This window comes from Nestor notabilis, unplaced genomic scaffold, assembly GCF_000696875.1.
Source record: "Nestor notabilis isolate BGI_N333 unplaced genomic scaffold, ASM69687v1 scaffold4142, whole genome shotgun sequence".
Lineage (NCBI taxonomy): Eukaryota > Metazoa > Chordata > Aves > Psittaciformes > Psittacidae > Nestor > Nestor notabilis.
In genome coordinates this window covers 23,443-79,958 of record NW_009917729.1, presented here as the reverse complement: position 1 = coordinate 79,958, position 56,516 = coordinate 23,443, and the positions used below count along the sequence as shown (strand labels likewise).

Here is a 56,516-nt window from a genome sequence, read left to right as displayed (position 1 = left end):
CGGCTGCCACTTGAGCAACGGCACGACCGTTACCCCCGAGAGGCCCAAAATGGCATCGGCCTTGTTTCTCTGCGGGCCCAGAGGTGGCTGGTTCCCCTCCTGAGGCCAGGCCCAGCGCCTGGGAGGAAGAGACGCTGTAGGGTGCCCGCACCCTGAAGAGAGGGGTCCACCTTGTTTAAAACAATAAAAACAAACAACTGCTTTCGAAGTGGTGTCCCCCAGGAGGAGCCAGGCGAGCCTGGGCAGGTGGTACCTCAGCAGAGGTGCTTCCAGGCCACCAGAGCTGCTCAGTGTGGGTGCAAAGTTAGGGGTGATGGTGGCAGGGTTGTTACCCATACCCAAGGCACATGTTGGTATAGAGACCATACCTTGCTGCACAATTCCAGCCACCCCAGGCAGCCTGTGCCTGCCCTGCTTACAGGCAGGCTGTTTGCATGGGTTCCCAATGGTGGATGTGTTCTTGTACTGAGCCATGCTGATACTTAGATTCAGTTCTCATCTGTACAGGCTGTGCTGTTCTTAAAGCTTATTACCCCTACATATGATCTGATTCCTTTGAATTCTCTTTTCGTTGATCCTTGAGGAGGATTTTGAATGAATTTCATCTGTTGATAGAGGTGGTAGTTCTTGGAGTAGTGCTTCTTATTCATGGATCTTTCAAAAATTCCTGAAAAGGGGCATATACCACTATTTTATTGATGGAGAAACTGTGGCAGAACAACTTCTGTTGCTGTCATCACTCTTAAATCTCAGTCATCCTGTGTATTCACCTCTGAAGGTGGTTAATGTTAGCTTTGGATTTTAGCTCTGATTTGAATTACCCTGAAAGATTTCTGCAGGGTAACTCCGTGTAACCTTGATTATTTTATACAGTATTTCAAATGCTATTGGGAATGATTTATTTGCAACAGAAAGGCTAAGTCAATCTCTTCCAACAGATTTAAACAGCATATAACATCTTCCCTTTATTTGTCCCCTCTACTGTCTGGAAGATTAGGCTTCAAAATTGTCAGGATTGTCTGATCGGTGTGTGCAATAGGGACCCAGCATTATTTTACATCAGAGTGGGAGGTACTCATGATGGCCTTAGTTGCTGTTCCCCCATGTACTCTGAGATGTGTTAGTTGCTGCTCTGGATCTTGGAGGGAGCTGTATTCTAGTGTGTGGATTTTCCACGACAGTGAAAGGCCTGGGGGTAAAAAAAATAGCTATGTTCTCTGGTTTGTGCCACTGTCTCTCACAACAGACTTATCTACAGGAGAACAGAGAGGTTATTTTGCAGCCCCATTACCCACCTCCACAGAAGCTGCAACGTAGCTGTTAGTATTGCACCAGAAGAGTTAGCACCTTTCTTCACTGAGTTCACCAAAATCAAGGGTTTCAGGCATAACCTCCTCAGCTGGACATATGGTGGTGAAACTCTTCATGTATGGTCTCTGAAATTCTTATTTTTTTAGCTTGGGCAAATAATCTGGTTTTCATGTGGAATAGTAAAAAATATATATGTGCCAAAAAAAGTAGAGACATTTTTTATGTTATTAAAAAAACCATAAAATAGAATGTTCTGCTCTTTCCTTGAGTTGGCCTGCTGCAGTAAGATGCGAGGTTAAGAACAAACATGTGCCATAGGACCAGCCCTCCACCTCTGCTTACTTCTAAGAAGTCTGGATTTCATTTAAGGAAGGTCTGAGCCCCTGTAAATTACTTACTGAGCACACACACAGTATTTTTGCGCTTTGCAAAGTTGGCAGTTGGGTGTAAGGTTATTCCAGGAGGAATACAATATATATCTATTTCCCCATGCAAGCTGGGAAGTGAACTACACTGCTGTGACCAGGAGTCCCTGTAAGATGTACAAAGTGAGTGCAGAGTTCTCCAATGCCTTGCATTGTGAACATGCTCTTATCTAAAGCTTTCTCATCGGTAATGGGAAATCAGCTGTGATACACTTGGAATTTATGAAATATAAACAAGTTTCTGTGCAGGCACTTTCTAGATGTGTAAATAGATGCCATCATGTTACCTAACAAGGGTAGATGATGTAGCAGAGAAAATGTGTTAACACTGCCAGAGCAGAGAACAGGATGTTTTAGTACTCTAAGGTATCCAAAATTCTCTTAGTACTGCAGAAATAATAATAAAGCTTTAAATAGTAATATACATTATATTACACAGAATGTGGCAGAAGTATGCGCAGTAATCCTCAAGTCAGATTTGGTTAAAACCAGCTTCCTGGTTAGAATAGATTTACCTAGCATTCTTGAATCTTTGAAACAAATTAATGTTTTGGTCCCAGTATCTACTTAAGCAAATTCTCCAGAATTAACAAGGCTTTTACTACCAAGGTATTATTTTACCTCTTTTTATTTCCAAGCATTTTACATGCAGCTCTTGAAGTATCACTCTAATTGGGCCAACAACAGGCATGTATAGGTCTGATCCCATTTATTGACCTTGAAACATCTCCCACTGAAAGGCAATGAATATATTGCTATTTATTTCAATGGAATTAGAACCAGGTCCTTAAGACTTAAGTAGAACTTACATGGTACTTAGGTTTTATGCTTGCCCTCTGCACAGGGGTCAATCTCATTCCAGCAGAATGCCACTGGAGTATAGCAAAAACTCAGCAGCAGTATAATCACTTGAGCCTGAAGGACACCTCCATTTGCAAAGTTTGTACTTTGCAGTGTACATTTACATTTATTTTATGTATATTTATACACACATATATATGAAAAATGTTTTTTCTGTGAAAATGCTGTGCAAATTAAATGCAGAAAACAATTAAAAACAAACAAAAAAATAAGTTTCCCTTCCTCATGGATGAAAATCATTTTCATCTTTTCAGCTAATAAGGCTTTGAAGAATTTCATTAGTACCACTATGTGCTATTTTAGTGCATACGCTCTTGACTGGTGATCACATCATTATCATTAAATTTTGCTGTGGTATAACTTCTATCTCCATGCTCTATAAGACCATTAGTCTGAAGGACCTGATTCTTGCTAGCCTTCTGTTTTGCTGCTACCTGTGTGCAAAATCCCAGCAGTCACAGGACAGCTGTCCTCCCTGTCCAGCCACCTGAGTGGAATGCCTGTGCTTGCTTGACAGTGCTCACTCGCTCAGCCGCCACCATCTCACCCGCGTGCTGATGGATCAGCTCATATCAGTACTTCCAACTGAGGCAGTTCAGGGGTATTAGGCTGTTAGTCATGCTGCCTTTCAGCTGAAGCCAGTTAAGGAGCACGGGCAACTCCTTCTGCAGGTCTTTGCACTGACAGTCTGCAACAGCAGGAGGATGACAAGTCATTAGAGTCAATAACCTCTTTCGCTGGCACAGCTGGGTTTGGGAGAGGTTGTCTACACGCAGCCTACTCACAAGTATTTGCATTTTATGCGCTGATGAGTAGCAAAAGGCTCCATCATCTCACTGAAAGGAACAAATTATGTATTCCAGTAACTAGAATTAGGTTTATTGGGTTATGTTACTGTGAATAGAGACAGAGGCTCCTATCCCAAAGAAGTACCTTGGGTCAGACTGTGAACCTTTTTTTGTAGTGCTGAACTCACTTCAGTAACCTTTTTGCTTTAAAAAGACGGATCCTCTGTATTTATTCAAAATACAGTTTTAGTTGCAATATTCACTATCACATATAGGAAGATGTCAAGATTACACCCTGTTTTTTGCTGAATAAATTGTTTATCTGAGCTGTTAGTTTCATTTTTAACCATGCTTTTCATTAGGCTCCCTGTAATGTATGTTAGGATTCACTTGCCTGATTAGCTTCTTTAGATCTCTGCCTAGAAAGTGATTTGCCTATCAAGACACACTGTGGCTGAGTCAAGCTTTGTAGGACGTGCCCATTTCTTCCCCTCTGGGTGTCTCTACCGAGTTCATTTTAAGCCCCATGAACCAACCGTAACTCCCACCAAAACTTGGTTGTATGAGCTGAAACCTACTTTTTATTTTCCTAAATTCTTATCTTTGTTACTCCAAAGGAACTTCCCATCACAAAACAGAAATTGCCCAATAGTTGTGTTTCCTGTTCGTTCATTCTTTCATTCGTTCTTTCACATACATGCACATACACAAAAAGAGAGAGAGAAAAAAGGGTTCCAGTTCAGCTATAAAAACACTTTCTGGAAACATGAAGTTTTAGTGTGAAGTTGCAAATCTATAATCATTCTAAATAGGTATCTAGAAGGAAAATCTTGCCTATTGCTCATGATATTCTTTTTTAGGCTCCATTCCCCTCTTGATTTGTGAATTGCCAGACATAAGGTTCCAAAGAATCCCACAGAAAATATTTCATCTTTAGTAATTTTGACACCCGCCCCATTTTACATTGAAACATAACAATAATGAAGATTCATCTCCCCCTCCTTTTATCTGTGCTTCACTCGCTTGCATGTCTTTCCTCATTAGCTTTGATATCACAGTGCCATCTACTTGATCAACAGTCAGGTTACTTTCCTTAGAAAATAACTGCATGGCTGAAACCCTGAAGAAATCAAAGGGCTGCTCAGTTTCTTAGTGAGTTCCCCTCTCCTCTGCACCTGCAAGCTCTTTCAAAGCAGCATTGCGTTTAGATGTGTGCCTTTGGGATCTGGATGGGCTCCGAGGCTGTTTTCACAATCTGACACAAAGCCCTGGCTGGACAGTGGCAGATCCACTGCAAGGACAATTCAGGTGCTGCTCACCCTCTCTCAGCATCCCCTCTCCTCTCTGGTGGCTGTTTAATTTGAGAGCCCAGTCCTTCTCTGTAGGCAGAAAACGTGTCAGCCTTTTGTACGTGTAAATTAGGGCAGGGGCTTTGTTCAGAATAAGAAAGCGACGTAGCAGTCAGAGGAGATGGATTGCGTAGCCTGACAGGTTGAACCATCCCTTCTTAAAAATATCCACAGCCTCGCCTGAGCCCCAGCAGGTGTGTGCTTTATTAATTTTGCCTGCAAATATTTAGACAAGAAACACTATAGACAGGGCTAAAAGAAATTATCACTGTGCACTTACTTCTAAAGACCTGTTTCTCTACAGGAATCACCAGTCTGGCAAGATCAACAGTAGGAGTGAAGGTGGCAGTGCCACACAAAGTAACTTTTCACCTGCAAGACAGGCTTTTTTCTTTTTTACTATGGAAAGGTGTTTGAAGGTGGGGTTTTTTTCTATGTGTATTTCAAAGCAGTTTTGATTCATTCATTGTGAAAAATCAATGTGTAGACTCCCATTTTACCTGTCCTTAAGTCTTCCCTTTTTATTGCTTTTATCCTCACCCATCACTTTGTTCTTATCTTACCAGTATAGCTGCAAACAGTTAGGGTGTACGTACTAGCAGCTTTCCAGTGCTCAAAGTCCTCAGTAGGCCTTATGCGTGATTGTTCTTATCAAAGCCTCAACTTTTTGTCCCTCAGAAGACACCTTTGCTGTGACTTGTGCATGCAGGCAGAGTGACAAGAGATACAGGCTTGCTATTATGTGCACCTAGGCTTCCATGTATGGAGGTGTGGAGCTGTAGAGATATCTACATTCTTTGCTGTCATAATCCACCTGTGAGGAGGGTAGGACAGCTTTCTGCAGCAGTACCATGGTGCCTTTCTGCCTCCCCACTGCCTGTCAAGTGTGATTGCTTTACGTGGCCAAAATTGGTGCTGGCTGTTTAAAGTCACTCTGCACTTGCATTTTGAGACTCTCTTTTAGACAAGATACAAGATCTCTGGAAATGTTCAAGCCTGAGTTGGACAGGGATTTGAGCAACCTGGTCTCATGGTAGCTGTCCCTGCCCATGGCAAAGGGGTTGGAACTAGATGATCTTGAAGGTCTCTTACAACCCAAACCATTCATTGATTCTATGATTGTTTTCCCTTTGTGGCGATGCTGACCATTGCAATGAACAAGCTTGAAAATGGCAGTCTGGTGTCATTGCCACAGGCCTCCAGCCTCCACTCAAAGGTAACAGGCATGGCAGTCAACCCACACCAGTATTTTTCATACATGCTCCGGGATATGAAGTTATAAAGAAATCTTCTGTAACAGCTGTGAGGTATTACAAGGAAGCAAATAACTGTTTGCTTACTTAATGGCCATCAGTCTTGATGGTGCTCCTGGTTTGTTTATAGCTCAGGACCAAGATAAAGGTTAGCATTGACCGTAAAACAATAAGCTCTTATATGTGTCTAATACAGTTGCTTGGGAACACAATGCCAATATTTTCCATGTTGACACCAGCACCTGTTCTGTCTCTTAAGCAGGGTGGCTTCCGTGCAAATAACTCTTGCGTGAGCACTCGAATCAACTGGGTTCCAATTAGCTTTGTAGAATTAAATGAGCACAACATAGAGCAGTTAAAGAGATTTTCACATTAATTATAAGAAGAGCATTTTGTCCACATAGATGCCAAACATTCCCTCATGTCTTATGGATTAGTGACTTTGATACCACTTGACTGTCAGTTGTTACCTGGGCAGAAGGGAGCAGGAGTCATTTGGAAATTGAGAGAAGGCTGCTGGTACTATGGCAAGTGGCAGCTGAACTCAGGTATTTCACTTGCAGTTCTGACTGTGCTCTCTCTGGCATTTTGTTAGAGTCCAGAAGCCCAGTAATAAGAATTTATAGGGGTATCTCACTCAAAAACTCATCTGATTGTTTTTACATATTCCTCCTCCTGACTGCACTGGCACAGGCCACTAGTGTAAAACAATCACTGGATTTAACGTGACGATGGATACACCAGGATGTGGCTCAAACCTCCCTCCCTCCAGAGGGGATAAGGAAGCTGCTGGATGCATCCCCCTCACTTGGAGTATTATAGAAGACATGCTAATCTTAGCCTTTTCCATGTTGAGCGTCACAGAGGAGATACTTCGAGGTTGCAGAAAGCACTCATATACGTTTCCAAACTGTGGTGTAAGCTAGCTCTGGGCTCCTGGCTGCCTCGGGAATAGTGCTGCCAGCTGAAGCCAGGTAAACCACTGCTACTACAAAGGCAGCAGCAAACCACAGTCAGCTTTCCCTGCAACTGTCCTCTTGCTGAACGAACACATACCTTTTCACACCCTGTGACTGAGTTGAGGAGGAAGAGGAAGACAAATTTTGCATGTGGGTAGATTGCTGTTGTAATAAACACCTGAGCAAACTCTACAATATCCTATCTTGGCTGTAAATCTGCATATGTGGCAAAAAGCCTACAAAGCCAAGAGTTTCATGAAGTTTGTTTGTCCACCTCCAAATTATATTCCCCAGTTCTCCCCCAAACCATCTTAATTTAAATAAATATAATGAAATCTCATATAACTGATGGGACCTGTGTCTTCTGAAAATCACAACACCGAAAATCCTGGCTGGGGCATACACCTTCCCTGGGCAATGCTGGCTTAAGCAACCACCAGCTCTACCCTCAGCTGCTCACATTGTACCCAGCTTATCACAGAATCACAGAATCAACTAGGTTGGAAAAGACCTTTAAGATCATAAAGTCCAAAAAGTTCATCATCCCCTGCCTCAGGCTGCCACAGCTGCTTGCACCCTGCCTCATACTGCCACAACTGCTTGCGTAGCTGGATGATGAACTAAATATGAGCACAGATCCAGATGGAAAATAGCCCAGGGGAAAGGGGGGGAGGGAGGGATTTTCCAGCCAGATCAGTTCCTCCATCTCTCTCTTCTCAAATGCGGGTGTTTATACCCTGCAGCAATAGTGGGAACAAAATTGAGGAAGGGGGGCAGTCAGGGTGGTGACTGTTTAAACCAGTTTTACCACCCTCACTGAATGCCAAGCAATTGCTTTGGAAAAAAAACCCAAACCCTCAGGAAGTCCCCAGTGTAAGGAAATAGGGTGGCTGATTTCCCTCAACTCCCACCTTAATCTGTGTACTTGTTGCTGGGGCTTTGATGCTTGTCATAAGGCTGTCACTGGGTCTGTCCCTGCCTACGCCTCTCCCCACCGTCACCACTGCTCTGTCTTTCAAGGAACTTCTGTGGTCTGACTTGCAAAACAAAGAGTTTCTTAGGGAATATGAAAGGGGAGGTGAGACGTAACACATGAATTGCCAACGTAATACATGACTTCTCTATGCGAGCACAAAGTCTTCCCAGTATTCCCCTCACCGCTTTATTCCTCTGCCAGGCTGTGTTTGGGCTGGACACTTTGTGCAGCACTGGAATGGTGCTGCAGTTTGACCTAGTAAATTGCTAAACAGTTTCATAACCTTTTCCTTTCACTGCTGGGTAGAAATGAGGGGCTTTGATCAGGAGGTTGCATCACGGGGAACATAGAAGTTGGAAACAAGTTTGTGCTACTACATTACATCCCCATTTGTTGTTTTTTACTACACAGTCCTTCGGGAACAGAGCGTGGTGATGCTGAAGCAATACTCTCCGCCAGCGTGTGTCAGAGGGACATTAGCTGTGTACCCTGGCAGACACTGTGGCAATGAGTGTGCGTGAGGCTGACACCAATTAGGCTGCACCACAGGGCTCCCACCAGGCATTTCCTAGGGCAGGGAGGGCCACAGCAGGTGGGTATCACAGTCGCGGCAGTGATTGCTACTGATGACTGTTGGGGCTCTTCCCAGGATTAGTCCTGTCCAAGCTTAGATGCCAGCAGCTCCTGCTGTTTTAACATGAGCTTGATTAGACTGGTGCTACGGAGGATCAGTAGACAGTGCATGTGTGCCAGAGGCCCTTGCTAACAGACAGGATAATAAGATCTCTTCCAGGGACTGATCCAGAGGTATTATGAGTAGGTGTTTTGGTGTCCACTTCCTCAGCCATCAGAGCATGGTAATTTGTTCCAACAGCCTCCACAGGTCCTTGGCAAGCTTTCATGTTGCTTCTGTGTGTGTAGCGTAAAGCGGGACAGAGCCTGGCTTGAGACAAGCCTCAGCTCCATGCTGCTTCCCATCTCCTGGAGGGGCTTTCATTTCCTTCTCAGCCCTTTTCTTCACTGTCCTGGGGTCTCCTTTCAAGCCTGTAGATCAGGAGTTAATCTACAGTTGTAACCTCTAGGCTACACCACTTAGTGGGGTCGGGAGCCTGGCAGATGCAATTCAACACATGAGGAGTTGGGGTTCTGATTAGGTTAGGCGCTAGCCTTTGGGAAGAAGGACCGAGAGTGTCAGGGGGACGGCTGGCCTCCCCTTCCCATTTGCCTTGCCCTCCACTTCCCCGCTGCTCCAGCAGTGCAGAGAAGGACGGCATCTGAAAGGGAAGGCAACGAGTGAAGGCATGGATTTGCCCTGCCACACTCGGGCATCTCCATGTCAGCATCACAGCTTAGGCAAAGCTGGGAGGATGCGACTCCGCTTCAGGGTGCCGGCACGCACGGCCCCGCGGCGGGGTGAGGAGCGGACCCTGGAGCAGGGAGAAAGGCCGTGGATGGCTGCGGTTTGGGGCTGGCTCTGAAACCGGCCCCGCCAGGCGTGCTTGCACACAAGGCAGGTGAATGCAAACACTGCCCGGGGCGTCAGCTTCCCGGAGGTGGAGCTGCTCCGCACAGGTGGCAGGGCTGAGCCCGGGACCCTGCGGAGCCTGGGCAGCCCTGCTTCAAAACCAACCCCAGAGCAGCCAGCCTTTACCTGGGCAGCGGGTTCACCAGCCTAAAAGTCAAGCTATTGACCCCCCACCACTTACCACCACCACCACCACCAAGCAAGGCTGGCCGTGACGAGCATGGACTGCCCGGGGAAGGAAGGCGCGGGGGGCAGGAAGAGGAATTTGGCCCTGCTGAGGAACAAGCTGTACATGGGAGAGAGGAGGAGGACGGAACCTGTGGTGGAGAACACCACCGGCACTGGGGACCACGGCACCTTGAGGAGGAGTCAGTCTGATAGGACAGAGTACAGCCAGAAATTACAAGGTACCGGGGAAGCGAGCTTGGTGCTGGGCTGCAAGGATGCTCTGGGCTGCGGTGATACCTCAGGATGCTCTGGGCTGGGGTGATATCTTGATGCCCTCTGGGCTACAGCATCCAGTTAAAGGAGGGAATGGCAGTCTCTACCCCATACACTCACAGTTGGAGTGAGAAAATGCTCCCTCTTACCCTTGCCCCTCACTGGGGTGGAAATGTCTCCCCTATTTTTTCTAAATAATGATGTGTAGGCAGGTTGCAAAATGCAGTTGCAGGGTTTGGGGTCTTCCTGCAAAATGTGTATGCAACCAGGATCTTTAGTCGTCAGAACACATTTGCAACACTAACAGTAATGTGGAAATATGGTGGCTCATCCTATCTGTCTTCGGCTGTCGTATCAAGTGGGGTATATCCTAAGAAATTAGAAGCACCAGTTAAAAATACCAGGATCTATAATGTGTTTATCATTGCTCAGACTGTGCAAGCCTAAACTGAATTATGTCCAAATAGATGTTTTGATGGATGTGCTGATTGAAATTACACCGTTATGGAGAGGGTTTCTTTCCAAATAACAAAATTGTGTCTGGACCCCAAATTGGTAAAGTTTGTCAGTGCTAGGCCTGTCAGTCAAAATTTAAATGTGATGCTACAAATTGAGGAAAAGCATGAAAAATACTTATGGCTGTTTCTGGGAGTGCTCTGGAACACAAACTGACAAGTTCCTGTGGGTTTCCAGGGTCTGGAATAACAGGGCCCCATCACAAATGCGGGGTTTGTGTATTATTGTAATATAAACATTTATTACTAATAGTGATATAACTGCCTTGTGACAGTCACTCTTGTGGCAATAATCCTTTATGGGGAAATAAAACAGGAAGATACTTTGGGTTGCTGTATTATGTTTTTGACGCACTTAATTAGGAAGTAGCATTCCTTCAGAGAGACAATAAAAGCAGAAAATGAAATAATAAACCTGAAAATAATAGGATTTCTATGGGGGCTGCATGCACTGAGAAGAACGGAGCAGTCCATTGATTATGCTGTTCCCTGCTGTGACAGCTAATCAATCAGAAGGGGAAAGATTTTTGGTTCGGTTAAGTCAGGCAGTTGCTGCGGGGATCTGGCTGGGGTGCTTTAGGGTACAAGGACAGATCACTATGGCTGGGCAGGCAAGCTCCTGGCACACATCCCACCAAAACAGCAGGTTTTTTACTCGTGAAGGTGGTTGCCCAGGTGAGGTCAAGGTTATCAGAGCGATATCCAGCAAAAAGACAGGTTTTCTGTCCTGTGTAAGCTGTATTTGTGCCGTGAACATCTTCTGTTTAAAATCTGGAGCAAAGGAAAAACGGGGAAGCCTAGGTAGCCATTGCAGAGCATGAGGTTATGTTTATGGCAGCAGTCCAAGGAAGCAGTAAATCCAGCTTTACAGCTCCTGCCACCAGCTGAGGCTGCCGCGGCCACCTATTGCAAAACACCAGTCTGGTATCAGCTCACTCTGCTTGCTCACGTTTGCTCAACAAAAATGGTGATGGGTTAACAAGGTACCTGCAGGCTTTATATTGGATTAGAAGTTGTCTGTCCTCAGAGTGAAAATACAAAGTCAGTAGAAATTCCTATGAAGTGTATTTACAGTCACAGTAGAAAGAAATGTGGTTGTGTGCCAAGGCCTGATCTGATTCAAATTTTGGATCATGGATCCCAGACCTAATGTGCTACCTGCCAGCACTTATGATGTACTACAGTTGTATGCCTTTTTTGTTCTTCATTTTTCTCACTAGCAGCTGACTCCAAGGTGAGGGAAGTGGTTTTGCTGGCACAAAGCTTTTGAGTTCTCCATTCTGGGTAAGAAAACCAAACTGCTCTGTTGATAACATAAATGGTCTGTTGTGTATTGCCAGCTCAGGACTCTCTGATTACTCTGGAATGGTAAATGCTTTGCAAAAAGATACACATGGTAATAGTTTACACTTGCTTCCCATATGACTTGGAGGGAAAGCTCTGTGTTTAGTTGCACTCCCTTCTACAGTCCCCTGTTAATATGTTTTCTAGCACACAGGCTGTAGAGCTGTGGTAGGTACTAGCACGGGCAAGGATATATAAGATGGCATTAGCACAGACAAGGGTATGTGAGACAGAGAGATGCAACAGTAGCAAACTCCACAGAGGGGAATCTCCCGTGAGTGCAGCAGGTTTCCACAGCTAAGAGTCAGAGGCTGCAGGACCCCCCATCCCTGGTAATGGCAGGCAACCTAGGCAGAGCATGAGGAAGAAGGTATCTTTATGGCCCAGTGCCTGTGTCAGCATTGCAGCATGTTTGTGCAAGGTGAAGCATGGACCAAACATCTCTCAAGGGCTCTTCTAGCCCTTTGTGTGCTTTAAAAGTTCCCTGAGTAGAAACCAGGCTGTTGTCCCCCCCAGTCTACAAACATGAGCACAATAGCATTGTCAAAGTTTGTCCTGGGTTCAGCTATAGCAATCATTTTTTCTCCTTCTTAGTAGCTGGTGCAGTGCTGTGTTTCTTGACTTTCAGTCTGGGAACAACGCTGATAACCAGGACAAAGGTGCAAACTTCTGCAAGTGCTTTTCACTTTAAAATTAAGGATTCCTTAAAAACACAAAAAAGCATTTTCATGGTTGCTTGTTATACTAGACGCATCTATTCAATACCTTATCTGGTGTGAATGGTCATGCAACACCTGCTGGCTTTACTCTTCTTAAAAAGGAAATAAGATGCAAAGTAACCATTATATTCTCAAAGAGCTTGGCGAGCATTAGTGCATCTATTTCAACTCATCCTGTGAGATAACTAAATGCCTGCAGCCCCCTTTTAGATAGGGGAAAATAAGGTGATTGCTATCAAATGGCAGGCTCCTTATACAACCATGAGGTCATCTACAACTCAGGTTGTAGCTGCATTCCTGGATGAGTCCAGAAGTACCTTGATCAAGCCATACATACATATTTTTCTTCTGTGGTATTTCTATGCAGTGCTCTGCTCTATGTTCCCTAGAAAATCCTGCACATACGTCCTTTCAAGAGGAATGAAGAACTTGCTACAATTCTTAAGCAATGGCATAAAATGGTATATAGCAGCTCTGTTTTCTGTAGCTATTTAGCTGGTAGGAGTCGCTCTTTTTTCTACAGTGAAGACCCATCAGTAGCAGCTGTAAAAATAACTGTATTAATATCTACGTATTGCATTAATGTTGGGATCAGTCTTTGAATTAACCTAAAGCTGCTATTCTAAGAGTACCTATGTATTTTGTTAAGAGGAGTTTGTTTGATGTCATTATTTGCACATAAATGTTTGCAAGATCAGGGCAGATTAACATAAGACTAAGATCTACCATGGGGATAGATGCTATCAGCCAAAAAGGGCAGACTGTAATTCACTTTCTGTTAAGTTTGGGACATGTTGTTGGTATTTTTCCAACATAAGAAGGCTGTGGACTTGTTGAAGCAATTCCAGAAGATGATAAGAGGGCTGAGGCACCTCTCAGTGGTTGGGAGAGTTAGGTTTGTTCAGCCTGGAGAAGAGAAAGCTCTGAGGAGATCTTGTAACAGTCTTCCAGGATCTAAAAGGGGCCTACAAGAAAGCTGGAGAGGGACTTTTTAGAAGGGCATGAAGTGACAGGACAAGGGGGAATGGCTTTAAGGTGGCAGAGGGGGAATTTAGATTAGATGTTAGGAAGAAGTTCTTTACTGTGGGGGTGGTGAGGCACTGGAACAGGGTGCCTGTAGAAGCTGTGGCTGCCCCATTCCTGGCAGTGTTCAAGTCCGGGTTGGACTGGGCTTTGAGCAACCTTGTCTAATGGAAGGTGCCCCTGCCCATGGCAGGGGGTTGGAACTAGATGATCTTTAAGGTCCCCTCCAACCCGAACCATTCTGTGATGCTATGATTCTATGATTTTTTAAATAATCATATACCAAACTTGTGCTTGCTGTGAAAAATAAGCTGCAGAAAATGGTGGGTTTCTAGAAGGAATCAGAGATCCTACTTGCAGTGTTCAGTAAGACCATGCATGCTTTGAAATATACTGCTTGTTTTATGAATCATATTAACTCCCTTAACTCCCTTAGCTGTGAATGGACCAACTGCACTGTTAAATGATTTGCACATGCTTCAGTTTAAAAGACATCAGTGACGTATCTGTAATAGACAGCAATTCAAATCACACAGCTACCACAATATGTTGACTCTGAGCTTGTATCTGAACCTCAGGTTTCACATTTTGCCTGTGTTTAATGTAGTTACAAGAAATAACCAACACCAAAAAATGACGCAAAAACCCGCAGATATATACAAATTCCTAGAAAGTTGCTGTCCCTTTGTATACAGAAGCCCAGTCAGAAAGCAACTCATCCCCCTTTGGTCCATCACAAGCAGGGCACCTTCCTTCATCCTGTCCTCCCCGTCTGCGGAGCACACCACTTCTTCCTGCACGGACTGCCAATGCACATAGCTCCTTGGCATCTACCACCAGGAGTAAAGATCCTCCACTCCTCTTCCCAGTTCCTTATTTGCTTTGTGCTGTTTAACTTACTATGGACCACAATGCAGATAGTATCGTATTTCACTGCAAAATGTATTGATCTTTGGAGCAGTTGATTTGCTGAAGTACAGTAAGGAGCAAAAGTCCAGATTATTTCCTGAAGTGCTGGAGATGGCTTGATGAAAATACCCTCTTGTGCCCTGTGACAGGAAATCACAATCTAACCAATACTTTTATTTTCTCCTGTGCAAATTTGAGCTCAGAGGATCTAATTCTGCTAACTGGCACTGCAATAAAGCTGCAGTTATTCCTTGAACTTATTGCAGCGGCAGCCAGACTGGGAAGTGAGCTCATCTTTTCAGAGCAGAATCCATTTTGCGCTGCTGTGTTTGCACAGCACTTAGCACAACCAAGTCCTGCCATGTGGCTTAGGGCTCTCAGGAGCTACTGCAGCATAACTAGTAACATCAACTGGGATAAAAGAATGAAGACTAGGACCCAAGGAGCTTTACAGATCCTTCTCTGATCATTTTAGCAAACATGTTATTAATTGGGATACTTTGCATTGTGCCAAATCCTGAGGTGCGTGTGTCCCAGGGGAAGTGGTTCAGATGCAGCCCTTCCTCAGTTCTTACTTTATTAACATATTAGCTCAGTGCTACAGGAGTGGTATATTTATACCGGTATGTGACACACTAGAAAGGTTTATTTGTAAGTACTGGCACTAACAATAAGGGCATTCTTCTGTCACCTGACGATAAGCTTTCTTCCCTCCCAGTGCGGTCACATGGGATCTCTCTGTAGTCCTGTCAGCACACGTATAATTAAAGCGATCTGCTGTCAAGGAATTGGAAAAAAAGAACTTGTGCGTTGAATGTAAATGTTTTCTGTACCTTATGGAACAGAAAAATGATCAAAGATTGAATGACCTAATTGCAAAGAAGTCTCTGATGCAGGTTTTACAAGCAAACCTGTTGCCCAGGAAGACTTGTGCAAGGTCAGTCTGGTCCTGCAATGTTCTCCTCCTGTGCTCAAAACACGAGCTCTCTGCATGTGGAACTCACAGCCCCTGTGCATCAGACCTGCTCCTGAACAATGCTGCTGTTACGTGCATCTCTGAGTAAAAGAAAAAAATGTGTTTTCCACAACCCTCTCACAATCCTTTTGTATTTCAGTGCCCAACTTGGAATTCAGTGGATCTGATTGGCACCATGTTTGCACTGTATTGTTGTACTGTAACAACTCTGATGTAAAACTGTAACAAGACTGCTGTGAAGTGGTGCCTCATAAGGGGAGGGGGATCTGGATTAAAACTCATTGTGTGTTAACTCACATGATGCACAACGGGACGCTCCATCCTTTCCCACTGCTTGTCCCATTTCCATCTCTCTCACTTCCAAGGATCTCAGTGCCCCTGTGCTCCACAGCCTTCCTGGCAGCTACAGTGAAAGCAGGTGTGTAAGGGGCAGAGCTGCGGCCATTGTACAAGCAGATGCGTGAGGAAGAAGAGGAAAGCTGTCACAGCAGCAGTCTCTGAACTTGGCTGCCTGCATTTCATTCCCAAATCCAGCTGATAAAAGCTGGTGTACATTCCCACATGTAATAGCTAGGTTATCTGAGGATACAGGCTATCTGAGGACTTGCTTTCACAGAGGAGTAATTTTATCCAGGGTGGTATGAGATTCAGGTTTCACATGTGAAAACAGTAATGCTGTGAGTTGTTTGTTATACCTTGATAACTTACGCCTTCACTGCTCTCTTGTGCCAGGCAAAATCCCCGTATCCACACAGCACAGGTGCAGAACTTGGTGTTCCTTTAGCATCCTCCAAATACTGCCTGAGTAGTGGAAAGGCCTGTTTCTCACTCCATGCACTGACATCACTGTACTTGTTGCCAATTCTGTGTCAGAGTCTTCACTTCCAGAGGGAAAGCATTGGATGGAGAGAAACCTGGGTCCCATCCCCAGGGGCAAACATAATGTCTAACCTGAGCATCTTACCTGGGAGAAAGGATGGATAGATCAGACATCTTGGAGGTGCTCACTCTCTGGGTGAGAAAGTCAGGGAAATTTGCACACATAAATCTTGCAGATCTGCTATGGCTGCTCACCCGGGCACTTGCTCTGGATCCCCCAATAGCCTAGAAGAGAGCAGCTGCATTTGCACTGGGCAAGCTCTTTTCCTCCATGCTCATTTTGCACTGCTGGATGTCTCCATCTGGGGGATATTTTTAGACTTCACACTTGCAAGAAACTCTTTTTGTAAGACGTGTGACTGCTTTGTCCATGTCATCACATAGTGAACCTCTTGCTTAGCACATCAAGAGCTGTGCACTTGAATACACAGCTAGAAAGCCAAAGTCATCACCTTCTCCAAAGCAAAGTCCTCCAGAGAGGCAACTCCTGCAGATAACTGACATTACAAAGCAACAACTGCAAACATTACCTTCTAAGTTACATTTTTATGCCTACTAATAGTACCAATTAGTTTTTTGTAAATTGGCCTTAAGAAACAGCTGTATAATAAACCATTCAGCAGACAGTTTTTCCTTTTTCCTAAACCTGGTATCTCTGGGGATGAATGAGCCAAATTCTTACTGTAACAGTTAATCCTCAGCCATGTCTCTTCCTGCTAATCCTCTCTCTCAAACTGTTCTGGGGCTGGTACATATTACCAGGTAGAAATGAGTCTGCTTATATTTCAGATATGCACTTGCTGTTTGTGCATTCATTAAACTTTCATTTACTCCACAAGGATTTCTGCAAGCTAGTAATGTTCTCAAACTGGTCAGAAGCAATCAGCTGAACATGAAATCACAGGTTTTGGCTGTAATCATCACTTGAGGTTCTTGCTGTTGCATTCTATAGAGACAGACATGACTGAAATGAAAAAATGAACATATTGAGTGAAAATGGAAAATTATATTACTTTTAACGAAAGGAAACATTTATTAAAAAACATGTTTTCTATAAGGAAATAGCATCTACCTGGTATTTCTCATTGTTATTTCTTCCTGTTGAGAATAGTCTTTCTTTCCTGGCATTATTATTTATCATGCAATAAGGATAATAGATGAACCCTGACATAATTCAGGGATCAAATTTGATCAGAGTGGTCTAATGACATAAACTGAAAGAACAGCCTCTCAAGGGATTGTGACTTCAAGCCTGAAGTGCGATAGAGCGGCTTTATTTTGCTCATATAATGCCATCCCCTGCCACCAGTATAAAACATTACAAAGTTCTTTCGCACAACATCTTGTGTTTACCTTCAAATTCCATCTGATATCATAACAGTGCTGCATCTGAGATGAAATGACAGTTCTGAGGTCTTCCAGGATGTCTGGTCCTGTCTGTGCTTCCTCAGGAGTCACCCTGAACTCTCACAGTCACACACACACGAACATTTTCACACCCGATCTCAAGAAAAATGCTGATTTTGGTGCAGAACTGGAATGGAAAGGGATTGTTCATGTGGTTCCTTATGCATTTATAAGTGCGGTTACATGCTGTAAGTTTCTCTAGGAACAAGTACCTGCCATTTTAGCATGTAAGCAGCAGGCAAGGTGGTCTCGTTCTGCAGCCCTAGCAAAAATTGCTCACAGGGAGCTGTGGAGTGGTACTGATACCAGTTTCGCTCTCCTCCTGACTAAAGTAGGGACAGAGTCTGTTTTGTCTGGCACACAGCACCTTTGGTGCATGAGCTCTGCCGCAGTGTGAGCTCCTGTGCAGTCCGTGCACTCACGCCAGCATAGACTCCTTAGGACAGGATTCAGTTTAAAATTCTTTTGATAACTCAGACTTTGTGAAGGGGAGACATCCCCATGATGTTTTCATTTTACTGTCTGTGTACAAACTTGAGGATAGAACGTTCCCGGTGTTATACACAGACTTCAAGGCTAAAATGGTAAAAAGTACATCTAAATACAAAAAAGGCTGAAAAAACAGCCCCTCTCCCCTGCTTTGTTTGGGTTTCTTGTCCTTGCTGTTTAAAATCATCAGTACAGAGGCAGAGATGCAGCCCCAAAGGCAGCTATTTAAAACAATAACTGTGGTCACATCAGTCTCGCTAGAAAAGCTGATGGAGAAGCATTAATAACAAAACTGTCCTTTCTGAATATCAGTGGTCAGCATAGCTGTAGAAGGGATTAGGATGACAATACATTGGATTTACAATATTTTATACCTCTCAGCTTAAGATGTCCCAAAGCTGTCTATCATCTGAAAGCTGCTTGGTTTTCCCACAGGTCCAGCTCCAGGTTATCATCTACAGCCTTGGCCAGTGTTGTCTGGGTGAGCTGCACACTGTTTGATGCTCACTTGAGCACTCATGACCTCACCCAATCAATTCAGACAACTTCAGTATATTCAGTATTGGCTATCAGCAAGCAAAGCATCAGATACAGCTTTCTATTGCCTCATTATACAGTGTGCTCCCTGCAAGAAGTTGACATGAAGGCATAGCTGTCTGATCCTCAGAAGAGATTCCAGTCCTTTGGCACTAAGCACAATAAAAACCGTGCTGTCAAAGCTTGACCTGGGTAATGCAGAGATGAGTACGGTAATGATATGTCCATGTTTGTTGGTGCTCTGCACCATCTTGTGGCTAGCAGAAAAACACCAGAATAACCTCTGAAATCTTTCACTTGTTTTTTTTTTTTTTGGGGGGGGGGAGAGATTTCCTCATGAAAAATACAGATTGTCAGCGTGCACAGGTAAAATTCAGTGCCCTTTTAACAGCTAACATGGAAGTCTGCACAAGCTGGCTTATGAACCAGTAAAAGGGAAGACCATCATTACAGATAAGTAGGTTATGTGCAGGTCCTGCGCCATACATAAATTACCTGTCTATAAAAGATTTGCTTGCATTTCCATGTATTTGGAATAAATCAGATATTCTAGGTCTTAAGTACGGGAGTGATTTCTGTTGTTCCAAGAAATGTTTATTATTGATCATTAAAGGTTTTCCCATATTCTCCTGTAAAATATCCCTTTGCCTCTTTCAACTAATATTTTTTAAACAGAATTACAGGTTTCATGGTCATTGTTAGTAACATTGTCTTCATTTGAAAGTTCATCTTCCCATATCTGCAGCCCTCAGCTTCCTGTGAATAGACTCAACATTACGTTGTACAGAGCAAAGGTTATTCCAGTGCAGCTTATTTACAGTAAACACAGCCTTTTTCTTCCACAGGAATATAGTTTCTCCCATCCTCCAAATCAAAATAGATGTCAGACTGAGACTGTGTTTTCAAAAGGAGTAGAAGGGCATCAGCTATCCTTGAATTTCAGTATGACAAGAATCAGACTCTCCTGTGCTCCATGGAAAATTTCTGCTGACATACGTAACATCAAAGCCAAGGGAGCCAGTGATGGGTTATCCTCTTACTGCCAAACCTGTATTTGGCATGATGAGGAAAATGGGATGACACTTGATCTGATCTAGGATTGCCATTTCTTATGCTTCTTTTCCTGCTCCCCATGGTGATTTGGGACTTTCCAACAGGCACTGCTTACTTTTCCCCTCAGTTGTGCAGGGCAAGCTGTGTGAGCACAAGGGATTACAATGCTCCTCACAAACCTCCCTCTTTCAAACAGAAAAAATGGCCCCGCAGCTGGGGTCCGCAACCCCTGCTGCTCTGCTGCAAGAGGACGAAGAGCAAGTTAGCAGATGCATGATGGCCAAGAGGGTGAAAATCATCACAGAACTCATGCAGACAGAGAAGGACTATATCAGCGACCTGGATCTCTGCATCAAGGAAGTGATTCAGCCCCTGAGAAACAAGCAGGTGAGCGCTGGGGGCAGAGGACGAGGCGGTGATGTCGAGGTCTCAACTCACCCACGTTCTGCTGGCAGGTAAAGTTAACGCAAGCACAAGTGTCAGCGTAGGAGTGATGTGGTGCCGGGAGCTGCCCGGTGGTAGCTTTCCAGAAAGGGGTGTGCCAGGGCTGTAGCTGAGAATTCGAAGAGTGCCTTTTCCTCAGCAGTATTTACATTTGTAGATAAACCATGCAGCTGAAAGCTGGGAAGAGAAGAGGCTGTCCAGAGAAAGATCTGTGGAGTCTGCCACACAGCATTCACTGAGGCTGCACAAATGATACCTGCTGCTAACACAGAATAAGAATAATTTTTAACAGACCTTGAACCAAGTATTCTGTATGTGGGGTTTCTTATGAGATTGGTGAGAAAATACAGATGCAGAGGCCAAAGTGTCTTTAGATGACATTGACACTGACTCTTCAGGAAATGCTGTGGCCAGCTGAAGCCTGTGCTGTTTAAGCCCATGCAAGACTTTATTTCTCTCTTGAAACTCTTTTGTTCCAACCCATTTTCAGGAGACCTGACATCTGCTGACGTAACTTTAAGGAGTTCTTAACTTCTTTCTGCTTACTTGTTCATCCACTTAGAAGTAGTCTTGACTCCTTCCCCAGCCTGGTCAGCACCAAGTGAGAGTATTCCCTGGTTGAACTTGCTGAGATTTTTGACAACTGTGCTGTATTCCTTTGCACTTTTACAGCCAACTGAAAACGTAAATTTCAAATCTGTCCTTTGTCACTGTATTAACATGTGTAAGTGCCCATGCACAGCGTAGTTCCAAATACTGTGCAGGCATTGTGTTGGAGTGGAGGTCAGAAGTCCTGTGCTAGATGTATACAGGAAAAGTAATTTAGAGATTATAACAGTCTTAATTTAATAACTTCTGCATTTTTAAAGGCTTTCGAGAATGTTGTTATGGTTTTAAGGCTAGTTCTCAGATAACCTACCATACTGAAAGTTTGTAATGTATTTAGAGAAGGATTGCATTTAGAAAATTGACCTAGCAATGAATCTATTTCATATTTCCAAATGGATAAAACATATTTTTGCCCCTATAATACTATAAAGAAATTAACTGCATTAGTAGTGAAAGTGTATTTCTGATTCTGTTACAATGGCACGCAATTTGATCCTCCTGGCATCTGGTAAGCTGCTATGAAGGTCAGCAGTTCTGTTTCTGAGGGAGAGATACATTCAAAGCCTATCAGTATAGATGGAAATCTGTCTTGCCTTTGTTCTCAGTATTAGCACATTACCACTGGCTATCTCCAGTTGTCCCTGAATACTAACTATTGCCCTGCCCTGCAAGATAATAACTGCTGCATGAAAAGCATGTGGCCTGGACATTTTTTACTTGTTCTAAAATGAGTAGGGACATGGAACCCAGTTTTTCATTGGAGTAAATTGATGCAGTTCGCTGAAGTCAATGTTGTGTGTCCAGGCTCTGTAGGAAGCTCTTTAGCTTATATTAATAGTTAGAATTGTGAATGTGTTTGTTATATGATCTTGGTTGTATTTTTTGGATTTATAGGACAACTGACTTAAAATGGTACTTGTACCCGGTAGCTGGCACCAAAGCACCAAGGTCTGAGTTTATTTAGTGGCCTCTATATCAGGGAATCAAACCCATTGTCAACTATTCTGTTCCTTAGTGGGAAAGTAAACAAACATTTGAAAGCTAGTCAAGGATCTTTTCTGTATTCGGATGATAATATTTATATCCTTCCTAAGTAAACACTTTCAGATGAGGAATAGTTCAAAATAAAGTTAAAAGCACTTGATAACATGCCCTTTGTTAACTGCATCAACCATGTTACACTAACCTGAAAACTGTGCATGTGTCCTGGAAGTCACAGGGAGGATGTTTATATGAGGTTTTGCTGAAGTGGTGCTTCCTGGAGTATTAAGCATTGAGGGCATAGCAAGAGTAAGTCTGTAATACACAATGTCCTTCTTTATCCTTCATCAGTAGCTGCTTAATATTTGTATTCCACTAGATTGCTCGCTTTGACGTGGATGGCTTATTTAGCAACATTGAATTGGTCCATCAAGTATCAGCCAAACTGCTGTCATTGTTGGAAGAAGCCACGACAGATGTGGAACCACCCATGCAAATAATCGGTATGTTTACTGTCCTCTTGAGTTCTACAAAGCTACGTGAAAGAATAAACATGACACTCTCCTGTCCTCTGCCCTCATCAGACTTAACTAGTACCACTCCCAGAGGCTAACATGCTACAAGCTGTCCATAGTGACATAGGAAAAATGACATGTGAAACCTGTCCAGTTGTTCTGTGATACTCCTATGATCATGATGCTCTTTTTCGATTCATCTGGATATTGAGGAGAGAATGAGTTTACCATGAGTAAAAACTGCATCACTGAGTTATGCCACCTACTAATAATACGATAGAATCATAGAATGTTTTTCATTGGATGGGAACTTAAAATTCATCTAATTCCAACCCCCCTGCAATGGGCAGGGACACCTTCCACCAGACCAGGTTGCTCAAAGCCCTGTCCAGCCTGGCCGAGCAGCCTGTTCCAGTACCTCACCACTCTCACAGGGAAGAATTTCTTCCTAATGTCTAATCTAAATCTACCCTCTTTAAGTTCAAAGCCATCCTCCCTTGTCCTATCACTACATGCCGTTGTAAAAAGTCCCTCTCCAGCTTTCTTGTAGGCCCCTGTTAGGTCCTGGAAGGCTGCTCTAAGGTTTTCCCAGAGCCTTCTGTTTTGCAGGCTGAACAAGCATCCAACTCTCTCAGCCTGTCTCCATAGGAGAGGTGCCTCAGCCCTCTGATTGTCTTTGTGACCTCCTCTAGACTTGCTTCTTCATCCAGGAAGGTCCACATCCTTCTTAGGTTGGGGCTCCAGAGCTGAACACAGTATCCTTCTCATCTAGTTTGACACTGTCTAGCTAACTCTGCTCACACTTACACTGACTTCTAAATTGCATACTCGTAATTGTACTAGTCAAGAGAAGCATTAAAAATTATTTGGAGTAATAAATATGTCACAACCCCACCCCAAATATTGTAAACATTGTGAACATGCATCTGCTAGGAATACAATTTGTGTAAGATGTGGTTAAATGTGCTTAACAGGGGCATGGCAAGAAAGCTATATGATAGGGTATTTGTGGGAATCTGTGCAGGAATGTCTGCAGGAATTGTGAGTATTTTCAGCAAATGGATATCTCATGACAGCCATACATTCTGCAGGTCAGGCCATGAATGTTAAGGCTTGTCATTCTGGCACAGATGGAGAGATTTAAGAAGTTAACACTCATCGCTCTCCCATAACTGCTTCTTCAGTGCAGAAGCAGTAGGCGATCCACCTTAAGGGATCAGGTGAGAATTCTTAATTTGCTTCAGTGCAAAGTCATCCAGTCTAGTTTAAAAAACTTCCAGCCATGATTCAGAGGTCAGAGAGTTTCTTTATTCCCTAGACTGACCATATATAACAGGCAACGTGTTATAGAAAGGACCCCTATTTTTGCAAATAATGGAGTAAAAAATCGTCAGTTGTCATTTGTCTAAGAAACATGGTATTAAAGCATATGAGGCTTGGGAAAAGCCTCATAATCCTAGCATGTCTCAATCTGGTTTGCCAAGGCAACAGCTTAACATAGTTTGATGCCACTGTTGTTTGGTGGTATTTCAGTAAAAGTGCATCACGATGAGTCATACCCTTAATAAGCAATGTTCTATTCTAGCAGGAAGTGCCTTTCTCACAGCCAAGAGAATCATCCTTTTAGTTCCCTGCCACATCCAGAAGTAAAGAAAGACAATTTCATCCATCTATTGGGCTGTATTTCTCCAGAATCAGACAAAGAACTGTGAAAATGTACAGGATAGTGGATTACAGATTTGGCTAACTTATGGCAGGGAAAAAGATGGCATCACTATAAGCAATAAGTTAGTAAGTTTGTCATCCTCTAAAAGTACATCACAGTGATAATTTCATTTTCAGGATTTTCATAATCAGATTAAAAGTTGTTAAAGGCAGTCTACAGAAAAAGTAGGCTGAGAATGTTTAACACACCCATCATATTCTATCATGTTTATGACATTTAAATGTCTTGCATTGCAATATCTTAATTTGGAAGGCAACCCAGTCATGGTTAGGTTGAGGAGAACTGCTAATTCACTAATTTGAAATCAAAACAATGTGGTTGCTCATATTCACGTCTTATTTTAGTCTCTGTTCTCTATACTTTATGATATGTCCACATTGATGAGTAGTAATCTCCAATAGGAGCAGACTTGTAGAGTGAAACAGTTGCTTCCAAGGACCTGATATCCATATTACCTGTTTCAAGAGATGCTCTTTATAGTTGGACTGCATAAGATGTGCCCTTGGAGTACATCTTACAGTAGTTACCATCCTCAAAGGGATCCAGTTTGAGTGTCTGTGACTGCTCTGCCACATGGCCAAGGATGGGAGATCAGGGGTACTGAGAGACTGGCTTCAAAAGCCCTCTCCTAATCTGAGCTAAAATGCTAATGTAGACAGACCTTTTGTGGTGCTCGGTCTTCTGATGCTAAATACTGCTGAGTTAAAAGCCCTTTCTGGTTCTCTCCTATATTTTTTCTTCTCTCTGTTCTGGATAGTGTATACGAAGGGGTTATGAAGACTTAGTAACCTTACCCTGACTTTAGGTATTAGACCCCTTCTTCCTCCACCTGCCACTGCTGTCCACACAGGAAGCACCACTGAAAGCCACAGGGAGAAACTGTTTCTGTCACTCAAACCTTCCTCCTAGGATATTCTTTTTGAGACTGATGATCACCACACTTAAGGTGAGGCATCAGGCAGATCTACATCTGTCAGAGTGTGCAAAAAATGGTATTTTCAAAGTTGTGCCCAAATACAGTATGGTTTTAGTACATAAAGCAAGCTCCAACAGTGATATGCCCAAAGCTCAGCTGATTTGGTCCCTATGGCTCAGAACCAGGAAGAGCTTCAGGCTTAAGAAATCTGTCTGCTCTTAAAATCAAGAGAAAGCTTGTTAAGGTTTCCCCTTTCTCTATATTGTTGCCTGTATAGAGAGTTCATGGGAAAGTCAGGATGCAATATGCGGTGCAGTTGGTAGCCATGAGCATTAGCATGAAGCACAAGACAGAGAAGACCCACAGCTAAAGAGCATTTAACTATAGGATGCTGGTGCTTTTTTGACTGTGGCCTTACATTAACTAAAATGAACTCGTGTGGTCTTAGCTACGACATTATTCTCTTACTTGCACCTTGAAACCAACATGCATTAGACAGCCCAGTTAACCTTCACTGCTAGGGGAGAAAACCCAGAGCTGTGTTACTGTGGTAACTGAATCATTTTTCACTTTAAGACAGAGCAGTTCGATGCAATGTATTATGAAACAGCCCACTCTGGTCAGGATGAAACAAGCAGGATGCCTGACAGCTTGGTGCTTACTCTGTGAATGAATAGAGAGCTCCCAGTTAATGTGGTGTTTGGCTTTTAACTTTAATAGTCATTGCTGTAACTCAACATGAATGTTTATAAAACATTGGACTGGTTGCCGCATAGATGTAATTTTCAGTGAATGCCCGAGACGGGAGTTTTCACCATTGCTGTTGTTTACTATATGCATTTGCAAGGATGCTGATCAGGGCACTGCTACATTAGGGTGTAAGAACTGAATGAATATCTCAGCAGAAGAGATGAAGCATAATATCTCTTATGTACACAGAAACTGACACAGGGGTTTTAGGCTGGGAGAATTAGGCACAGAATTAAAAGGAAAATGGGTGTAGGACTACTTTAGTGCCTCTAAAATTCCCAACTGTTCTTTGGGGGGAAATGGTGGTGGGGAGGACTGGAAATGGAAATGTTTTCCCCCTTCAGTTGTATATAAACTTAGATACTATATAAAAATGACTGTAATCCACGGTGGTTTTATTCAGTTAGGGGAGGGGTGGAGATTGTTCCTCTGCCATATGAAGAAAAAATCTCTATTCTAGGCCATAACAATTGCCATTTCAGGATTTTGCAAAACAGATAAAAGTGGAATGGCTAATGGGAGACAGAGTCATTATTCCTGTTATAACCCATTTAAGTTCATACTCAGTTGAAAAGAAAAAGTCAAAAGGAAAATTAACAGGCTTACATTCATCTCCCGCGCCAGCCCACGACACAAAAATGATCTCTCCTTAGCAGTCAAGCTCTCCTGTGTGGTTTCCACTGGAGGGGCATTAAGCTGGGGCAGTGAATTAGGGGGCTGTGTACAAAGGGTGTGAGGTATAGAGATTTCATGTCTTTTCCTAAGGGAATTTTTCTGCATTAACACTGATATAATGGCTATGACAAAGATGAGCAGCTGAGAAATACATGTAATAAATAATGCACATAAACACACAAGATCATTTCTAAGGGAAGTAAAGTAGAAGCCAGCCTTTTTAGCTCACGGCTAATGTGGTGGAATAATAAAACTCCTCCTAAGATGCTGTTGTCTGGCTTGACACGCTTTGTTTTTCTCCTTAACAGGGGAAGTGTTCTTGCAGATTAAAGGCCCACTAGAAGACACATACAAAATCTACTGCTATCGCCATGATGATGCACACACCATGCTGGAATCCTATGAAAAGGATGAAGAACTGAAGCAGTATTTGGGAGACTGTGTACAGTCCTTAAAGTAAGATCTTTTCAAATGATGATTTCTGTCCATAGTCAGTTGCCTGGCAGGGAACATTTTAAATGAATGTAGATGAAAGGTCCCCTGTAAATCCGGAGTTTTATGAGGCTTGCTGGGAGCTCTGGCTTGTGCTGCCTTCATAAAAAGATGACAAGCCAGGGGCCATGATTAGATTTCTTTTTCTCTAAGATAGCCAAAAATAGCTCGAGAAAGATTGCTCTTCCCTTCACTTCAGTGCCCCATACTGGCAAAAGAAATGCTGCATCATATCATGGACTATTTGTAACACCTTGCCCAGCTGCCAGGAAACTTGCTGCCCCTCCCTTCAGCAATTCTATTCCTTGAATTTAAGTAGCCTGTAATGGAGCTATTCACATGGACTGGTGTATCTGGGCCCCTGTGGCAAGGCCTCAGGGATCTGGAGCAGCTGTGTGATGCTGGACCCCTCATGATGCAGATATTTGAGAGGGATCAGTGTTTGACCAAGCTGCCAGGTCCTGCCAGTGGAAAGTGCTTTGTGCCACTATCTCCAGTGCCAGCCCCCTTGGAGAAATGTGTGAGAACTGGGGATACTGCAGAATAACAGATCCATCTTTCCTTCAGCACAGCCTCCTCCTGCAGCGAGCCACAGGAACCAGCTCATCCACTCCATGAAGAGTGCTTCTCTTCCCACCCATAATCCCCTTGCCCCCTCAATTTCCCAAAAGCATCACAGAGACCTGTCAGGAGGGAATGTGCCACGGTCTTTCAGATCAGAGGTCTAGCTCCAGGCCCAGGAAAGTGTGCATATAGGAGAGATGTAATGCTACCACAAATAATGGAGTGTTCATCAGCAATAGATATTTCAATCACACCCCAGTTAGTGATCGATCTGCAGAGATGTGTAAGGACCTAGGAGATGGGAAGTATGTCAAAGTGAAATCTGGGAACAGTGGTAGAGGAAAGTATTAACAACGTTAAAAAAGAGGTGTACACTTTGAAGACAGGTTATATTGAAAATAAGGCTTATTTTGTGTAATGTGTCCAGTTATTAAATACGTAATAAAGTGTATGTGCAGAGTACTTAGGTTTTAGCTTCCTTGGAAGTTGAAGGAAATAGATTTTCATACAAACTCAGGCTTTCAGGCTAATGGATGATCAGGTATCTCCCCTGGAGTGTCTTACTTGCTGATGCTTACAATATTCTTTTCTGGCTAATCAAGAGAAACCGCTGCTGTCATTCATTCATCCCTGTTGCTGAGCCAAGGAGACATGGAAGGAAATAAAGATAAAAGATAGCATCCCCCTACATCCTAGGGTGGATGCTGCTACCTGAATTCCAGAGCCTGCAAGAAGGGCTCCTGTTCCAATATCACAGCTGGGATTTGTGAAGAGAAAGGGTATTTTGTGCTGAGCCGTTGTAGCCTTTGCTAGCAGGAAGTGCAAAGCCTTCCTCTCACAATGAAGCCTTGTTTTGTCTAGTTCTTTCCTGATTAGCCTTTAAACAGGAACCAGTGAAAAAAGCACTGGTGTGTGCATACTATCATTGTGGTTTTTTCCTAGTGCCTAAAGATTGCATATGAAGACCTGAAAGTGCATACTCAAACACAGAGCTGTGGTCATCTAAACCTTTACTACAGGTTGGAGAATTCTTGCCCTGGGAAGAAAACTGTGCAACATTTTTACCAAATAAGTTGTAAGCTGTTTTCCATTGTGAGACATAATATATGCAGGGGCTGGTGACAACTGTTCTTGAACAATGTTTACTTAAATATTTCTTTTGTTCCTTGGAAAGAATATTGTTCCATTAAAAAAAATAATAAAATAATTAAAATGGGCTAACGTCAGCAGGGGCTTCTGTTTCTCAGATGAATAATATCTGCCATGTGAAAAACAACTTCTATATCGGGAGCAATTTGAGAGTGGCTCTCTGCACATCTGTACAGACAAATCAGATTTAATTAGCCATGCTGAGATTCCTATTCTTCCTGTTGACTGAAGAGGAGAAATTCCATCCCAAAATGTAGGTGTCTGCCTTGGAGTCATGTGCAAATCCCAATTCTGTAGGGTCTTGTGTTTCAGCAGCGATTATGCAAACTGGGGATGTTGTTTGCTAGCTTAGCCAAAGAAATGCAGCTGGTAAAAATGAAAGGATGCTGGCAACTACCTGCTCTGCTTTCAGCCTGAAGTAGCTTGGTCAACTATTACAGGGGCAGAGGGATGTCATAAGCATGCAGAGTGCTGACAGTGCAGAATCAATGAAAGCACCAGCTTCCAGATGCTCAGTTAGGCACTGGTGGGCAAGGAGATGAGCGTGCAGGCAGTCAAAAGGCAGTGACTGACAATGTGATATTGGAAAAGTGGAGTGACATTTTGCTTCCCTTGCATTTGAGCATATTCTTATAATAAGCAAAATATTCTATGTGCATGCTTACATGTTTCCAAACTTCAGTTGGAAACATTGCTTCTTCCACAATACGTATCAACACTGTTCTACTTTGAAGATGTTTCAGCCTACAAAAAACTTAACAGCTTCTTTGATTCTATATCCTAAAAGTATTAAATGTGTTCTTTGTCATTTAGAAATACATTCCTAGTTAAAGAAAGTAGATGGGAATGTATGTGAAGTGTGAGAATTACTGTTTAATTTTACTTTTTATGTTGAGGACTTGATGTTACTTACCATTGCTGGCACAGTGACCCAAACTTCCTAACAGTGTTAGGACAAGGCTGGGTCTTACAGCAAAGCCAGGTTTCTGATAATACTTTCTTATTTGGGGCTGTCCTTTCAAAAAGATATAGGGGCAGATTCACCAGTACCCTCTGGCTGTTTTGTGCAGGTCTGCTGACACACAGCAGCCATAAACCTAAGTTAATGGGGCCAGTTACGGCTGCTCTGTGTCACTGAAGTGTATCTGAGAATCTGGCCCCTGAACAGTACGAATCCTTTTAGGAGGAATCTAATACATGTTTTGTTTTCTTCTCTTTTGCAGAAAGATATATGAGGAAGAGTAAGTACCATGCCTTTTTTACATGTAAAATAATCTTAAAAATATCGTTAATTTATCTTCAATATGCTTAAAACTGTAGATGTGGAAATTCTAAGAACACAAGACTTTTCTATCAGTATAAACCATAGATTTTTCCAGGACAGATGTGATAAAGACTCTCAGTTTTAATTTCCCTAAGCCTGTCTAGTTTTCTAATTACCACTACACTAACGTGCAGTGTCTTTGAAAACTTGAGGTTTATGAAGCTACTTAATTTGGTTGCCAGTTAATTTGCAGCCCTTTCTTATCACCTTGCTGTCTTACTCATGTACTTAGAGAGCTCTGAGGTCCGCAAGAGTGCTTGTCAACAACATAGTATCAGACCGAAATCCAAACACTCTGAAATCATTTTGCACAGGCCTCTGTAGACCTGCTGCAATACACATTAGGTTCACAGGTAAAGCTATTTTGAAGGTGATGACCTCTTCGGTAACCCTATGTGAGATGCCCACTGTAAGACCTTCCCACTGACAGTTGCTGGAAGAGCATCAGTGAAGAACAAGCTTATTTCAACACTTTTTGCCAGAATACTCGCCCAGCCACAAATAACTTGTGGTTAAGGGACTTCTGTGCCAAATGCAACATCTTTGAAAAGCTGTAAAGGACAGTTTACCACAGCTGCAGTTTCCAGATATCCAGCAGGCCAGGATCATTGAAATGCAGCATCTCCTGAAGTTACCTGCAGGGAGAGGTCAGAGGAGGAGTTAGCTGAATGGAAGAAAATTATTACAATCCCAGACAGAAATGTTAAAAGAGAAAAGAGGAGCAAGTGTGCTCTGTATTGGTAGAGGAGGAACACTCATCAGCAAATCTGTAAGCCAGTCAATCACATGTCATAAATAACATCAGTGTAAAATACGCTTTGAAGGATTTGCATGTTGAAATTCTACAGCTGGGATTTTCAAAGCTTAATCTGTGATAGGAAGTAGGTTTTCTTCCTTTTGTTTTGAGAAGGGACACTCTTGTATACTCCTGTGTCCCAGGAAGTGGGACTCCAAGAGGAACACAGTATCCAGAGTTGCAATAAGACCATGTGAGACAGCAATGCATACAGAACCGGTTGCTCTGCCTTGCATAACCCAATCAGAAATTAATGCCTTTAAAAATGAATGCCTTCTCCTTCAAAAAGTTTCCAGTGGTGTGTAGGATACAACTAACTTTCTGAGTTTAAATTGGGTTTTATAAAGCTGTGCAGAGTGCAGTGAGACAGGTTTAGCTGTGGTACCTACCTTGGCCTTGGCTGTCTCCCATGGTGTGGTGCTGTTTGCCTTCCTTGCTGACCAGCAGGGCACTCAGAAACACCATCGCCTGCAACTCAGCCTAGAGGCTGCAGAGCCTCAGCAGCCTCTGGGCAGGACTGAGCCCAAAAATCTGGTTAACATTGAACTGCAAAATACAGCGTAACTCACCCCAAACAGTCTGTTATGTTGCTGCCCCCAGATTGCTTTTCACTCAAGCATGATCAAGAAAACAATTACATAAATATCAGACAGTGCTGCCCTTTGCTAACAGAAAGATAGGTTAAATTCTGCGTGGCTTAACAACTGTGAATTCCCTGGGTTTGAATGGGAATCTTATGGCACAGTGAATTATTTGGCCTACATGTCTTGTACTAAAATGAACTCACGCACAGTAAACCTTGAAGCCCAAGACTTCTAAATTGTGCTGCAGCCTATGATGCCTGCACACTGTTTCAAAACTGCCAAGCTGAATACGACGCCAGCCTCGGCCCTGCTGTACCATACTGGCTATTGTGTTTGCGCTGGACGTAGTTGCTGTGTGGTGAGAGCAAATGAAACTAAATCCCAAATCACCTGTCTTTGCAGAGCTCACCATCATGTGTGTTTCAAGGAGGTGGGAAGCTTTCTTCATTTGTGACTTTGTTTTGCTGGGAGGAGGGAGGAAGGGTATACGCTGTGAAGCTCACTGCAGTTAAGCCAGCTGCATGTGCTGCAGAGCTACAGTAATAATCCGCAATGAGATTAGTACAGCTACATATGACCTAGAATACTTGCTAAAATCACAATAACATGGGAGGAAGGCTGAAGGAGCATCACAAATGAATTATCAACTTAATTTTCTGCACAACAGATGTCACAAGCCATTACTCATCTGTTTCGGTTGTGCGGCAAGGCCGTGTCCTGCCCGCGGCCAGGTACGTCCTAACAGGGGGCATTGCAAATGGGGCTCGTCCAGTGACAGTGGCTATCATCAGCTAATCTTGCTGGGGAGAAATAGATGAGCTGAACTCTGTGGCATTGAGTGCCCTAGGGAGTCATTATCTTACAACAAACCTACTATCTCTCCAACCATATTGCAAGACTGTGTCATGCAGATATGCGAACAGAGGGCTGTTTATCACTTGGGCAGCTGTCCAAAGTGCAACTATATAAAGAGAAGACACTTGAAGATTTTTCCATTCATGAGGCAGCTTTTATAGATTTGCATTCATGGGGCTTTTCAGAGAAAACAATAACAATTTAAGATTTTTTTTTTTTCATTATTGCTTCCAGAAGCTGAAAGAAGGGAAAATAGCTCTCTATTTAATGTAGGATACAGGGGAAATGAGGGGGATTGAAATGATGAGAAGGTTTGAGGACATCAAGAAGCCTTAAAAGGCATCTACTGTTAATTTTTTTTCATGCAGAACTTTTTTACAGATAATGCCTGTGCGAGAGAGATGGTTTAAATATGCAGATGTCTCTTCTCAAAGGCATTCAAATTGTTATTTAATTCGTCAGCAGTAAGGACTGGCTCTTGTACTTTTTATGCATATAAAAGTGGAAACGAAAGCTTTTTTTTCTCCTCTCTCTTTTACCCTTTCTACTGCACAAAACAATAGATGTCAGCCCACAAAACCAAGTGACTGTTCCCTGGTTTTGTACTCTTCTACTACATTGTGTTATTTCATCTTTCCATATGTAGAAATCCTTCTTTGATTGCATTATCTCTTGTATAGTTAACACCAAACAACCTTTTCCCCTCCAAAGCAGCCTTTTTGGGTCTGCAAATGGAAAACTTGCTCTGCTTTACTGCCCTTTGCACTGTTACCAACAGCTGATGCTCCGTGCCAAAGGGGAGGTCTGTGAATCACAGGTAGCCTGTGCCAGCACTGGTGCTAGAGCATTGCCTGGTTATGAGGTGAGACAGTGCACATGTCAAGCAGGGACTGAGCCTGGAGCTGCAGAGCTGTGCCCATGCTGAAAGCTGTGACTTTCCTACCCTCATCCTTCTGCCACCCATGGCAGCTGCCTGCTTTGCCTTTGTGTAAGTGGCTTCCAGCAGGTTGGATCAAGCCTGGACGAATATCTGTATGTTCAGGATTTCCCCAGGCCAGATCTGGTACCTTTTGGAAGCCCAGGCATTATTAGACATAACCTACCAGCAACCAAACCACAGGTAAAAGACAATAAATCTTAAGAGTCACTGCGGTGAGTCAAGAGGTCATATAATCATAGAATAGTTTGGGTTGGAAGGGGCCTTGAAAGGTCATCTAGTCCACCCCCCTACAATGAGCAGGGACATCTTCAACTAGATCAGGTTGCCCAGAACCACATCCAGCCTGAATGTGTCCAGGGGTGGCGCATCCACCGTCTCTGTGGGCAACCTGTGCCAGTGTTTTACCACCCTTGTAAAAAATTTGCTCACCTCTAGCCTGAATCTCCCCTCTTTTAGTTTAAAACCACTACACCCCATCCTATCGCAACAGGCCCTGCTAAAAAGTCTTTTCCCATATTTCTTACAGGCCCCTTTTAAGTAACAAAAGGCTGCAATAAAGATGTGAGAATGGAATGAATGGGCATCCCAGTTACTCACAAGAGGGAGATGTTGCAATTTCAACCCTGAGGGGCCAGGATGCAATAACTCCATTCAGATGCGTTTCTCAAACTTCCTGTTATTTGTTCTTCCACCCTTCCTGGGTGTTGTTGAGTGTAAGTTGTACCACACACCCCCTCAGACTGAGTGGGGCAGTTTCAGAGGAAATGTCTAAGCAATAGTCTGGTAGGTTGCTGAAAATACAGCAAAATCAGACCCAGTGTGTATTTCTTATTAAAGGGGTGAGAGGAGGGTTTTGTTTACAACAACCCCTGTTCCCTGACAGATGTATTTTATTTTTCGACTTAAGTAGAAATGACATTTAAGTGACTATGGCTTGGTACAAAGCACTGCTCTGGTTTTGATATTTTCTGTAGTTGAAAGATTAACTAAAGGATATAAAAGGCAGTGGCTTCAATGGCTAGACAGAAATAATAAAAAGTTTTTGTCTTCAAGGATTTTCCCCTTATGTGTCATTTTTTTTTTTTAATAAATTGTAGAGGAAAGCCAAATCTAATGGACATGGGGTCCCTGATGATTAAACCAGTGCAACGGGTGATGAAATACCCCTTGTTACTCTGTGAACTCCTGAATGCTACTCCTGCTTTTCACCCTGACCACAAAGTGCTACAAGATGCCCTTTCTGCTATGAAAAACATAAACGTGAACATCAATGAACTTAAAAGGAGGAAAGATTTAGGTAAGAAAAAGGCACATTAAGTTCTTCTGTCCTTATAGGTTTGGGCTGACAATTATGAGAGAGGTTTCAACTCCAGTCATATCACTACAACAGTTTTGGCTGGTGCTACCCAAGTTGTGTAATACGCTGGGTTTCAAGAAGGTAACAGATGCCTTAATGTCACTTGTCCTCAGCCAGCTATGTTATCTGCATGGTAACTTCAGAAATATGAAAATGATTAAACAATTCAAGTTATATCCATGTCCATTGTCCAGAATACAGTTGCAAACACTGGTAATAATTAAGATGCCGTAATAGCAGTATGTCTTATAGACTTGCCACGTTGAAGCCCTAACTTCACTGTTCCCAAGGCTACCACTGATAACAGGGTTTTCATCATCTCAAGCGTTTTCACACAAGATTACAGCAGGTGACATCAAAGTGTCTGTTCTCAAATGGTTTCATATTTGTGTGCCTATCCCTGTGAAAAGCCCTGTGAATACAGATTATTAGTGTCATGAAATTCTCTATCTGCAGTGCTGAAGTATAAGAGGAATGATGATGATGAAACCCTTAAAGAAAAGTTTTCCCGACTGAACATCCACTCCATTAGCAAGAAATCCAAGAGGGTCACCAGCCACCTGAAAATACTGACGGGGGGAGAACCTCAGGTACTTACTCATCCAACTGCAGATTTGCATTGACAGCTTCAGTTCTGCTTTTGCACCGGGCATTTTTAAAAAACATGTTGGAAATGGAGTTTGTGGTGTTGCTTTTCTTCTGCATCATTTATAAAGTCATTTTCTGACTGTCACAGAAGACAGGAAAATCTTTGTGATTGAAATAGAAAATAACGTAATGTGTTCTCCACCTTTTCCTTTTTTATCTGACTTTCTCAAACTTCTGATCTTCAGCAGAGGGGAAGTGGCTGGTAGTTTTGTAAAGCTCAGCCTGAGACCAATGCTTTGCAGGTTAGACTGGCAATAGTTATTGTTGGTGCTGAGAATGTGTTCAGTCCACCCTGCTCTACATCGTAACATTCAGGTTCTGAAACCACCAAAGAAGATGAGCAACACTTCTGATTAGGAAAGGCCCTGGGGTTTGCCTCTCTGTGTTTAAGGACATAGAACCATCAAAAACTGCCAGAGACACAGAACCCTGTGCTAAGACTGATGGGTGCTGGTTCCCAAAAATAAAACGCTCCTTCATAATTTCGAGGTTGTAATTCAAAACCTAGCAGGATAAGCATTTTCAGGAAAGCTTAAATCTAAGTCTCAAAGAAAATCAATTACAACTGTCCTTGAAAATGATATCCGGTGCACTTCACTGCATGAGATGGTTGGTGGTACAAGGTCACTTGCCTTTCTAGATGTGACTCTACAAGACATGTGCTGGTTTTCCCTGTTTTGTTCTTTATCAGTGTTTTCCCCCTTTCTCTGATGCAAACTACCCATATATATATTTTCTGTTCACTGATTTGTACAGTGGAAATTTTTGTATTCAGAATGGGTCACCAGCAAGGCTACAAAATCACAGAAAACCAGAGAATTAAATTTGGTTAAGAGGAGCTGTGATTTTTCTTTCTTTCTTAATTTTTTTTTTTTTGTCTCCCATGAGAAGCTTCTGGTTTATGTTTTGGGTTTGTTTGTTTGTTTGCTTGTTTTGTTTTTAATTAAGCTTAAAACATTTGAGAATCACTTTGGAATCAGGATATATCTGTTAAATATTCAGCCCTCTGTCCTGCTTAATTAGACTAAGAAAGTTCCCAATTCACATCTTTGAAACACTCTGTGACCCTTACAGTAAGACTGCTGAAAACAAGACTTGAGATTTCTCAAATTCCCCAACTAAAAGGTAGGTAGAAATAAACGTATTTTCAGTTTTTTTTTCAGTTAGCATAAAAAAGTAGTACAAGCCTATTTCCAGCTGCTGAGGTCTTGTTGCTCTAGAGGTAACAGCTCCATCTACAGCGTGCCAGGGGGAAATCTTGCCATCACTCACGCTTAAGCACCCAGGGAAGCAATTCCACGGCATAAAAATATCTGAAACAATTTTCACCATTCTTTCCTCAAATGGAACAATAACATACAGAAAATTAGGAGTTTTATTAGTAAACGTAGGTGTGCTTTTAATAAAGCAACTCCCTGCTTCCACAAGGATTAAAAATGAAATTCTCTGTCATGTTGCCCTGTGCCTTTAGCTTTTCTTGGACTAAAACTGGAGCTTGGAAGAATTAGGGACCAATCATTCTGTTTTCAAAGGGAGGAGTTCAGGGAGGGTTTGGGATATTTCCAGCAGTGCTCTGGATGTTTCTTTCATTAGCCAGGCTCTTTTGGGCTGCCAAAATAACAGTGCAAACATCTATTTTAGGTGAAAGATCAAACTTTTAATAAGGAAGAAAAGTTGTTTCGAAGTTTAGAGAAGACCGTGAAACTGTGTGTGAAGAACATTTCACTCTTCATACAACATCTACAGGTGGGTACAGGGCTTTTTGAAATCTGTGGCCACAAACCATGTCCATAACCAGTTTAACACTGGTTAGGCAACACCAAATTACTTATAAGCAGGCATATCTACATCACAATGTTAAATAAATGAGCTGTGCTGCTGTTGCATTACCGAGCCCATGGCAAAGAAGTTTGGAAGCCCACAATTCATTTTTCCCCTTAGAAAAGCAGGCTCTGTGGAGATCTATAGGTGCAGCACAGAAAAGAAGGTGCTGTCTGGTGGCACAGTTATGACTTTCAATCACTGTGTGAAGCTGTCATATGGGTCATGCACATCTGCTGCAGTGGTGCACCAACTGCTTCTCGTTTAAAATGGAGGAACTGAGTTGCAGCCACATGAATTAAAATGTCCTAAAATAAATGTTTTGGCTGTGAGGACTCCTTCTTTTATCCTGTTGCTAGGTTGTGTTGAGGACTAGCATTAGATGTACAGAGTGCTCAAGCCCATTAAAAGTCTTTGCTATTATCCTCTCCAAGAATGTGGGTTGGCTTGTAATGTAGCAACACTTCCCCTCTCATGGACAACTTACCAACTTTGTAGATGGCATAAGGCCCTTCAAAGTGTAAATGTGCTTAAACTGGACACACACGTTGCTTGAGAGGTAGGTAAGATCAATAGCCACCTGGCCAGAGCTTATAGCAAATGCACATTGTTTGGTTCAGCAAACGGAAAGGCCAGTGAGCTCAGCCAGCAAAGGTTGTTGCCTTGAACTGGGTTGACAGTTCCCTATTCAAACAAACAGATGCATACTTTGCTAAGATTAAAATTCAGAGTAAGTGAAATTCACCACCATAGTCCTACTTAGTCCTCCAAAAGAGGCCTTTGAGGGTGCATGGTCTTAACCTGGCTTCTTTCTGAGGAGTAGCTAAATTCCAGTGGGACATTTATGAGGCTGGGGCATAATTTTTTCAGTTGAACATTAACAACTTGATTATTAAATAGTTTACACTGACAATAGACAAAACAAAGGAAAATATTATCACAGTAAACAATTCCACAATGGCTGGAAACTACAGCAACTGCACAGGTGTCAGAGACAGAAAATATTTCTGATTCCACCAGTATTATTGCAGCATTTGCATGAGTGAATGCAGTATACTAAAACAGATCATAACACAGTTTCATCTTCCTACCATCTTCTTTATTAGGATTCTATACACCTGGCTGCACAGAATATAACTGGTCTTCAGGAAATCTTGCAAGACAGAGATGACAAAGTCAACAACTGTTTGAAAACAAGGAACAACACTGCAAATATCTGTGAAGATCTGGTAAGTTTATGCAATGTCCAGCATTACACAGCTATCTGTATGTGTGAGAAAACAGGTGGTCTATGTAAGGAAGACTAGGACAGAAAAGAGCAAAAAACTTCAGGAATCCTCTGGAAAAGATGAGTGATATTTTTTGACTGAGTTTCTGTAAGAAATAAGATAAAATTCAGTGCACTGTTTTTTCCCTTGAAGAGCTGAAGAAAACTTACCAAGCTAAATTCCTGAGTTTAAACTAGAATCTTTGTGCTAAATTTGCATGTTTCACCTGAGCTTCAGACAAGAGCAGCAGATCTTTGCTTTGCAACTTTTGTTACCGACATTTGCAGTTTTAGATTGACTTTTGTGATATTTGTTGTGCTCATGACCATGCTCCTGAAATCATAGATCTGTGCAAATCTCAGCTTTGTTACATTTTCAAGTAAGTTACTATCCTTCATGTAGGAAAACCATGAAAAATCTAAACATAGCCCATAGGAATTAAAAAGCAATTTAAAAAAAAAAAGTAATAGTTTTTCAACTAGACATTGGGTCCAAATGAACTCTAATGCCTGCCTCTACTAACATAGACTAAAATGTCTCTACTAACATAGACTAAAATGCCTCTAAAATATGGGGCAGCTGCTCAAGCTGGAAAAATTCAGAGATGAAGTTTTTCTTCCACTTTCCTAGGTTTTTGCAGAGTAAAAAGTAGCCATTCAATCCTTTCTAAAATACTAAAAACAGAGTCTGCCAAGAAACTGAAGGATCTTTGACAGACCACATCCACCCAGATAACGACAGGGAAGTAAGATGTTGTATTTCCTTCCCTCTGAAGTTCCCACATTTGAAAGGAATCTCAAAAAATAATCACAACAATCAGAAAGATATTTTCAATGTCTTTATAATGAATGAGAGCATAAAGTGCAGAGCAGTACCCCTCAATCATTGCAGTGGTGAGTGTGTCCAGTATGGATGATGTCCCCACATTCAGAAACATCAAAGAAAAGCAGAGGCAATTCTACATTATTAACCATGTTAATTTCTACTTGTTATCTATTTATTTCTGTGTCTTAAGTTTACAAGATCACAAGGATTCTCTATCCTATGTATAAAGGTCTTTTTAAAAGTTTTGTCCTGACATTGCACAATGAGTAAATGTTCTCACTGAATAACTCATAGTGTTCTTCAGATGTTTTCCTGAAAGGCTATTATCAATGGAGATCTCAGCAGTGAGCTTAGGTTATTATGCTTTTTTTTCCTTTGTGCATTTGTCAATAATGAATACCTTCCTCTCTCATTATATTTTAGTGAAAATTTTAGGGCAGAAATCCACAATAGCCTCTTCTCTTCCAGAAATCAGCAGTCTGGAAAAAGAGTTTTCTTAATGCATCAATCAAAAATTTGCTAAACACAGCCCAGTTTTTCAGGTGGAAATAAAGGAACTATCTAGCCAGTATACATCATCTTGGCCTTGGGAGAGCAATTCTGGTGCCAAAATGGATCTGTCCTCAACTGTGCTGTGATATGGAGGGTAGAGGGACAGATGCTCTTTTATTCTCACATTCAACCCAACAGCTTAATTCACATGGAATGTGCAAGAGCTTTACTACGATGATGAGTTTTACTCACTACAAGCCTGTGCTGTATTTGAACAAGCGACTTACTTACAAAAATAAATTTTATTTCATGCAATATTAATCCCTTGAGACAATTAGAGACTAATGGAAAAGTCTGAGACTTCGTTTTTTTACCAGGTGTCTAATTTTGTTGATTACTAGAGATAAAACTAACAAGCATAACATAATTTAATCAAATCAAGTGATTGTTTGTGTTTGCTTAAACAGGAATTGAGTTACAGCTGTTTCCAGGAAAAAAAAAAAGAAAAGGAATAAAAAAAAAGCTTTGATAGCATTCAAGACTGCAAGACTGCCATTTAGCAAGACTTCATTGCCTCTAGACTGTATACTGGCATGGGCCTTCCAGATACAGAAATCCCACTTCTATTGGACCACTTCACTTATCCTTGCCCAGTTTTTCCTCAGTGGTAACACACTGAGGGCCACACTGAAGGCTGCATGCTCCAGGGGACCACTAGTATTACCAGACATTTTGAAATCCAAAACTGTTACCTCTCCTTTGCAGTGTTATGAAGAAGATTCTAACTCATGCTAGATGCTGCTGGAAGTTGCCTCTAACAGCAGTGCTTTGTGAAGAGTAATTAACACGTTGCTTGATAGGCTACCATCAGGCTTAACCTGTTACTGGGTCTGAAGGACTGTATGAATAAAGTGATAAGTAGATCTGGTTTATATCTTTCCAGATGGCTCAGCTGGACAAGCTTGTTTTGACTCCTCTCTCAACACTGCGAGCCTTGTTTTCAGGCCCACAAAAGCTCATCCAAAAGCGCTATGACAAGTTGTTGGACTACAACAGCTACCTTCAGAGGTCAACAGGAGAAGAGCTGGACCTGGCAAAGAAAGATTATGAGGCTCTTAATGCCCAGCTAGTGGAAGAACTTCAGGTGTTTAACAGAGCAGCCAAAAAGATTGTGTTGAACTGCCTGCATTGCTTCATCACCCTCCTCATGAATATTATGTCTGCAGCACTTCAATCAAATTCTGCTATGGTGGTGCCTGTTCCAGTAAGTACCTTAGAAACAGATGTAAGCACTACCTTCATCTTTTTTCTTTCTGTATGATTTGGCTAGAGTTATGTAGGACACATGCCTACAAACTATACTGATTTTGTTTGTTCTGCTGAGAATAGGTTTGGGTTTTTTCCCCTTGAAAGCTCAGCAGAGGTTAAGTCAGGCCTGAACTTTTCATCAAGAGTGATCCAAATGCAGCTGTTACAGTGATAGTAATGGCAAGAACATTACAGTAAGGCAAAAAATGAGGCAGATGCTAGCTTTTTAGTCTTTGTTTCTTAGCACCTACCCCAAGTGGCCCAGAAAACACAGGAAGAGAAATTCTAAGAAAGTACATGAACTCTCCTCTTGCTGCCAGACCTGCAGAGTCACAGATGACTGCAAAAGAGAAACGAGTTAGGAGATCTGATTAAGTAATTTCTATGAAAAGCAAGTTCTGTTAAACCCAATATACTGCAGAAATCTCTAGGCAGTAAGGAATAGCTTTGTCCATGCTGGCATTTTTAGAAAATTCAAATCATTTCACTTACGTAGCCAAAGGTATTAAAGATGCCTGTGTGAGCTACACAGAAGGGCACTAGTTGTTCCTCCAGCCCACACTACTCTTTCTGGGCACTGTCATAGAATCATAGAATCAACTGATTTTGAAAAGACCTTTAAGATCATAACGATAATTTCCTGAAGAATGACGCTGAGAAATTAATTTGTATGAAAGTCATACAGTGTTTCAGTTTTGTTGTACGTTTGCCTAAAAGACTTGAACCCCTGGAAAAATGCAGCTGCAATAATGCCTTCCACACATCCACATCCATTCACCTGAACCAGAGCAAGACTCTATATAGGAAACACATTGTAGTGAGGCAATTCTGGAGTATTCCTTTCCATCAGCCTTGAACACAGCACATCATAGTCAGGGGCAGCTGAAAAATTAAGCAAGCAAAGTCATGATCAAAACATAGAGCTGCGCTGTTTAATGGGAAAATGAAGGCTTTTCCCACATGAAGAAATTGCATCCCTGCAATTTGACCATTTCATATTTTGAAAGCTGTTGTATCGAGCATTGTTTTCTGTGAGGCTCTGCCTACAAAATTACTTTATTTTTCTTCTTTCTGTTTACGTCAGCAAATACATTTGTGTTTAGGCACAGACCAAAAGCACATACACAGTGCCATAGACAGAGCTTCAGCTTCCCACATGATTTTTAACCTGGTGGCAGCTTCCAGTTGCACAAACACACAGCTGTGATGTAAGATACTTCAAGCCTTACAAACACATCGGCAGCTCCTGATAGCTGCTGAGATGCACATTTGCATCTGAAAGCAGGTGGCTCAGTAGCATAAAAGCAAGGCTGCTCTTTTTCATCACTGTTTAGAATATTTTTTAATGATTTAACTTAAATTAGAAGGTCTTTTAAATCCAATAATGACCTTTCTTTCTTTCCATCTTGTACCTAGCACGCCATGGTCTCTGCAGAAAATAGCAGCAACTTGTCAGATTTCCTGACTCCTAGTGTTCAGCCCATTAAACCAAATCTGCTCTCTCAAATCTCCTTACCATTCTGTTTGTGAGATCTAACCCACCTTTGTGTTTGCAGCTGTCTTCCACAAGCATCTGTGAAGTGCAGAATCAGTTGATGGAAGAGGTTCACAAGCTGAATTTTGTAAAAGAAAACAGCAGTGCAACCTTTATTGAGAGAAAATTGAGCTTGGAAAAAAAGAAACCTGTCTCTTCTTCCGTGAGTACCCTACATCCAAATTGTGTGTGACACATCCTCTTTTGGTCACTTCTGAAACAAATCCATCTTTATGCCACCTAGAAGTTTGGGATCGGTTATTTCACTGGGACTCTGAATCAGGTTCTGAAGATCTTTCCTCTGTTTTCATGTTATTACCTTCAAAACTCACTTTCTTCTCTGATTACCCTTAGTTTCATCTCTGATTACCCTTAGGTCTTCACACACATGTTAAATCTAAGGTTATACAGGTAAATTTCAATTACTTCTTTTATTAAATACTCTTACAGTGCATCTTAGTCTTCTAACTCGGGACATTTTTTTTCCTCATCTTCAGCTGTGGTTATGTGCACTGGTGTGTACGCACATACTCACACACATACACCCCCACAGCAGAAGATTCAGAAAATCCACTGGGAAATCTGTGTCCCTCTAGTTCCCAATTGTACCAGACATTTCCAGAGCTTCTAGGAGTCTAGTTTGCAGTAAAATAAAAGCTCAAGTGCTGATTTATGGGAGAAGCTGAGGAAGCTGTAGGATTCCTTTTACATCAGTAAGGCACATGTGCTCTTGCTTCCGAGGTGCATTAAGATCACATTGATGTGCACCTCCCTCCCTCCCTTCTAACCAAAACCTGAGTGAATATGCTACCACTAGTTAATAGCACCTTGGCCTTATTGAGCGAGGTAGTTTCACACAAAAAGCAGACTGTTTGGGTACTACTGATTTGTTTGCCTAATGCCTTATCATGCAAATTGTTATGTGACCTTAGCACACCTCAGGTGATTTCTGCATTATGTTTTTTGGTGATATTACATAGGTATCTGAGAGGTATATTTTACACGTATTACAAGATCATTGCTACAGTAAAACAATGAAGCAAGTAACAGTTCACATACAGAACACCAGCTCTTTGAGAGCACAGGAGAGACTAAGAGGTCTTTAATAAGTGCAATTCCTACATTTCTTTAAAATCTGCCCTTTATTGCTTACCCATTAATATGGCAGTTCCACAGGTCATTGCTACATATGCAAAGGAGGTTTAGTTACGTATAGCTGTATAAGTAACTCCTTGATTTGTATGTGAAAATGTAGAGTCAGTTGCCACACACAGCAAACACATTTTTTTATGCACCTGTATTGCTCTAGAAATGGCCTCAGCATTATTCCCAGTGAATAATTTTCTTTGCTTTTCAGCTCGAATCCCCACGTCAAACAGAAGGCCACAGGTCCAAGCTGTTGTCTACATACAGCACAGAACTGCTATACCAAGCTAAGCGCAAGTGCAATGCCACACAGGAATTTGATATTGATTTACATGAAGGAGAACTGGTGGCTGTTGTGGAGCAAAAGGACCCCTTCGGAAGTATGAGCAGATGGCTTGTTGACACAGGAAGTATGTTCTCTGCACAAACATCCCAATAACAGCTTCCCTTTGGGATATTGATTTCCTTTTCTTTCTGGCCCCATCTGTTTGCCTCTGTCATACCGACAGCTGCATAAAACGTTTGGGTTTGAAATGTTTTTAGCAGTATTTTGCTGTTTGCTTATTTTCTCTCTTTTCATTCTGGTGTCTAGTCTTTAAAGGGTATGTGTATTCCTCCTTCCTGAGGCCTTACAATCCAGCCAAACTGCAGAAGGACATGGCAGAAAACAGCTTTGCTGATGATGATTTTGATAATATCAGCCTCTTTGTCTCCTCACGGCCCTCTACTGACAGCAGCCCAAGAAGTCTGGAGCATGAGAAGAGTGACAGTACCTCATCTCTTCGATTCTGCGAAACTCCCACAATTAATGGCACAGGGACTGATGCTTTTCAGGATGTGGATGATCAGCATGTATGTATGGTACACACTGTGCCTGTCTTCTTGTTCCTATTTCAAATCTAGAATTATAATTTAAATGTTTTCCTTTTACACCATAAAAACTAATCTGTCAGTATGACATGGTAATTAATTATCCTCTGTTCTCTGCGTTGCTTAAATAGCTACAGGGTAGGAAAAGCTAATCAGTTAAACCACAAATCGCGGTTCTTGTTCACAGAATACACACCCCACGTTATGTCCAACACCTCAAGGTTCTCCTATGGAGCAGGAACCTGCAAAATAGCTCAGTTTGGGGGATTTTTCCACTTACTACTGACAAGAAAGCTGTGGCAATGCTGATCAGCAAGGCACAGGAGTTAGACGGGTGCCATATTTGAGCACAGGAGCTTTAGGAAAGGTGGTTATCCCTGACAAAATCTTGCTGGAAAATTCTCCATCCAGTCCAAGGCTGCTTGGTGTGACAGAAGCGGGCACCTGGTGTGAGCTGACAAGCTTACTAGTGTAGTAATGTGATGAGGTCTCAGAGCTTGGTTTGTTCCTCCCCATGCAGAATTTCACAGATCCTTCAATTGTACTTTTGATTTTGGCCCTGTTCCTTGTAGCCTGTCTAGCAATTGCAGACCACATAGTTCTGTACTGGTTCATATACATTATTACACATTTTCTGCATACAGAATTCATACTAATACACAATGACAAAGTAAGACGTGGCTATATTTCTGAATTCAGATTTTGGGTTTTGTGGCTTTCCTTTTTCAGACCTTCTATGCTGTTTATGCATTTCAAGCAAGAAATGATCAGGAACTCAGTCTTCAGGAGTACCAGAAGGTTAGGATACTTCGGTTTTCTGACCTGAGTGGCAATAAAGAATGGTGGCTAGCAGAAGCAAAAGGTCAGAAAGGGTATGTACCATCTAATTATCTTGGGAAGATGACATACGCTTAGGAACAGAAAGGCCCGTTGAGCCAGTTTCCCTGAAGTAGACAGAGTAATCATCTATCATGGTTTGCAGCAAGCAAGACAAACTCACAAGTGATTGACAGAAGCCATAGTATCTGGTACAGCACACAGGTGATATTGAGAACCTCCATCCTCCAAAAGCCATCACCTTGTCAAGACCTGAGGGAGGAAACACTTCATAGGAAGACTGATTCTGATTAACATCCCGAAAAAGCCGCTTTTCTATTACCCCATAATTTTCCCTTTTGTCAAAGCATCCTACATCAAGTCAACCTGCAAGTACAAATCACAGCTAAAATTATGTTTTTCTTCCATGATACTTAGCAAATAATACTCAAGATGAAGAGAATTAACCTTGAAAAAGGACAATTTCAGTCTTGAGGGGTGCTGTAGTTCAGGATTAATTGTTGAACCGCTATGTCAATGAACATAGACACTTCTTAAATCTCATGCTTTTTGATTGTCTGTTTTTATCCTCAGCCACTTTTGTAATGAACCTTATTCTCAGTGGAAATTATTGGAGTGGGAAAAGAAAAAGAGCCTTGTTTTTGTATGAAATATTTCAACTTAAAACATACGAAATATGGTGGTACCAGTGGCTGGTCCCAGGGCAGACAGTATATTTAGTTAAATATGGAAATGGGGGCAGGGAATAAGGGTGCACAAGAAACAGGTACTGTGAAACAAATGTTATAATTTTCAAAAGAATTACACAACTACTTCATATGGTAGGAAGCAGTTTGCAACAATATGGAAGTGCCTCGGGTTTGAAATTCTACATATGTCTCCACACTAACTGCTTTATAGCAAGTACTGAATTGAAACATGTGTTATCAGACTTGGGAAATTTATTAAGATTAAAAAAAAAAGTCGAACAGTGCCTTTCAATGAATATATACTGCCTATCTGATTCCTTAGGTCAGATACAGAGATCATAATGTCTAGTGAACAAGCTAGGACTTAAGATTCATTGAAAGGTCTCTGCCAGAAAAAAACCATTATTCTCAAAGTGTCTGGCATTAGATTGAACAGTGAAGAATGTATCCATGAGCTGATTCACTGTTTGCAGAATTCAGAATCAAAAGCCCTGTATTTCACTAAAGTATCTTCAAAATGGTCGAGGCTGTTTTAACAAGTTAATATGGTTCACATTGCATCCTCAATGAGCATAGAAAACAAAAAATCCCAAGGAAGGATCTGAATGTCAAGTTCATTACGTTCACCAAACACAGCAATCCTTGGGTCAGGCTGGTGCCCTACAGTTGAACTAGACTTAATAGTGATATAACAACAACTAGTCGTACAGCAACATCTCAGTGCTATTACCATCAGTAACTGAGTGTTCATCACAGTTTATTTCAGGACAGAAGTGCCTAGGTCCTCTTGTGATAAGTGAGAACGTTCTTGTGCTAAGCATAGCAAAAAAGAAACAAAACAGTGACTATGCCTGCAGCAGATAGTGTGATTGAAGGTAAACTCCTGTCAGGTGTTTTCTGTATTGCTGCATAACTGCTTATTACTGTCTGACCATTAAAATGACAGTACTATTAAAATTAAGGAGAAGGAGAGTGTGTGTGTGTGTTTTCTGATCAAGGGTGTTGTTCTAAGTTGTTCTAAAGCTTTTGTGTAAGTTTCTACTTCCTACAGTTGAAGCGTGGGGCATAAAGATGAAATGATTCGAAAACCTTACTGAGATGTGATGGGAAATTACCTGTCAGCAAAGAAAGGATGAGAAAAGCTAGGGCAGTCAATGCAAACAATAGCTTTTGCCACACTAATGAACCTAGTTTCATTTTCTTTAGTGTCCCAAATTTTCATGTTATTTTCCTAAGAAGGAAAAGAAAGTTCTCAGCCTTGCTCAGAAGGTGAATGCAGTGAATCACAGAGATGAGAACCTGACACTCGTGCTGGGTTAAATCATATGATAAAGAAACTTTTTGCATTCTCTGAGATGGATATCCAGAAACTGGTATGTGAAACTCTGTGAACTACTGCAATCCAATGAGCAGTGTTAACAGATAATGCATTATTTTCCCTAACTGTACATCACTTCATGCACTTAAATCTTGCTGTTTCCATAGCAAGCAAAAAGGTTCTAGATCATTTTATTAAGGGTGTAGCTTTTTTTAAGGAATAATTTTCCTTTAGTTAGATGAAGAAAATAAGCTTTGGAGGGAGAGTATCAGCTTGGAAGACTGACCTGAAAGACTCTCCCCTCCTGAGCTTGCTCTATTTTGGCTTTTGTACTTTAAGATTAGGGGGAAGGTGCACACAAGAAACTTCAGTATGTCTTAGAATTTAGAACATTTTATTTGGAGATGATCTATACTTTGCAATAGTTGAAACAGTTTTAGAAATGACTGAATTGTACTTAATAGGCTTAATGCCATCATGTAAGCACAATGAAGAAGTTTTATATTTCATACTGTGAAACTAATTAAGGGGAAGAGTCGGAAAAAAAAGATTCCTGAAGTCTTAACTCTGAGAACTCTGCTTGAGTCATAGGGAGAGCTCTGATTTTAAGTGTGAGGTATATTCCCTATGAAAAATCAGGCTCTGTGAAGGTGTCTCAAAGTGTACTCAAATGCTGCTCTCCAAAAGGTATCCTGAAGTAACAAGGAATGAAGGATTAAATAAACTGAAGGTGGCCACCTAAATTTCATTGAACTTTTGTGGGACTTGGGAACTCCCAATAGGCCATATGAAACCCCAATTTATGGTTAGGACCCATAATGACTTTTATATTGTGGGATAATTTATATGACTTTATTATAGCCTCAGAAGTTGGGATCCAGAAAAAGTACTTTACTGAGTTCACAGGTAGATTGGTTTACTTAATTTCAGAAATTCAAAGCTTTAGCTTTTGTCATTTGATATTACAGATAGGTTGCAAACTTTTATTTTTGTTTAAAACAGATGAATGCAAACTACAGTTGCACAAAATTAAGAGATGCCCTTTGAATTTAAAGCCTTTCTGTATTAAAGAGATTTGAAACAATTCATATTAGACTTCCTCAGACACATTTTTGTTAAGGTAGTGCTTCAAATATAAGAAACTAAGCTATGTAAGGGCTCCAGAAATTCCTAAGAATATGCAACGTTTTTGCAACTTTCTTTAACGTAGTGAATGTTACAGTATTCTACAGGTTTTCTTATTCTGATTAATGAATTATTTTGATTTATTCAAAACTGATTTATTTTGATTGAAGCAGGGACAGTCTGCAGTTTAACAGACCGATCTTGCATTTATTCATATATGTGTTTCACTTACTTGAACCATTGTGACAAGAAGAAGTACTGTGAAAGCGTACTTGTACTTCCAAGATTGGATCCACTCAAACCGAAGTATTTCTCCATTCAGGGAATTTTTTAAGTGTTGCCATTATTAACCTAGAATCCAGAAAATGTCCAAGCTGATGAACAGCACAGTGTCTCTGGCTCTGCCACCTGTGTGCTTCACTACCTGCTTGGATGGTGCTTGTGAACTTTAAGTAAGGATTCACTTTTTCAAAGCAAAAACTGATTGAAGAATTATTGCTTCTGACTTTTCATCTTAGGAAGCTTCACCGAGAAATTAAATCCTTCAGACACTAAAGTGTACTTTTGCTGTCCTTTTAAGATAGCTTGTAAAAACGCAGATACGCGAAGCAGACCTAACACCAGCAATAGGAAACACAACCATGATAATTCTTCTGTCTGTAGATCTATTACCGATAATTCCTCTTGCAATATTGTTTGTCCAAAAATAGTGGGGAAAAAAAAAAATCTTCTTTTAAATTATTGTAATAATAAAAATCTATTTTTATAAAAATGTTTCTTTTTTTTTTTAAACAAGACTTTTTCCAAAAGCAAAGAGCTTTATATGCTATCCAAGATCTGCCTTCTCTCGTGAACTATAAAAAGCATCACTGCAAAATTAGCAGAGGAAATAGATAGTTTCCTCAGATTAAAAGTTGGATTCTAACATGCATCCCAGCTTATCTATCAATTTATTAGAACCCATCAAACACTATCAAAATACTGAGCAAGTTTCAAAATACACTTCAAGTTTCCAAATGTCTGTTCTTTTCTAGCTGCTCCTGAGGTTGTGACCATTATTTACTGCTGTGTCCAGCCAGAGATCTTGATGAGTTGTAACAGAGAAAAGCTTGTGTTGCTAAGATAACACAAAGTTGGATCTTTTCTCTTAGACTCAGACATCACTAGCATCCCCTAGTCGAGCCAGAAGGCAGACTCGTGGAACCAGAGTGACCTACCATTTCACAATACTAAGTGTGCCAGAATTTGAGCATCAATGAAAAAACATACTTAACTAGAAGTTTAAATATTACCATACCATTTTATAAAATGGATAAGGAAACTCATATAGCTATTTTTTACAGTAAATCACAGAGCAATTTGGTTTAGGGATAGGAAAATCACAGGACTATTTTCCAGGTTTTTTTTCTAAATGCAAGGTATGTTTCTCAAAACACAGAAGAGCTTTCCTTCTTTCTGCCCTACACTAGATTCCTCAATCTGATGTGCAAATTCAAACAATTCTGTAGAACAGACTTCTTTCCTGAAAATACAGTTGTTAATTCCATCCTAACTATAACTTCAAAGCAGAAAGCAACTGTTCCTTTCAATCATCTACTCTGTTTTTCAGCAGTGCCTATCTTACACATTCAAGCTAAACACTTGATTTAAAAGACCAGGTCTGTGATATAAATCCTTCATGATACAATACTTCAAAGAACCACAATCCTAACTGACATTTTTATACCAGCAGGAGACTTTATATTTCATTTACAAAGCTGGGAAAGTTAACAGTGGAAGAGTTTTTTTCTGAGAAAACTGCAGCTCTGTTGCAGATGCTGCTAATACAATCAAATCAGCAAGACCAGCTAGACTTGGCCTTATTAAAGGGACAAGACAGACACACATAAAAGTTATAGCATCAATTATTTTATTCTAAGCGAATAGGAGATAACTTACAGTCAGTGTTATAGGTGTAGAAATGTCAGAACACACTTGAATGAGGTCTCAAACCTAACACAACTTATGAAACAAAGATCATTTTTTTATGCCTTTGTTCACCTCATACGTGTACCTAAAGTAATCTGCACAGTTCAAATTAAGCCCCTGCACTCTGACAAGCAAAACTGTATGTATATTCAGAGGCAAGAAAGAGACAACTAGCACCTTCACCCTTCCTGGGGGAGCAGGTTTTATTGCTAGAGTGTACACTTTACATAGGAACACTCTAGCCGTTAAAAAAAATCTACCCTCACACTCTAATTCATAGTGCAGGCAACATTCTTCTGATTAACATTTAGTAAGAAAATATGCCTTCTGTTTGCTAATGGAAACTGCTTCTGTGTCTTTCCTACTATACCACCATTAAAACCTTCTATGCTAGAGACGAAGAAGGTTGGGCTGATCAAAAAGCAATACAAGTTCTGGATTCCTCCTCCTCCTGCTGTTATTTTTAAATTGCCCTGGAAGCTGCAGGCACTACAAAGACAAAGCCTTTGTTTTTTTCCTCCACAGGAAATAATAGTTGAAAAAGTATGCAAAGTCCCCAGGTAGATAACGCAACCCTGAATAAATGAAACTATTCCTTTGGATGTTTAAGGAACCTTAGACTAACTCTTAATTGTGGAGATGGGAAAAGAGGTGTGGGAAATAGCTGTATGTATCGGCTTTATACATACCTAAAATACAGGATGGCTACAATGCAGCTTTTACCTACCTACAAATATCTGTGTGGGTTGACCTTGGCTGGATGGCAGGTGCCTACCAAAGCCACCCTACCACTCCCCCTCCTCAGCTGGCCAGGGAGGGGAGAAAATAAGAGGGAAGGCTCGTGGGTCAAGATGAAGACAGCAAGAGATCACTCACCAATTACCATCATGGGCAAAACAGACTTGGGGAAATTATTACCAAATAAATCAGAACTGGATAATGAGAAACAAATCCAGATCTTGAAAATACCTTGACCCCACCCCTCCCTTCTTCCTAGGCTCCACTTCACTCCTGAACAGGGAATGGAGGTTGTGATCAGTTAATCACGTTGTTCCTGCTGCTCCTTCCTCCTCAGAGGGAGGACTCCTCACACTCTTCCCCTGCTTCAGTGTGGGGTCCCTCACACAGGAGACAGTCCTCCACCAACTTCTCCAACATGAGTCCTTCCCATGGGCTGTAGTTCTTCATGAACTGCTCCAGTGTGGGTCCCTTCCATGGGGTGCAATCCTTCAGGAACAGATTACTCCAGCATGGGCCCCCTTGGAGTCACAAGTCCTGCACCAAACCTGCTCCAGTGTGGGCTCCTCTCTCCACGAGTCCACAGGTTCTCCCAGGAGCCTGCTCCAGCACAGGTTTCCCACAGGGTCAGAGCCTCCTTTGGGCATCCGCCTGCTCTGGTGTGGGGTCCTCCCCAGGCTGCAGGTGTGTATCTGCTCCACCATGGACCTCCATGGGCTGCAGGGGCACAGCCTGCCTCACTATGGGCTGCACCATGGGCTGCAGGGGAATCTCCGCTCCAGTGCCTGCAGCACCTCCTCCCCTCCTTCTGCGCTGACATGGGTGTCTGCAGAGCTCTTCCTCTCACATGTTCTCACTCCTCTCTCCAGCTGCAGTTGTGCTGGAGTGCAGTTTTCTTTCCCCCTCCCCACTTCTGAAACACTTTATTCCAGAGATGGGCTCAGCCTTGGAAAGTGGCAGGTCCGTCTCAGAGCCAGCTGGCATTGGCTCTATCAGACAAATTCCTCTTCCACCCCCCTTTCAAGTTTGTAGTATAATTAGCAGTTAGGCAGAGGGCCCAAGATGCTGGTAGGATACAAGTCAGCTTGGACACCACCAATGTCTGGATGCAACTCTGCCTTGGCACAGCTTTTCCCCTGCACTAATCTCATCGTATCTGCTTCATTTACTCCTGGAACTGAGACACTAAGGTCTCTAACATGTCCTGGACCTTCTGTCCAAATTGCATCTGGAAATCCGACCCGTCTCCCCAGGCTTAAACCCATCTATATACAAACCTCAACAAATACAATGCCAACATCCAGTTCAAAGAAGTTCCACAACAAACATTTGCTAGTAAATTCAAATACAGAGTCTTCCAGAAGATTTGGGAAAGCATGCATGAGCAGAGTGTTCCCTTTAAAATGGAAAACACTGAGGGGAAGGGGAAAGAAACTGAACTTTTAGAATATACAGAATCCATTTGCTACTTTAAGTATCATGAAGGAAGACAGGCACTTATATATATTTACTATCTGCTACAGAAATTGCTGGAAAAGGTTTTCCAACTGATTTCAAAACTCTGCAGAGAACATTTTTTAAAAGGCAACAGACAACTACCTCCCCTTAGAAACTATCTGACAGGGCTACAAAAGGCTTTTTACCTATCTGAAGTGTTGAACGGTGACCAACACTGTCACTAACTACTAAAGAGATTTCTGCCTTTGCTCCTTCCTTGTATGAGAAAGCAGTAATTTCAGATAATAATCACACAGGCTGTTTCAGAACAGTTAAGAGACTAGAGGCTTCATTTTCCTAAATAGGTTGGCAGGCAATACTACTCTGACACATGCAAGGCTTGTGAATATGATAGAAATACTTAACAGCGTGGAATGCTAAGGTAATCGAAAAGTCTTCTGTGTTTCAGGTGTGCCAGAAAGGAATCTAATTTACTGAAACCTAAGACAATTCCCTTAATTTTCCTCTATTCTCTCCCAACTCCCACATCATCAAAACAACGTGGGTCAGTTGGACTGGTTTTTAAGTAAAATATGTACTGCCTACCACTTATTTTCCCTCCATATTCAGCGAGACAGTATGAAGACTCCCTACAGATTAAGAAAGCTTGAAAACACTGTTTCGGCTCTCTTCTGCTCTTTTTACGCTCTAGAGGCCATTTATCTTCTGCCAATGATCTTTCTTCCTCCCTCAGAGAATTACAACAACAAAATGACACATGAAGTTTCTCATACCCATAGACATGATGTTTGTCCCTGAGCAATTTTCCCAACTAGCCCTTCTCTCTGCAGTCAGGAAAACCTGGGATATTTCACGTTAAAACACCTCTGGGTTGTTGTTTACAGCAATCTGCAGGCAGAGCAAGCCCCTAATAACAGAGTCATTTCTCTGCTGATGGATGCAGCTCCCATCACCCAGGCCTAGAAAGTGAAAATTTGACCCAGAGTGATGCAAAGAGCCCAAGAGAACTCCTGCCCTGGCATGTGAAGGGAACATGCTGAGTCTGCAGAGCCAGGATAAGTCTTCAGGAGTACTACACCAAGGCTGCAAACACAACCTTATCTCTAATTCTGCTTTGCAGGTAGCTTAAGGCCAGAGGCAGAGTGACACAGTCAAGAATACTGACAGATTACAGAGGTATGTAGGCTTTTTTTCCTGTTAAAATAATAGGAAATAGGACACAAATACCTTTGAGTATCTAGCCCTAGGTGGCTTAGCAGCCTGTTTTCCCTAGACTTGCAATAAGGTTAGGTTCAGTTGTCCACATCTGGTTTGAAAATGAGTTACCTGGGGACCTTGGAAACCTCACTGTACCTATCTGTGCAAGTCCAGCTTGTCTCTGCTTTGAAAAGGATGATATTTACCCTGTGCAAAGACTGAGCATGACAGTGCATTGCTCACACTGCACAAGCTAATGAGGGAATAACAATGTTTCGTGTTCCCTAATGCACTTCCAAGGAGACCAGGGTTACTGTCCTCTCTCCTCTGTATGGGGAGCAGGGTGGCAGAGAGACCAGGCAATTTTCAGAGCCTGTATATTCCAGACCCCCTCTGACACATGGTGCATCACAGTTTTCTACAGAGCCTGCTGAGGAAGCTGAGCAGATTTGATGTCTACATCAACACCATCAGGGGGGCGCTGGTGGTGCACTGGCTCTTGCAGTTGAAACTGATGGTCCTACATGGGGTTTTGGTGGTGTGCTTCTCCTGGCAAAGGCAGCAGACTGTATCACTGGGCAGCTTACTAAAGAGAAGAGGTTACTGGAGAAAAAAACAGCATCTCAATCCATGCCTCCAAGTCCAACTCAGGTAACACACAGATAACAAACGCTATCATGGTTTTGCCTCAATTTCTTCTACAGCTCTGGAAAACTTCCAATGGACAATTATGTTCTCCTAATTTCTAAGAGAGGTTTCAAAGAGAAGATAGGCTTCTGCATTGGCATCAAAATGTTGATTTTATCTCTGAAGATGGAACTAGTCCCAAAATGCAATTTGAAACAGAAACGCACCCCACCTTCATTTAAAACTTCCCTTTGAAAAACCTGGAACACGTCATGAAAAGGTGGAATTCTGTTTCTCAGCAGGGGATTTGGGGATGTTCTCAATAGTAACCAGCAAACCCTAAGCTTACTGGGAATATTCTGATATAGTGGCAGGCGGGTTTGTTCCCCAAGCAGACCCCTTGTTTCAGCAGTTATGAGCTGATGGTGGCTGGAACCCTGTCCCCACACTCTCACAGCATTTCCAAGTGGCCTGCTGTCAGGAGGAGCATAAGCAATGTCCGCTGAGCCACTTGTGTTGCACCCAGGCCTCTGAAGGGATCTGAAAAACCACATTAAATTTTCAGGTGGCATTACTGGAACTCTCCTCTGAGAACAAGCCCATACCCCTGATGACTGCAGTGGTGTTCACAGACATATCTGCTTCTCCCTAATCAAACAGAACTGATTTAAAACCCTATCATCTTTCTGCTTTGGCCTGCTCCCAACTATGGGGTTTGCATCAGGAAGGGATTCTGTGGATCTTGTGGGAGAGATTAACTGGACCTATGCAGCAGGCACTGGAGAAAGAGGAGATGGCCAAAACACTTACCATAGATTAAAAGTCCCCAGTGGTTGCTGAACTGTATGAGCAGAACTAAATCAAAGTTAATTTCAACTAGATCATTGCAAAGTATTTCTGTGATCAGTGAGTTTTTCCTCTTTACCAGGTGTCACAGAACCTAGCAATTGTTTAATTATGCTTTATTGCCCAGGGTTTGTCCCTTACTCATGCTCAGTATCATCAGGTACTGCAACAGCTCTTGCTAGCCACCAAGTCCCTAAGAATTTAATGTCTTGTCTGGTGCCTTAGTATTTGGAGGGTGGAACATTTAGCCCATTTTTATTCAATAGATTCCAGATGGCTTCAGCCACTTGCCCCACTTGTTCTGTATTGTCTCCACCAATTAAGACATAATCTATATTCTATGATTCTATGGTATATGTGGACACCTGCTGGCACCTCTACAGTATGGAGGGACTTGGCTAAAACATTGTGGGTAATAGTGTGGGCATGTTTATGCCCTTGCAGGAGTCAGTTAAAAGTGTATTGCATCCCCTCCTAAGTGAAAGCAAACTGGGGTTTATCTCCTTCCCTTAGAGGAGCCATAAAAACATAATATATAGGGTAGCCATGTATTGCTGTCACTACAGAGGTTATGCTCGGGACAGCAGCAGTCCATCATGGAGTATTACTATCCAATTTCTTGTAATCATTTTTTAAACACCATTGGCCTTACAGACTCATCAGACCAGAGAGTTATAACGGGAGTGCATAGACTGATGATGTGTTGACTTTCTAGATCTTTGGTTACTTCAGAAATGCCCCGTTTGCAGTGGGTATTGAGAGGCACAGGTTGTAATAGATTGTGGTAGTACAGGGGCAGTCTGCAAAAGCCTCACATCAGTGGCTTCTGCCTGTCTGCATCCAAAACTCTACACCCTGCCATTGGGTAAATACCACTGCTTGCCTGCTAGTATGTCAAATCCTAATATATTTTCCTTGCGAGGTCTTAGAGCCACTTTCACAGCTGTCATCCTCTTCTCTCAGGTAGCCAGAGTTGAGTTGAGCTAAGAGGAATTTTTCCACTACAAAACAGTTACCCTTTCAGCTTTCCTTGATGGTTTAATTCCTAAACTCTCAGCTTCCTGTTTATTTAAAACACTAATTTGGGCCCCATATAAATGAGAATTTCCAGACTTACTCGCTTTGGCGCCACAGGGATATGTCTATAGGGCTCCTCATCAGCAGGCCATTGGCAGGTGTTCACCAAGCTGTGGCCCCAGACCACAGTTTCCAGTGATTTAACCCCTTCAGGTCCGTCCTCTCACCAAGGTGCGAACGGGTTAAAGGCACCATCGCTGGGGGCGAGGCGTTGCCTTTGTGTCTTTGGGCTGTGAACTGCTCCTCCCGACAATGCCACTGTTTTCTGGCTGTGATCGGTGGGTTGACAGCGAAGCCCCGCTTGGGGT

The 56,516-nt window shown here is 42.1% G+C and overlaps 1 protein-coding gene across 1 annotated transcript; it reads left to right on the top strand.

Annotated features, from left to right (window-relative positions):
- Nucleotides 1-9,667: 9,667 nt before the first annotated feature.
- Nucleotides 9,668-45,243, top strand: ARHGEF38 (Rho guanine nucleotide exchange factor (GEF) 38). Its single transcript, XM_010009373.1, has 14 exons — nt 9,668-9,854; nt 19,936-20,126; nt 22,153-22,276; nt 26,664-26,811; nt 29,784-29,801; nt 34,157-34,356; nt 34,873-35,006; nt 36,706-36,810; nt 37,992-38,114; nt 40,414-40,734; nt 42,335-42,475; nt 43,670-43,868; nt 44,051-44,310; nt 45,058-45,243. The coding sequence occupies exons 1-14, from the start codon at nt 9,668-9,670 to the stop codon at nt 45,241-45,243; spliced, it is 2,337 nt and encodes a 778-aa protein (XP_010007675.1).
- Nucleotides 45,244-56,516: the final 11,273 nt, after the last annotated feature.

Coding starts and splice junctions, on each gene's coding strand:
- ARHGEF38 (XM_010009373.1), top strand. CDS start 9,668: ATGGACTGCCCGGGGAAGGAAGGCGCGGGGGGCAGGAAGAGGAATTTG. Junction 20,127..22,152: donor AGCCCCTGAGAAACAAGCAG/GTGAGCGCTGGG, acceptor GTATTCCACTAG/ATTGCTCGCTTTGACGTGGA. Junction 36,811..37,991: donor TCTTCATACAACATCTACAG/GTGGGTACAGGG, acceptor CTTCTTTATTAG/GATTCTATACACCTGGCTGC.